General features: G+C 36.8%; 4 protein-coding genes and 1 pseudogene across 4 annotated transcripts in view; all 5 read left to right on the forward strand.

Annotated features, from left to right (window-relative positions):
- Positions 1-66, forward strand: part of LOC130734241 (TPR repeat-containing thioredoxin TTL1-like) — a 3755-nt gene extending 3689 nt beyond the window's left edge. The window contains exon 7 of the mRNA XM_057586583.1: positions 1-66. This exon is cut by the window's left edge and continues 372 nt beyond it. The gene's annotated coding sequence lies outside the window, so the exon portion shown is untranslated.
- A 22318-nt stretch (positions 67-22384) lies between these two features.
- Positions 22385-24611, forward strand: LOC130730807 (glutathione S-transferase T3-like). Its single transcript, XM_057582924.1, has 2 exons — positions 22385-23487; positions 24603-24611. The coding sequence occupies exons 1-2, from the start codon at positions 22456-22458 to the stop codon at positions 24609-24611; spliced, it is 1041 nt and encodes a 346-aa protein (XP_057438907.1). The 5' UTR covers positions 22385-22455.
- Positions 24612-24792: 181 nt separating this feature from the next.
- Positions 24793-25982, forward strand: LOC130734242 (uncharacterized; annotated as a pseudogene).
- A 22199-nt stretch (positions 25983-48181) lies between these two features.
- On the forward strand, positions 48182-48535 carry LOC130730815 (uncharacterized). The gene has a single exon (XM_057582935.1). It carries the CDS (start codon positions 48182-48184, stop codon positions 48533-48535), a length of 354 nt encoding a protein of 117 aa, XP_057438918.1.
- Positions 48536-49489: 954 nt separating this feature from the next.
- On the forward strand, positions 49490-52465 carry LOC130734243 (probable trehalose-phosphate phosphatase H). The gene is made up of 10 exons (XM_057586584.1): positions 49490-49917; positions 50024-50164; positions 50285-50356; positions 50471-50563; positions 50666-50725; positions 51085-51186; positions 51363-51510; positions 51611-51681; positions 51812-51904; positions 52031-52465. Exons 1-10 carry the CDS (start codon positions 49621-49623, stop codon positions 52094-52096), a joined length of 1143 nt encoding a protein of 380 aa, XP_057442567.1. The 5' UTR covers positions 49490-49620; the 3' UTR covers positions 52097-52465.
- Positions 52466-72089: the final 19624 nt, after the last annotated feature.

The raw sequence follows: 72089 nt of genomic DNA on the forward strand, positions 1-72089 counted from the left end.
TGGTTTGACAAACCTAAACAATACCTTGTATTTTTTTCACTTTTTGAATGTTAAATTTTCTTCAAAGGAGTGTTTTTAGTTTTTACATATCAGTTCATGAATCACATTCTAGAAGTTAAATGACACATGAATAGAATAGCTTTATATTATATCTCTTAAAGCCCGCTTCAAGCAAGAGTCTATTTTAGCTCGAAACATGAATAGTGCAACAGCCCCCTAACAAATAGTACACTAAGAATCAATCTCTAGACAATTTAATCAAAGTGATTTTGGCACCATATCTCGGATCGATGAACTCTTCCTGAAGCTTAATTAATCACATAATCAGCATCACTTACATTGCATAGGTTGTACTGGAAAATTACTAGTTCTTCTAAGAGCACTACAAATATCAGGTGTCTAATATAGAAAAGGGTTTAAACAGTAAAGTAAGTTCTAAATACACAGTACTACCAACTGTTCCAGTTGAAACAGAAAAACAGGCATAATTTCTCTCCATATACATCATTTTGACTTCAGAATTTTCCTAGTTCATTAATCTCAGGTGTCTAATTTTCTACTTTTATGTACTACTCTAGAATCAATACTTTATAAGTTCGATTCGATTAGTCTGCTAAAACATAGTTCATACTGCAGATTTTTCCTAGTTCATCAATCTCAGGTATCTAATCATCCATTTTATGTATTACTCTAGAATCAAAACACTGTTCTATTCCATTAGTCTGCTATAACTCTCTCCTGGAAATTGATCACAGAGATAAACAACAACAAGAGCAATGCGGAAAGAAAGAGCACCAAGAGGAGCAGAACAAGCACCGTAACGGAGCCGCGGAACTTCATCTTCCTGAAGCTCAACCGCTCCTTCAGCAGCTGAATCTTCAGGTCCTGAATCTCGCTCCTCATCACCTGAAACAAACAAACACACAGCGAATCAAGTAGAGTGTTGATTTCTAGGGTTTCAAATCAAATAGAGTGTTGATTTCAGGATTTGAGAGTTCACAGAGAGAGTGACCTCTTCTTCTTCTTCTTCTTGTTCGGAGATGGTTCTGGTTCTGCATTGTTCGTCGGAGTTGGTTGTGGATTTCAAGGCGGAGAGTAACAACGCCGCTTTTGCACAGCGGCGCAATGCGGTTGCAGATTTCGCACCATTCTCTTCGTTTTCCATTTCTCTCTCAAGCTCTCTATCGAATAACTGCGTAACTAACTGTTGAAAACACGCTGAAAGTGCCTAAACGTTGAAGAATCAGATTATTCATTGGAAGTTTTTTTTTTTGTTTTTGTGAATCCTGTTTTTGGGTCAAAAATCAGAAGTTTGAGATATAGAGATTGGGCCAGTCTTGGCCCACTGAAGTTCTGTTCAAATGGGCCTGGGCCTCATCCAGCAAATAAGAAACACTGAGAAAAAAAAAGATTGTTAATGTTGCCCAAAAATAAAATGTTGAAATCCAAAAACCCTTAAAAATATTTATCACACCATAATAGTATTTTTCTAAATTCAGTTTTTTTAAATGTTTATTGTAATAGCCTTACTCGTGTATGGTTAGTTATCTATTCTGTTTAAAACTTTCTGAATTTAAAATCATTAAAACTGCCAGTTTAACCCTTGTTTTGTAAAATAGGAGCATTGGATATGGAATTCTGGATGTTCACTTGCCCTCACAATGGAAGGGTTGAAAATAGTTTCTCAGCACGGTCCATAAACAACCTTTCTCTAATGGAGTAGGATGAGACAATCAAAAGAAATTATGAAGGAAAAAAGAGAACATGAACCGAAGTGGTTTTAGGGCGACTTTCACACAGGTGAAAGACTACAATTACTTGGTCTAATAGGTCATCTTTACCCGTTGAGAAATTTATATAATAAAACACCAATATATTACAAGAAAACATGATCGTGGACAATGCAAGGCTAGTTAGGCAATAGTCTTAGGCCCCCCAAATTAGTACCTATATATAGTACTATATAGTATATACTGTGGATTGTCTAGGGTCTTCTTCGGCTAATGATACCTCGACCCAGAAGCCTTAAGAGTATCTTTTTGATAGGCGCCTCTATCCGTATGGGGAATTCATTGCTGATAGATCTCTCCCAATGTCCTCCTCCTTCCCTCACCGCCTTCCGACCCGCGGGAGTATACAATGAGAACTTTCAGGCACTCATGCCCGATCGTGCGACTGCCTCTTGAACGTCTGATGGCGCATTGCTTCGACCTGAGCTAGGAAACAACGAGAGCCCCCTTGATCCTTGCCTGATGTGCTGGACAGTCCCCCATGATACGTTGTGTGAGACAGAGGGCTCGTGGTACCTGCTGCCCACCCTTCCTCCTCTGCTTTGAGAACCGTGTGAACGGAGAGTGGGCAGAAGGGAAGGACACCCTTATATGGTGAGATTTAAGATGTGGTAATGGAACAATGAAAAATTATGTCATAATTTTTTTGATCTTCAACTTGTATATTTTTTATAAACCGAAATTTATGAATTTGAAGTACAAGGGATACTTTAACCTAATACAAATCTGAATGTATAAAATAGATAGAAAGTAAAGTTGATTCAAGTATAATGTGGCACTACAATAATAATCGTTTAACCTCACCAACATATAAAAAATCTTACAACTCCAACCCATCCTTAGGGCAATTTACATCATTAACGGTTTGGATTTATTTTCAGTATTGATAGAACTAAGAGAGGTGTTAACAAAAAGAAATTAACACTCTGATAGAAGTATCAACCTCACCGACGAGTACCTTTTCATTGCTCTACGACATGGGTGATTCTAGCCAACAGAATTGTCCAAATGCTCTCTGACGCATTGAAAGCGCTCAACAGTTTCTGCTTTCCCAAGTTGTCGTGGTCCAAGTTTCCCTTGACAAGGTTGTTCTTTATGGTGGCGAAACTCCCCATCCTTCTCCTCGACTTCGTCGGAACTCAGCGAAAAAATGAGGGTTGAACCCTCCTTCCATCCAAAAGCAAATGATCTCATCAAAACAAAATCAAAGTAATTTCGACATTGAATTGTTGTTTAATTGCAAACAATTGAAGTTCATGGGTGGTGGCAATCTGAATTCCATAACTTGCAATGTGTATTTATCCTTCTTGTGGTTTGGATCCTCAGAACTTGGTTATAGTTGGAGGGTCGAACTGTCGATTAACATTAATTTAATCTACATATTCTTGTTATGTTTGAATTAATGATCACTAAGGGTCTGTTTGGTGGTCAAGATATGATAAGAACAGGATATGATAGAGTTGGATAAATGTGTGATAGGATAAGAGTCTTAAACTATCATGTGTTTGAGGTAGACATGATAATAATAGGATATGATATAAACAGTGAAACAAATATCAAAATTTCCCTTCAATAAAAAATGCAAAATATTTTTAACAAATTAATTTTTTAAACTCTCTTTTTTCAAAGAGTGATTACTCTATTAATTTTGTCTTATAAATGGCCCTATGTTTTAAAATTAACTAAGATTTAATTAAATTTTATTAATTAGCCTATTTTAATTAAAAGAAAAAGCTATATATTTAACCAATTAGTTTTAACTTAATAGTGACAAGTGATAAAACATAAAAAAAATATTCTTTAAACTGTTATCTTCAAAAATACTTTATATTTAAATTATAAATTATTATTTAATTATATTTTTTTTTAAATAATAGAAACTAGTAATGTAAAATTAGTCTAAATTTACTACTAATAAATTAATATTTATCAGGTAGTAGTCTATTTCAATGTTAATGAATAATAATTTTTTGTTATAATATAAATAAAAAATAATGTTTTAACTAAGTAGTAACAAGTGATAATAAACATTTAATTATGTTATATGAGTAAAGTAATTGTTTTAACCATTTATAAATAAATTTATGAATAGCTAAATAATTTTAACTTAACAATCAAAACTAGAAATTGATAAATAATAAAATTAGTATATTACTAAATTAATATTTTTATATTTATTAATTAATATTTTTATATTTATTAATTAATATTATTATAAATTATATAAAATATAAAATATAAAATATAAATATTGAAATAATTGAATTTAGGCTTATGGTACAAAAGAAATAATTGAAAACTGATATCCTATCTTGTCACGATAATTTTATCCCAGCTCCCCTTAGTCATAGCTTTTACACATGATTAACAAGATAGAATAAGGAACATGATCGCGTTATCTTATCCTGCTAACGCAACAAACAACAGATTATAGCAGGATAAATTACACTATCTATTTTTCATATCCATCAAACGTACCTTAATAATATTCTTTATCCTCAAGTTATTATTGAACTTATGTTTGGATCAATGCTCGCCAGAGCATATTTCAAGTTCTCACCGAAGAACCTGCTATTTTAAAAAAAATTAAGAACCTGTTCTTCATTCTTCGTACATGAATTCCTTTCACATTATGGGTGTAATTCTAATACATTATACATGAGGACACAAAAATATCAACTGCTAAGTCTGAACTACCCAAATCACAAGAGGACAAATTAAAAGCCTCAACTCCATAGATTTTGAACTCTCTCATGTCACTAAAAGACAAAGACAATAATTTTGCACCGTTTGAAAATATATAAGATCATAAGTCATGGATGATCTTAAGAATCTCAAAGATATCTATATCTAGTTCCACAAATTGATCTTAGATAACATTTTTATTTTACACGTACACATGCAGTATGTAAAAATTTCCAAGTGGCTAATGTTTTCAGCTAAAGATTGTATCTTGTGGATGATACTTATTTTAGATGGAAAAAAGATAATGAGGATATTTATTAGAATGAATTTTTCATATAGTGTGAAAGGGGTCATCTACATACACTACATTACTTTTGTTCTCGAATGAATCTTTGTTTCCTTTCAAACCTTCCCTCTTTAGAAAACACAATTTTGGACTCTAGCCAAGTAATGGTTAAACCTAGTACGTTTGCGGCAATGGAGGTACATGGAGAGACATTGAACTTTCACATGAATAGCCAGGCTCCATGTCCAGGACACAGCTCTAGAGGCATGCCACTTGAGCAATGCTACAATATTATAAGATAAGATGTAGTTTGTATTTATTTATTTTAATGGTAGTGATTGTTATTGTAGGACAATAATGATCAATTTTTAGGGACCATTCTAGTGGGTGCCTTAGGCACTAACAAGTAATAATAGAAACAAACAGAATAGAAACAAACAGAAAGAGAAATTAAACTTATGGAAGATATTGACAAGAGATTCAAAGGACAATATCCATCTAATAATTATCTTAGCACAAGTTCGTGGATAGATTACATTATGACAATTATTTTGCCTGTAGGATGTTCCCATTCTTCATCATTTTCATCATTAAGTACATATATAATTGGATTCTTTCCTATACAAAACCACAAAAGATGGAAACTACCTGTAGTGTTATTTAATTATATGAGTTTTAACTAGAACCATCATTGGAGAAAATCACACTTTTCATCTCAATCTTTTATCACATTCTAATTGATGCCACTACCCAAGTGAGTTAATAAATCTCAGTCCTGCATGCCAAATACATTTTTGGGAACCTTATCCAAGCAATGCTTTCAAGAAAAAGATATAGCGTTCATAGGTTAGTTTAAATCGGTTCTGAGTTAAAATGATATTCAAACCAATCAAATTTAATTGGATAAATTTGATAAAAAATTTAAAATTGTTTCAGCTATGAACCAGAAAACAATTAAGATTGATTTGTTATTTGGATAAAACTTTGCAATACTATATGTACCCTTATGTACTATGGGTTGGGTTTGAAACACCCCTATACTTCAAATAATATATTTGGTTTATAAAAAATTTGAATAGTTTCTCTAAATGTAACATTGTTTAACATAAATATGATGTTAATTGTTCCTTTGTAACAAAGAAAATAAATAAATGTCATGTTAATTTTTTTTTATCGGCCAAATTTCCCCTTGATAGATTTGATCCCTATCCTTGCGTTTCTCTCATATGTCTGCAGCTCTTACCGTTTAAACTATCATTCGAGCACAAATGTCATGTTATTATAGTTAGAGATAAAATAAAATCCCAAACATTGAAGTTCATATTACCGCAAGCTAATAAAACTCACTTTTCAATTATTGACAAAATAATTAAGTCAATTTTAAAGATTGAAAGCATTCTAATAAAAGGTTATTCCATATCCTTTTTCACTAGTTAAATATATTTGGGGATAGGTAGCTCACATGGTTGAGTTAAGTGTAATTGAAGATGAAGGGATCATGGTTCGAACCCTGAGGAGAAATAATTTGTACTAATGTACTAACAATTAATATTTTCTTATAAAAAAACTCATTAATATATTTATTTAAGAAATAATTTTACTTAAAATGTGATACTCTAGAATTAGATAAGGACATGAAAAGGGCACTTAAGATGAAAATGTTTAAATAACTTATAAATGATAAAGTTTGAAATACATGAATTTATAGGTATAAAAAGAAGAACAGTAATTTTTATTGATGATGTGGTTAAATTATATTGGTAAAAGATAAATCTAATATAGGAACAAAGTAACATTGAATTTTTTCTTCCTATCTTGAAACAGGAAGTTGAAAATTAAAGCCAATATAAAATATGTCAAAAACTAAGAAATGATAGATTTGTATATATACTTAATTTAATACCAATTAAGGACAAGGCAGGTTCCACAAAAATGGGGGGTATTAGGGAATTATATAGAGATTAGAGATGAGTGGGGTGGTGGGCACAAGTGGGCTTGGCACTAGCTACCATGATTTTTGAGGCTTCATGATGAATCATTTGACAGTCACCAAGTGATTGACAAGTCATATATATCATATATCATATAGAAAAGCAAGATGGTGTGTGGACCATGTCATGCAGCGACTGGTCTTTCCTTCCTAATCGGAACCCTGCACTGTGTGATCAAACAGAAAAACTCTCAATGGTGCGGCTGGATGGCCGTTATTTCAGTTAGTTACATAGATATAGAGATAGAGATGCATGAGAAGGCCTGCAAATTAAAAACATATTTTATTTAGGGCCCTCTAATTTATTCCACACAATACTAATTAAATTTTTGATATTTTGTGATTGTGTCTAAAAGTTTATTACTTTTTGGTGCTTCGCAAAGACTAAAATTTTATTATTGGCGAAATGTTATTATTATTTCTACGAAAATAGAATTTCTTTATTAATTAAGATTCTGACGCCTGAATTTTTTTTTTATTATTTTTCTTTTCAATTTGTAATAAAATATGAGCTTAAATTATTTTTTGTCCTCACATATGACTATTTTATTAGTCCTTGCACAAAAATATAGTGTTATTTTTTTCTAATCATTTTTAGTTCCTGACATTTAATTTTTCATGAATCCTTAGACAGAATTTCATAAGGATATGACATGTGACATTTTTAAATAAGTTTTAAATAAGCAAATTTTCTAAGCTCTTTTGTTTCCTCTGTTTGCAGATGTAGGGAGATTGTTTTGTTATTCTGCAGGTTTGGATAATTGACATGTTCTTGTGTCTTTTATTCTGTGTTCATTTTGTACAGGTTTTTGGGTACCCCTCCCTTATATATATAAATTTTGCTTATAAAAAAAAAACTACACTCACCCCCTCCCCACATCTCTCATTCTCTCTACAAGAAAACATTGTTTTACTGCAGGCTTTTTAGCGACAGTCATAAAATCGTTTGTAATTACATGATTTAACAACAGTCACGCCGTCGGTAATTTCATTTTCTGAAAAAAATTGCTATAGACTGTCATAAACCGTGGAAAACTTGGCTTAATAATATTCAACATTTATAACATTTATATGAAATATAATTTTGTATATTACATGATATATTGTTTTAAATATAACTTGCACATCAAATTAAAAGATGTCATCATCAAGGTCACCCCTAATGAGAGATCGAAGGGTGTAAAGCTCTACAAATCCCAATATCGGTGTTTTTGTTAGAGTAGCCCAACCATCACCATCTCAAAGGAGATGATGGTTCTGAACGAAAAAAGTTTCCGTAGCTCCAATCTCAATGGTTTTGATACGGAAAAAAAGTTTTCGTAACTCCAATCAAGAGTGATGGGGACGGAGGTACCTTGCATAATATAGGGGATGATCCCCTTTGATCAATCTGCATACAAGTTACCGCGGGCAAACCGTGGGTTGAAGAAATAACTCACGACTAATGTTTGTGAGAATTCATTCGTAAAACAAAGAGGTGAATCACTTATGCCAGTCCTTGGTCATCCAATCGCGTTACCTGGTCATCCTTGGGAACAACTTGGATATAATTTTAGAACGGAAAATTTGAATTTAATTTGCACGAGACATGTGAAAAAGAGGGGAAACCGAAAAAATCCAACAAAGTTTTATTCTGAAAGAGTATCAAGATTTACATCATACTTTAGGGCCATAGGGACTTTATTCTATATACCTGAGTTCGCATTTCCTATAAGTAAGCTAGGAACCTCTCGTTATTTCGAAAGATACTACATATTATATTCGTTGTTAACTTTTAAAGCATTTGATTCTATCTTTGACGCAAAGAGGTTCATGCATTGTTGTGGCATATTGGCCAAATAATCAAAGATTCTACGGTCATATATATGTAGGAAAAAGAATTTAGAACTTACGTAAGATTGAGTCTTCACTACTTTTTCTATTTAAATCATGTGACATATTCATGTATCACTAATGATTTATACTATTTGAATTCTTTTAATTTTTTCATAATTTATCTTATAACGCTATTTTTATAGAGGGGGAATACTGAATTAGTAATCAATTTTATAAAAATAAAGGAAATAGTGAAATACTATTTGATAACCACATATTTCAGTCCATTTTGATTGGTTTGTTTGAAATGGTATGCGGTATCGTGCATCTATGTGGAAAAAAAAATCATTATTAGGATTTTTTTTAGATAAGCCATAGAAAATATATAAAAATGAAGTACAATGAGTACTTCAATCCCAATACAAGTAGAAAAAGGAAAGGAAAGTATTAAAAAGTACAGGAAATCACCAAGATCTTCCTACTATAAAGAAAGCCCACCGTCCACCACCTCTATGGAGAAAGATTAAAAAAATCATGTCTCGTTAAAACCTTATCAGAAAAAATCTCATTGGGAAAACCTAATGAAGGAAAAATAGTACACAATTTCAATAATCAAGACGTAAATCACCAAAGAGGACTGTACAAAAGAAATCAAATAATAAGATGTTAGCAATTTGTAATTTTTTTTGATAATACCTGTTTACGTCATAACTATTAATTTATAGTTTTTTTTATTTCTTTGATCGTTTTTTTTGAACGTTATTTCTTTGATGGTTAAACACACAAAATTAATAATAAGATAATAAAATTTGAGAAGATTAATTTATTTTTTTTACAATTTAGAAATATGGGAAAGGTTGCAATATTCAAATACCAAAATCGAATCAGAGAAAGTAAGAAACTATAGATCTTGTCAATATAAATAGCACACAATATGTATGTTATATTTTGCTAGGAAAATCTATCCGTTTCGCATCTAATATACTTCGTTTATTTAATTTACGGATATCGCCTAATTAAAAAATATACAGAATATATCTTCTTTCCATCTATTTAAATATTAAAATATCGCCCCTCAAAAAAGAAAATTTTAAATATCTTTTCAGTCTTGTGATGCAACCTGCTTACGAACTTCTCTCGTCATCTTTGGGGAGGTTTTTCTCTATCCTTTTAATGGTATTGTTGTCTCTTTTTATTTTCCTAATTGCACAATGGTGAAGTGCAACCGTATGCTTTGAGAACATATTCTCAATATTGTGAGGGAAAATGCAAGACACAAATTGAATGAGGCATTGCTGGTGGGGAAAGTCTTTATGATGAGACCGTATAGTGTGAAATAAGGTTTAGTAGAATCCTTTATAAATATATAGGATAACATTGTAATCGTAAAACAACATAAAAGACATTGGTGCAATTGAGAGAAATTGTAATTTTTGAGTGATTGACTGCACGAATCAATTAAAGGAGTTATGGCTACTCTATAGCCGCAGATGTAGGCACAATTTGACGAACTGCTTAACTAGAGTTTTTTGTGCTTATTCTTATCGCTTTACGTTCTCGCTCTATTATACTATGTGCAATCCAAGTGTTTTTCCCAACAATTGGTATCAAAGACGATGACTTCTAGCGTAGCAAAATTCGAAGTCACTCGGTTCGATGGAACGGGCAATTTCGGGTTAGGGCAACATAGAGTCAAGGATTTGTTGGCTCAGTAAGGATTGCAAAAGGCGCTTCGGGAGGAGAAACCGACGGATCTAAACGATACATATGGGAAGGAGATGAAGGAGAAAGCTGCGGGACTGACCCGGCTATGCGTTATGGACGAGGCTTTGTATCATATTGGCAGTGAGGGTGACATGTTTAATGTTTCATCAAACAAGCCGCACCAGGCATGGTTTAGTACGATCAGACGGATAGTTTTTTATTTGTATATTTGGGTGATGACAAAACTTGTGATGTCACTGGATTAGGACAAATTAAAATTGCTATGGACGATGGTGGCGTGTGTATTTTGGGTGATGTAAGGTATGTTCCAGATTTGAGGAAGAATTTGATTTCCTTGTGAACTCTACACATGAAAGGTTACAAGTTTTAGTTAGATGAGAGCTGAGACGTGTTGAAGGTAACCAAAAGTGCACTGAAAGTGATGACAGGAAAGCAGACTGCAGGGAATATTTACAGGTTGCTTGGGAACTTAGTTGTTGGTGAGGTTGCATCAGTTGAGACTGACGAAGGCTCTGGCATATATGTCTTGGTCATCTCAATATGAAGGGGATGATAACGCTTCATAAAAGAGATCTTTTGAAGGGTGTTCGGACGTGCAAGTTGGACTTTTGCAAGTATTGCATACTTGGAAAACAGTGTCATGTCAGTTTCAAGATCGGGAAGCATGAAACCAAGGGAATTCTTGACTACGTACATTCTAATGTATGGGGTCCAACTAGGGAGTCTTCTATGGGAGGTTCCAGGTATTTCGTGACTTTTATTGATGACTTTTCTAGGAAAGTTTGAGTTTATTTCATGAAGAATAAATTTGAAGTCTTTGAGAAGTTTAGATTGTGGAAGGCCGAGGCCGAAATCCAAACAGGGAGAAAGGTCAAGTATCTACGGTCTGATAAAGGGACAGAATACACTGATGCAAAGTTCAAGAGGTTGTTTCAAGAACAAGACATCCAGAGGCATTATTCAGTCAAGAAGGCACCACAACAGAATGGTGTGGTAGAGATAATGAGCAGGTCTCCCACTGAGAAGGAAATGTGCCTTTGGTTGCATGCATGACTTAGCTAAGGTTTTTAGGCAGAGGCAATTAACATGGCATGCTATCTAGTAAACAAGTCTCCAAGGGCTTCATTGAATAGGAAGGTTGCAGAGGAAGTGTGCACAGTTAATCTAGTTGATTTCAGTAATTTGAAGATCTTTGGATGTCCAGCTTATGTGCACATCACCGGTGGTGAGCGTTCAAAACTTGATCTGAAGTCCAAGAAGTGTATTTTTCTTGCCTACACCAAGTGTGTGAATGGGTTCAAGTTGTGGGATCCGGTCTCTAAGAAGATGATCCACGACATATACGTTATTTTTAATGAGAAAGCCATGCTGAAGTAGATGGATTCATTGAATGAATCTAGTTCAGAGGGTGAGGCTCCCAGGAGTGAGACGCTTCAAGTTGTCATTGAGCCATCAACAGTCAGTCCTATGCAAGTTGTACACGAGATGCAAGCTGAAGAAGGTTCTAAGACTGAAACTGAAGATGTGCCAGTTGATTCAAATGGGATATTCACAGCTGAAGGGGATTGATTAATTATGATGAGATTTGAAGTCTAGATGTCAGACATACTTCAATCAAGGTTGTATTGGTCTTGGTAGCTAGCAGAGACATGCATCTTCAGCAGATGGATGTGAAGATGGCATTTCTTCATGGTAGTCTTGAGGAAAAAATTTACATGCAGCAGCCAAATGGATTCATTGATTCCAGACAGGGCAAACTAGTGCGTAATTTGAAGAGTTCCTTCTATGGTCTGAAGCAGTTATCAAGATAGTGGTACAAGCGTTTTGATTCATACATGCTGCAGATTGGCTACAGTAAGTGTGATTATGATTGTTGCGTTTATGTGAGGAGCTTTGATGATGGGTCTCAGATTTTCTTGTTACTATACGTGGATGATATGCTTATGTCTACAAAACATTTACATGAGGTAAATGAGCTGAAAATCAAACTGGGCAATGAGTTTGATATTAAAGACTTAGGAGAGGCTAAGATGATTCTTGGAATGGAAATTCACAAGGATAGAGGAGTTAGGAAATTATGTCTTTCTCAGAAGAACTATGTTTATGGAAATTATGGCTTTCAAAGGCTGTGAGTACACCATTGGTGAACCACTTCAAGCTCTCCGTGGAACAATGTCCGAAGATAGCTGAAGAATTCGAGTATATGTCAAAGGTTCCTTATGCCAGTGCAGTTCGTTGTTTGAGGTACACATTATGGTGTGCACGAGACCAGATTTGGCACAAGCTGTGAGACAAGTCCGTAAGTTTATGTCTAAACTAGAGAAGCAGTATTGGGAGTAAGTCAAGTGGGTGCTTGATAACTGTCATTTTTACGTATATCTTGATATCTTTTTAAGCACTTATCTGACCTATATGCCTACTTTGTTCATCATTTTATCCCCCAAAGTAATTAATTTTGTAAATACATAATTTTAGCTTATAAATAGTGTAAACATAATATATTTCATGTGTTTAACTTGGATTTTGATGTAGGGAAGAAATTCATGAAGAATACAAGTTTAAAGTTAGAATATGCAATTTTAGAGAGGCTGGGTGCTAAGCACCAACCTGGGGATGCTGAGCACCCAAAGAAGATGAGGAATCTTTTAATTTTCAAGAAGAAAGCAGAGCACTGAGCGCAATAATTGGGGCGCTGAGCGCCCATGACGGTGGGAAAGTCTTCATCTTGAGGAAATAGAGGCGCTGAGCGCCCGAAATGGGCGCTGAGCGCCGTTTGGCCGCCCCAAACATCTATAAATGTCTAAAAATCAGATTTTTTGAGGATTTTCCCTCATTTTCTCCCCAAAACAGAGGAGAGGGAGCTGAGCGTGACTTTGGAGGATCCTTGGGCCTAGGATTGATGGAGTGGAGCTCCGGAGCGTGGCGGCAACCGTGAGAGGACCGTGAAAACCTCTCGCCTTCGATTCGTCCCCGTTCTTATGGGTTTTATCTCTTCTTTCCCTATCCTTTGTATATGTTCTTTTCTATTTTTGTATTTAGGATGCTATAACTTGATTCTTTAATTGTTGTAAACTCTTTCATTAATGTAAATGGTAATCTTTCATGTATGGTGCTTCTCTTTGCACTTTGTGTTTCCAACCAATTAATTGATAATCAAATGAGCTTCACTAATTTGTAAATAGATCGAGAGATTTATATGAGTTGGTTTATGCTTAGATCAATTAAAGTAGAGCGTCTATCTCTTAGCTCACAACACAGTGTTAAAGTTTACTTTCCTTTGCTTCAAGTATCGATCGATTTTTGTTAGATTTCTATGGACTAGCATGAGATCGAGAGATAATTGTGGGTTTGGTTCAAGAGAGAAAAAACTCAATGAACTAGTTGTTTTAGGGTGAGAATATCTTGGGTAGGAACAATAGCGGATTTTCACGTGACAGGTGGGATTCTGAGTTCTAACAAGAGTTTCCGGAGTGACAACGGAGATTTACAAGCCTTGGATACTTTGTCTTAGGATAGATTTGATCATTGGGAATGACTTTGAGAGAGAATTTGAGCTTTCGTGTTCTTTTTTTTTTCTAGATGGTAAGAGATTACGTCTAGGAATTTCAACTAATAGATTCACCTAGGTTAGGGATAGTTAGGTAGATAACTATCGGCATCATAAGTGAAATGAAACTTTACAAACGTGTTTGAGTTGAAGGAAATTAGAGGATTAGGTGAATGCATTTTGAATATGTTTTCTTCTTTGTTACCTCTGTAAACTTTCTTTTATTGTTTTCATTTATATTAAAAAAACCACAAAAATAATTTTATTAAATATCTTTCTATCCGCTTGAATCAATATAACTAGTGAAACCGATGTTCACACAATCTTTGAGGACGATAAATCAGTATTTTCTTTGCTATGATTGAATCATAAAGGTTTAAGCCAAAAGCAGTACAACTAGGAAAAAACATTTATCAGTGCTCAGGTATTTGAAGGGTCATGGAATCATGTTCAATGGTGAACATAGTGATCCTAGAGTTGTGGGATATGTTAATTCTGATTATGCAGATGATCTGGACAACAAGAGGCCTACAACAAAATATGTGTTTACTCTAGAAGGTGGGTCAATTTGCTGGAAATCATCAGTTCAACCCATAGTGGCCATGTCCACAATTGAAGTTGAGTACATGGTTGTGGCCAAGGCGACAAAATAGGCATTATGGCTTACAGGGTTTGTGAAGAAAATGGGTGTTGAGAAAGGTGGAGTTCGAGCGCATTGTGATAGTCAGAGTGATATCTTCTTGGCAAATAATTAGGTGTATCATGCAAGGACAAAGCGCATTGATGTGAGGTTTCACAAGATCAAAGAATTGTTTGCGTCAGGACATATAAGACTTGAGAATGTTCACACATCAGAGAATGCAACAGACATGTTGACCAAGTCAGTGACAAGTTTAAGCATCGCTTGAACTTGTTGCATGTACTCCAATGTTAAGCAGAGGAGGTTCACAATCTCAGAAGTCAAAATCATAAAACTGAAGCAGCAGATCTTCATAGGGGAGTTCGAGTTCGCCAAGGTGAAGATTGTTAAGATTTGGCTCATTCTATTTTGGGCATAAATTTTCAGTTTATTAGAATTTGATTTAAGGGGATTGTGATAGAGTTTATAGGGATTTTATTGTAATATAATGATTAGTATAATCCTCTATAAATAGGATAACGTTGTAACTGTAAAGCAACACAAAAGACATTGGTACAATTAAGAGAAATTACAATTGCTAAGTGATTGATTATACGAATCAATAAAATGAGCTATAACTACTCTATAGCTACAGAGGTAGTAACAATTTGTTGAACTGCGTGACCACGCTAACATTTAGAGATAATGAGACACATTTGATAAGGGGGATTGTAGGTTTTCACAATAATTGTTGCTAGTTTCCAAGGTAGTGGTCGCTCTAGAGTTGGATTTCTTTGTTCGCTTTGGAAGGACCATGTCGATATCTAGGTTAGCTCTTACATTAAGAACCATTTTAATTTCTCGATCCCTTTTTGAAGTCATGGTGATGTAGGCCAAGTTTCAGGCATTTATGGTTTCCGAAAGGCCAACAAAAAATTCCTACATGGGCTTCGGAGAAATCCTTAGAGTCGGCTACAAGATTGGATTGTCTCTATTTGAATAATTTTAAGGCTTAAATACTCTAGAGGTCCCTGGAATTGTATGACGTACGAAAATAAGTCCCTGAAATTCTTTTTTCCGATTCCGGATCCCTGAACAAAAATTAATCTAAATAAGTCCCTACTCGTGTTATGTACTTATGTGGCTCTATTTTTGCGTAGTCATCGATTTCACGTGGATTTCTTTTTTATTTTTAATGCTTAGGTAAAATTTTTAATTAATATTTTTATTACACATGTGTAATTAATAAATAATACTAATTATTAATTAAAAAAATTCCTTATTTTATCTTTAAATTATTAATTAAATCTCATAGATCCTAATTAAACTACTTTAAAACACATTAGACATTTCATCTTCATCTTCATCAAACTCCCAGAAATACATTTCTTCATCAAAGACTTCAAATTTCTTCATCATCTTCTCCTTCAATAGAAAATCAAGCCACAACATACACTAGCACCAAATACCACTAATAACAGTAATGAGTCCTCTTCCCTACCAAAGTCCAAATCTTCTTGCTCCATTAATAAAATTTGAAACCTAGAGCAAACTAGACCCAGAAACCCAAAAATACCCATAACCCATATCAAACAAAGATCTTTCGCAGAAACAAAGATCCCCCGTACAAACAAAGAAAGGATCTGTCACGGAAACCACCTAAATTTGTCGCACTACTCCGTCGTCTTCCACGAAATCAGATCCGTCGCAGAAACAAGCAAAAGATCGGTTGCATAAACAAAGAAGAAGGGAGAAGAAGATGTCAAATTTTGAACTTTTTTCATGTGGGTTCCTTCATGAGCATCGATCTGGGCACCATTTGGGTTTCACTTGAAGTTCGAGTGAAGAAGATGAAGAGTTGGATGAATGGAAAGAGAGAAAACGAGACAGTGGCTTCTGGGTTCAATGAGAAGGAGACGGTGGTGTAATTCTATTTTCATGGCCAAATCTCATTTATGACCATCGATGTCTGGGTTAAATAAATAAATGATGATTGTGCAAAAATAGAGTCACATAAGCACATAACATGGGTAGGGACTTATTTAGATAAAATAAAATTTCAGGGATCCGGAATCGATTTTTTTTCCAAGGACTTATTTTCGTACGCCATATAATTTCAAGGACCTTCAGAGTATTTAAGCCTAATTTTAATCAAATCTTATGCCCCACAGACAAGAGCGGAGGTAATGACCTTAATTAGGCTATCATTGATGGTTTCCAGAATCAAATCTCTCTCTCTCTCTCTCTCTCTCGTGAACATCACTTTGTCCTCTCATCAGATCACGGTGGTTCACGATGAAGAAGCGGCTGCTCTATCACCAAAGCAGAAACTAAGTAGTAAATCATCTTCCTCTCGTGGCCAGGAGAGCGGTGGTGGTGTCTGCTCCCCCTAAAACTGAATGAGCTGGCCACAAACTCCATTTACATATCAGAGTTGCTCACCATAAAATTTTCAGATCTGAATGAAATTGTGTTTTTGATTATTTTTGGGTCGCTCCCTCCTTCCAGTACATAAATAACGTCATTTATAAGAAGCTTCACGGGAAAAATAGAAGGAGATGGTGGAGATATTAACCGCTCATTTAAGAGAGAAGATACTGCATTTTTACACTTTTATCTTTAACTCAATCCGAATCACTCATTAAAAAATATTTCTAAATTTCAAAATCTAACGGTGTTTAATAAAAGGACTAACCCAGGTCTTTGCCTAAAAAAAACATAAATTTAAATCATGTTGAAATTACAACTCAAAATTAAATAATGGAGCAAACCCAAATGCAAGACCATTCAGCCACCCATCACATCAATAACTGATGATGGGGATAGATTTATCTTAATGGAATATCATATTTAAGTCTTAAATATACAATTGTATCAAATAATTGGAGGAAAAGCTTAAATATTAATTCATAATAATCTTACCTAACTGAAAGCCATTTCCTCCTCTACAAGACACCTATTATTCCAAATAAAAAGTGTTTGCCCACACTTGATGTACATTTTTAATAAGATATGAAAAATAAGAGAGAAATCAAATATATGATAGCTAATGTGATAAGGAGAGAAACAAAAATAGATATAGAAAAAAAGTGAAAATGAAATTTAAAAAATGTGAATAAATCAATAAATTATAAGTCTGTTTTGTCAAGTTTCAGAGTTCTATCACTGATACAACACAGTCACACACAAAACAGATACAGCACACACACGAGAGAGAGAACAAAAGTGAATTGGGGAAAAACTGATTTCATTCAATATATGACAATAGGTGCTTACACTTTAGTCTATTTATACACAAGTCCTCACACTAACAAACTAAACCACTTACTAATCAAGTAAGTCTAACTAAACACCTTAACTAACCTAACTGATTACATGATTAACTCTGGTTAATCTCCAACACACCCCCTTAATCAGTTTGGTTCAAACTCCTAACCCCCAAGCTCTTCCTAAGCTTCAAGAAAGCTTGCTTCTTCAATGCTTTAGTAAGCACATCAGCAACTTGTTCATCTGTCCTGCAGAATTGCAACCTCAATTTATTCTTGCTCACTTGATCCCTAAGGAAGTGGAATCTGGTCTCAATATGCTTACTCCTCCCGTGAGCTACAGGATTCTTTGCAAGATTAATTGCAGATTTATTGTCTACAATTAGTGTTACAGGACCAGAACCAATGATTTTCAAGTCTTCAAGGAGAGTTTGCAGCCATAAAGCTTGACAGCTTCCCATACATGCAGCTATATACTCAGCCTCACAACTAGACAAAGCAACCACTTGCTGTTTCTTAGAACACCAGCTAACTGGAGCTTCACCAAACTTGAAAATGTAACCAGTTGTGGACTTCCTATCTGACTTATCACCACACCAGTCTGAATCAGAAAATCCCATCAACTCTTGTCTCAGATTGTCATGTTCAGCTGGAAACATTATGCCAAGATCAAGAGTGCCTTTCAAGTATCTTAACAATCTCTTGACTGCCAACAAGTGTGTATGACCAGGATTCTCCATATATCTACTCACCAATCCAACACCATAAGCCAAGTCAGGTCGAGTATTGCAAATATATCTGAGAGAACCAACCATCTGTCTGTACAGTGTCTTGTCTACTGGCTCAACTGACTTACCAATAGCTTCATCATTGGTAAGCACAAGTCCTGTCTCAACTGGAGTTTCAACTGGATTGCAATCAAACATATGAAACCTCTTGAGCACATCAGTGGAATACTTCCTCTGATGCATCAAGATACCAGCAGCAGTTCTCACAAACTCAATGCCAAGAAAGTAGGACAAATTTCCTAAATCTGTCATCTCAAATTCAGCTTGCATTTCTCTTTTAAACAACCTGATCTGCTCTTCACTACTTCCAGTGATCAACAAGTCATCTACATATAAGCAAACAACTAACAAGTTGTCAATTCTCACCCCCTTAATGTAGATGCCAAATTCAGTAGTGCTTTTAACAAATCCCAGTTTCACCAGAAAAGAGTCAATCCTCTTATTCCATGCCCGAGGTGCTTGTTTCAAGCCATATAAGGCTTTGTGTAATCTGTACACTTTATCCTCCTTGCCTTTAATCTCAAACCCTGGAGGTTGGCAAACATACACTTCTTCATCTAGTGGTCCATTTAGAAAAGCGGACTTCACATCCATTTGATGCAAAGACCAATTTCTAAAGCTTGCAAGTGCAACCACTAATCTAACAGTATCAAGACGAGCCACTGGTGCAAACACTTCATCATAGTCCAATCCATGCTTCTGAAGAAACCCTTTTGCAACAAGTCTGGCCTTGTATTTGGCCACTTCTCCATTTGGCTTCATTTTAACCTTGAAGACCCATCTAACAGCAATTGATTTCTTCTTCTCAGGTAGAGTAGTCAGCTCCCAGGTGTTGTTTCTTTCAATAGAGTTCAATTCTTCAGTCATTGCAGCAATCCACTGAGGTTCTTTCAAGGCTTGACTCAAATCTACTGGCTCCATTTCTGCTAACAGTGCCATATGCACTAGATCACCTTCTGAATTTATCATAGAGTCAGGAAAAACTTCATAGTCTCTGAACCTCTGAGGCAACTGCCTTTGTCTCTGTGACCTCGGATTCTGAACATGATCAGTAGGAGCAACTGGAGTAGATTCAGTTTCAGTCAGAACATCAAGAGGTTCAAGTTGAAGCACAGTTTTCTGCAGTACCATTATGCTGTGGTGTGTATGGAGCAATAATCTCATGAGTTATCCCTTCCTTGTCACAGAACTCATGAAATTCCTTAGAGATATATTCTCCACCCCCATCGGTTCTTAAATTCTTAAGACATTCACCACTCTGTTTTTCTGCCATTGCCTTGAAGGTCTTGAACATCTCAAACACTTGATCTTTCCTCTTAATGAAGTAAAGCCATAACTTCCTAGTGAAATCATCTATGAAAGTTACAAAATATCTTGTTGGGGGAGACAGGGGAGCCAATGGGCCGATGAGCAAGACACCAAGAGATCTCGACGCCACATCTTAACCCAAAACCTTAAGGCATTAGGTTTATGAGTCCATCTCCTTATAAACTCTCCCTCTCACCTTGACTCCTCCGATGTGGGACTTGACTCCAACACTTGATTCCAACAATCTCTCCCTCAAGTGTGAGTCCCTCAACCACATCACCCATGGACCTCCCGTCTGCGGAAGCTATCCACCTTGCACCGCCGTTCGCTGCCAACGGAACCCGCCGCCTAGCCACACTGCTAGGAAGACTTTCGACACAAGGAGCCGTCATGGTCCCACGAACCATCGGCTCTGATACCACTGTCAAGTTTCAGAGTTCTATCACTGATACAACACAGTCACACACAAAACAGATACAACACACACACGAGAGAGAGAACAAAAGTGAATTGGGGAAAAACTGATTTCATTCAATATATGACAATAGGTGCTTACACTTTAGTCTATTTATACACAAGTCCTCACACTAACAAACTAAACCACTTACTAATCAAGTAAGTCTAACTAAACACCTTAACTAACCTAACTGATTACATGATTAACTCTGGTTAATCTCCAACATGTTTCTATACCAAACAAAATAAAACCGCCATAGGCAGAAAGTGAAGTTCCTACCCAATGGAATCAACTATTTTGAAACAGAAAAAAGTGGCCCAACTAGAGAAAAGCCACGATGGATACACGTGCACATTTCACTACTCTCTTACTTTTTCAGGGTCCACACATGGACCAATCAATCCCATTTTTTTATTAATGTATTTAAAGCGGTAAGTATGAGGTTAATCTATTCGAGACTCTGAAATCATATTAAGTTAGTTGAATAAGATTTTTTTATTGTAGCAAATATTCTCCATACATACAAGTAAAGATTCAACCATTGATCATTTATGTTGGATCATGATAATCAATTATTCAATTCCATCATTGTCCCATCGATTAACTCTTCCATTTTCACTACTCCAACACTTAGATGCTGACAAGAAAAGAAACTTGTGAGGGGCTCGCAAGGGGAACAACTGAGAAATTTACACATAAGAACCCAGTCATGTACTAGGAAAAAGGCACACTAGTTGCTAAAATTCCTTTGTCGTTTCTAGACCCTCTTGTTAATTATTAACTTCCATTTCCTTTTGGTTCCTTGTTTGTGATTAATTTTCAATATTTCTTTGATTTTCTTTGGTAGCAACAGAGAAACTAGCTTAGTCAGATTAATTGACTTGATTTGATTCGTTTAAAACGAGGACAAATATTTGATTCCAAATTATGACCCTGAAAGTCCACCGTCCCGCAATATCATAAGCAGTTATGACAGTTTGGTTCACCTATAAATTAATTAATTATGAGGAAATGTTCAATTCATATTCTGCTTACCTGGTATGTTTCCTAGTGAGTTCGCAGAATTTGAAATAACCACAGAAATTGAACCAGTTCTTGCATATACCAGGATTAAGGAATGTGAATAATGTTCAAAATGAACCATGTTCAGTGTTTCCTGAAACTTTTATATAAAGAATACCTTAATGTTAAGAGAAATAATTGTCCTTTTCTGGGGATCTCTGCAGTACTTTTTTTAACCTGCCTAACTCCTTTTGACTATGCCTTATTTGGTTTTCATAAAATAAAAAAATTATGATCATCATGAAAAAATAGTTCCACCTAAGTTTCAAATTAATTTAGCTTCTGTTCACATGGAGTGGAGGTTAGTTTGAAAGAATCTACATGGCCACCGGTTTTGACTGAACAAGCGGCTAAGTATTTGTAGATATTGTAAAGAACAAAAGTTATATATAGAACTTTTCATGCATAATTCACAGTTTAATGCCTATTAAATTTACAGTAAATTAAGAGGAAAAATGAGAGTAATTACATGAAGTTATACATATGCAGGCATGTTGTATCATTCTAAAGGACCTCATTAAGCAAAAGTGACATAAGTGGTTGGTTCTTAAAATCCACAAATAAATGTAGCTAATGTAAATGAACTTTCGGTTAGCTTAATATTCAACATTAGACCATCCACAATGGATGGTTGAATCCTTTGTTGAAATGTGTTTGATTGTGTTTAATAGGTTTAGTGGTTTGTTGAAATTGGTTGAAAGGGGAGAGAGAGGGTGATTTTGTTGAAAAAATTAAACATGTTGAAACAGCCTGCGGTGTGCCACGTGGCGCTGCCACGTGGCGCAAGGCCAGTGGCCACCGCAGGCGCGTGGCCTGCACGCCCAGACAAGGCGCGTGTCTGCAGGGGAGAGAGAGAAAAATTTTCAGGCCCTGCCACGTGGCTGCTTCTGGTTGGTCCGTCCGGATTTCGTTTTTCCTTATCTTTTGAACTCAATTATTTCATAAAAAAAAATATTTTCTGAAAAAAAAAATTATACCAAAATTCATGATTTTTTTTTCTCTATAAATAGAGACTTGGTTCGTTTGATTTGGACACAGAAAAAAAAACCAAGTTTTTTCACTCTCTTATTATCTCTCTCACCATCTTATTTATCTATCTATTAGCATTTGTATTGAAATGGATCCCAACAATCCCCATTTCAACACCCAGAATTCTTCAAACAACCCATTTTACAACCAAAACCACAACAACTATGAAGATCCAAATCAAATTTCTTACCAACATCCTCAAAATCCCACCAATTATCAAGTCCCACATCAATTGTTCAACCAACGTCCTCAAAATCCAAACTATTATCAAGTCCCCCATCAATTCTCCAACCAACGTCCTCGAAATCCAAACTATTATCCAGATCCGAATCAATATTCGTACCAACCTCCTCAAAACATACAAAATTTTAACCAGTCATCAATTGTTCCAAACTCTCATCCATCTTATGGATCTGTGAGATATTCATCTCAAACACCTCAGTCTAGTGGTTATATGCCAGTGGTTCCTGAAAATGTTCCGAGTGTTGATGTAGCGGAATTTCCGGAATTTTCAACACAAGTCAATCTTGGTGGCGGGTCAGCTGATAATGAAGTCAATGAAATCACTCCTAAGAGCAAAAAAGCCCATTTACCCGCATGGAACACTGCACAAAATCTAGTGCTAATTAGTGGGTGGATTAATTGCGGAACAAACAGTGTTGTCGGAAGAAACCAGAAAGGAGAAACATTTTGGAGAGATATTGCTGAGTATTGTAATGAGCATTGCTCATTCGATCCTCCGCGCGATTGGGTTGCCTGCCGAAACCGTTGGAATTATATGAACACAAGACTGGGTAAATGGATTGGCGCTTATGATAGCGCTAAGCGTGAGCATCGAAGCGGTTGGTCGGAGGATGATGTTATCGCAAGAGCGCAGGAATTATACGCAAGTGGGAAGATTGGTCAATTTACTTTGATGGAAGAATGGCGCGTTCTCCGTGATCAACCACGTTTTTGTAGTCAGGTAGGAGGAAATAGTGGCTCGAGAAGTAGTGGATCTAAGAGATCACACGACAGTGATGCAAGTGGCTCAAACTCTATAGGATCAATTCCTCGTCCAATGGGTAGGGAGGCAGCTAAAAAAAAGAGTAAAAAGAAAATTAGAGAAGATGCTGACGAGGTGGTGGACAAAGAGTGGGAATCTTATATCCATTTCAAGGAGAAAGAGCTTGAAAAATTGGAAAAGATAGCATCGGTGCAAGCAGAGACTAACGAATTGATGAAAGAGAAGACTAATGCGATGAAAGAGAAGACTAATGCTAAGAAAGTTAGTATGTATCTAAAGCTAACTTCGGAAGAGCATCTCAGTGACCGTAAGAAAGAGTTGTTAGAGCAGTTGTCCAAAGAGCTATTTGGAAATTAATTTCAAGCGAGTCTTTGTCTGTAATCGGTCAAACTTGTCAGTGGTGTGAAGTCTGTAGTGTTTGCTTTAATGTTTGCTTTAATGTTTGCTTTAATAATTTTCAAGTGGTGACAGCTATGTAATGTTTGCTTTAATGTATGGGTAACTGTGTTTGAATATGTACCATTCAATTCGAATCTTGTCCTTTTCCGATAACTTATTTCAAATCCACCAGTGGTGTCAAGTCTGTAGTGTCTGCTTTAATAATTTGCCCGTGGTGTTAGGTCAGTAGTGTTTGGCTTTTATGATTCTCGGGTAACTGTGTTTGAATATGTGCCACTCAATTCGAATCTTGTCCTTTTCCGATAATTAACTCTGGTTGATAACTTATTTCAAATCCACCAGTGGTGTCAAGTCTGTAGTGTTTGCTTTAATAATTTGCCCGTGGTGTTAGGTCAGTAGTGTTTGGCTTTTATGATTCTCGGGTAACTGTGTTTGAATATGTGCCACTCAATTCGAATCTTGTCCTTTTCCGATAATTAACTCTGGTTGATAACTTATTTCAAATCCACCAGTGGTGTCAAGTCTGTAGTGTTTGCTTTAATAATTTGCCCGTGGTGTTAGGTCAGTAGTGTTTGCCTTTTATGATTCTCGGGTAACTGTGTTTGAATATGTGCCACTCAATTCGAATCTTGTCCTTTTCCGATAATTAACTCTGGTTGATAACTTATTTCAAATCCGGCACTCAACCACCATTCAATGTACCTACTTATATGGACTCATAGCTCCATTGATGTACCAATATCCCAAATCTCTTCCAATCTACTTCAAATTTCACAAAAAATGGATCCATCTGAGTGTCCTTTTGATCTTGCAGCATACATTCAAAATAGTCAAATTGAAGAAGCTTATGTACTCAACCGATTTAGAGAGCGTCGAAGAAAAATTCGAGAAGATGCTGCACCTCGTAGTAGAAAATATCTCGGTAGAGATCATACAGCGGCAAACCAGATGCTAATTGGCGACTACTTTGCCAATGAGCCTACATATGACGATGCAATGTTTCGTTGTCGGTACCGGATGCAAAAGCATCTTTTCCTTCGAATCGTTGATGACCTTTCAAGTAGTGATAACTACTTCACCCAACGCGTTGATGCAGCCAATAAACAAGGTATATCACCCTTAGCAAAATGTACCACAGCAATGCGAATGTTAGCATATGGTGTGGCAGCAGATGCGGTCGATGAGTACATCAAAATTGGAGGTACTACAGCATTGGAGTGTTTACGTAGATTCTGTAAAGGAATCATACGATTGTATGAGCAACAGTACCTGAGAGCACCAACCCAAGAAGACCTGCAAAGGATATTACATGCTAATGACATGCGGGGGTTCCCAGGCATGATCGGGAGTATTGACTGCATGCACTGGGAGTGGAAAAATTGTCCTAAAGCATGGGAAGGTCAATTTACTAGAGGGGATAAGGGAACCACAACAGTTATTCTTGAAGCAGTTGCAACTTATGACCTATGGATCTGGCATGCCTTTTTTGGATGTCCTGGAACGTTGAACGACATAAACGTTCTAGATCGGTCACCAGTGTTTGATGACGTGGAACAGGGAAAGACTCCAGCTGTGAATTTCGTTGTGAATCAACGTCCCTATAATATGGCATACTATCTAGCCGATGGTATCTATCCTTCTTATCCAACTTTCATCAAAACGATTAGACTTCCTCAAAGTGAACCCGATAAGTTATTTGCAAAAGTTCAGGAGGGATGTCGGAAGGACATCGAACGTGCATTTGGAGTTCTTCAAGCTCGTTTTAAAATCATCCGTGAACCAGCTCGCTTGTGGGACATAGATGACTTGAGTATCATTATGAGGTCATGCATCATATTACATAATATGATTGTCGAGGATGAACGAGATACATATGCTCAACGTTGGACCGATTTTGAGCAATCTGGGGAAGGTGGATCTAGTACACAGCAACCATACTCGACCGAGGTTTTACCCGCTTTTGCAAATCATGTGCGTGCTAGATCCGAGTTGCGTGATTCAAATGTTCATCATGAACTGCAAGCAGATCTAGTGAAGCACATCTGGGCAAAGTTTGGAATGTCTCAGGATTGAAGATGATTTGTATCGTACTATTTACGTTATTTGTGTGTTGTGTGCTTAGTTTTTCCTTGTCTTGCATTTTAAGATATTGTGTGCTTAGTTTGTTGTCTTGCATTTTATTTTAAGAAAATAAAATAAATTCTTGTATGCTTAGTTTGTTGTCTTGCGTTTTAAGTTAAGAAAAAAAAAATTATAGTCTATATTTTAAAAAAAAAGTCTATATTTAAAAAAAATAAAATCGTTAAGTGTTTATTGTTTTAATTTAATTTAAATCGATAATTGTAATTTTATGTAATTATAAAAACAAAAATATAAAATTAAATAAAAATGTGAAATAAAAAAGTGGTGGGGTAGGGTGAGTGGTGAGTGGTGGGGTAGGGTGTTGAGAGTTAAACAAAACCATTGGAGTGGGTAATTGTTGAAAGTTTGTTGAATTGGAGAGAGAAGATGATGTGGAGTGTTGGGAAGAGAAAAAGTGGGGTAGAAAAGGGTTAAACAAAACATTTTTTGTTTAACCATTGTGGATGGTCTTATTGCGGAGATACCATGCTTTTGAGTTTTGATAAACAAAGTCGTATAGTTAGGAAGGTTAGGTAGTCCGGGTATAAATGTGAATACTATTTTTTATTGCACCAAAGTTCTTTAATTATCAGCTTGCAGCTAAGAGATTAATACTCTCGAGTCTCTGAAATTATATTAAGTTTGTAGGTCTCATCAAATCATTCTTTACACATACAACTTAAAAATTAAATTCTAGACTAAATGCTTAAAGAGTCAAAGTATATATGGACTGGACGAGCCCCTAGCAGGGCAACGCCCAGTGGCGGGTCACGAGACCATTGGGTTGGGCCCGAGCCAGCGAGGCTCAACCAGCCCATTAAAGGCATTGGCATGTTGGGGTCCAACTGCACCCCTATAAATAGGTAGCGGTTATTAATTGTAAGAGACTTTTTGCTCATTTACTTAATACACACATGAAATTCAGTTTCTCTCTCTAGTGCAATCTCATGCACCCTCTCACAATTTTCATAGCAGGAACAATATACCTATCAATTATATTATGCTAGACTTGTTCATAATGTAAGTACAATTTAATCACTATTTAATGCCTAAGAATAAAATATTTACATCAAGTCAAAGACTCATTCTGATTTTAGGTTAACAAAACAGATACTTCAAATTGTTTATTTTATACTCTAATAAATTAATTAAGAGTGATTATACGTAGGCATTCATATTCCATTTATCATTCAATTGACAAACGTTTTAGCAGCAATTTTTTACTGCCACTATCATTTGAAGCAATTGTTTTACAGTTAAAAGTTGTCGCTAAAGCGGGAATGTCAGATCAAAACCAATGTCAAAGTAAAATATTCGGTTAATTATTTGTACTATTTAGAAAGGTATTAAATTTAACTTTCCTATGTATTAGAATTAACTCGTCCAACAATTTCGTTAATAATCGCAATCGTCCTCTTTGATGCTATTTGCAAGAGCTAAACTAAGGTTAAACGCCGCAATTATTGCTCATGTCGAACTCTATCAACATGTGTTTGATCATTCCATAACTTAATTAGCACATATAACTCATTTGCTCACTTATAACACTTTTGGAATTTGATTTTTTGTCTCTCTAACCTTCAGTTAACTTAGGCATCCAAGTGTCTTTTGCAAGTACATCCCTCCTCGTTGTGCTCTGCCATGGACATTCTACACTACATCATACACTCATATATCCTTGCACCACTGCATAGTGATTAGAGGTGCTTTCTGCTTATTTTTTGGAAGAACAATTATTATTTACCAAAATTTTAAAGTGTGTAATTAGTATATTTAGTACACTTCCTATATATTTAAGAAATTGTTGTTTTTTGTGTAAATTAAAAATAAAATCTATTTTCACTACAAATTTTAATGTAAATATTATTAAGAGAATATTATTCTACCTCTACTACCAAAATACCTTAAATTATTAACTACCCTAAATTATCAACATATATTTTTCGTGTAAAAAAAACCTAAATTATCACCATTTTTTCTGAATACGTTTACACATTTGTTGTCATGTTGCACCTTGCACCACTACCACACTGCAAGACACTCTCCATTATTATCACTACTTGTCGTCTACCACAGTTATGGATATTCTTCTCCATAGTCGTTGTCACCCTCCAACATAACTCTCACCCCATTGCGGGCACCCTTCACCCCACCAATGACCTAGAAACCTCACCCGAAATTCGCCATACATCACAACCACCACCTAGACCACCATCGCCACCTAGTATCCTATACTAATACCTTATTACTTGACATCCTCCATCGTCATTATTTACCTGCGTGCGCCCTTCGCCATCACATCATTGCCCCCTCTATACTACCATTGCCTGTACTTTCTGCCAATCATTGCCACCTGACACCTCTCCCTCATCCCCTCCGTCGTCACCACCACCTAGCACACACTCTCGCCGCTTCTGTTTTTTAATAGGAAAATGTTAGTTGTTAGTAATGTTAGTAAATTAGTCCTCCTCAGGGTTCGAACCCTGGACCCTTCACCCATTATCCCACTCAACCCTTATGTCTCTAGCTCTTACCACTTGAGCTACCCATTATCACACTTTCGCCACTTTCGTAACCACTTTATCAATGATATAGAGTAAAGTTGAAGAACATTAAGATGTAACTTAATTTCTAATAAACAAGACAAGTAAAAAGCAAGGTGATCAGCAGATTTTTTGGTGTCCAAGTTGATGATATTTTTAATTTAACACTCATTTATGTGCAAAGTGACATTTTGTATTTTTAATTTTGATACATTTTTGTACTCAAATCTAATATTTTTCAAATAAAAATTAATTTACTTATATAAAAAAAATAAAAACAAGATCATGGTACAAGGAATATAAAAATAAAGAAACTTGATTTCTTACATATCTTTATTCATTGATTTATTTTCTTTTTATAAGCAGAGTTATCAGTACAAGGAATCAAGGAATAGTTATACCCTAAAATACACTCTCCCCTGCTCACGTACACATATGCAGAGTATTGTCCCCCTGAAGGTGGAAGATACATACTCTGCGAATGACTAAAATTTAGTATGTCAGTCTGGATTATACAGTAACAACAATTACATATATCATTTTAATTATTTTCTCTATCTCTCAATTTCTTTTTATCAAATCAAATTACATATCACATCTATTACTTTTTTCACTTTATTTATTTCGTAAGGTGTCTTAAAAAAATTGTACCCGAATATCCATTGTTAACAACTGCTCATACTATTCATTAACAGCTATTATTTATGCTGCTGCTCAAACTATTCAAGAATCAAGATATATACTATTTGATTTCTTATACGAAAGTTAAGTGAAGTGTACGTATGGAGTGCATGAACGAAGAGAGTGGCCTGCATGTCAAACATGATGGAAGGTGGAAGAAAACAAACGAGGTAGGTTATTCCATACGAGGAGGGGTGGGAAAACTATCATTTGTGCCGCTGGTTTTGAAGATTATTCCATACGAGGTAGGTTCGAATTGCTGCTTGTTTTCTAGTTTCTGTGAAACTATACAAGGGGCGAGTTAATTATATGGACAACATATATAATAGCTCGTGCTAAGATTCTGTTTATTAATTAGTACCTATATGTTGTAAGCTAAATCAAAAAGGCATCAAAATAGAATTTCGAAAGATTTCACAAGTTGGAAGTTTTAAATACTTTTGAAAGAGTTTAGAAAGCTCGCAGGATATAACGAAGGAAAATGACATTTGAGCACTCCTACTGTGCAGCGCTCTAATTGACATATGCAGTTTCTATGGGTAAAAAACCGTCGCTAATATGTAAAGTTATAAAAATAACTATTCGAACTAAAAATTAAAATGTGTTTTTGAAAATACATTCTGTAGTTACACACAGCTATCGTTGTCGATAATTGCTCACGGTATGAGCTGTCGATAACTACCGACTTTAAGTCATTGATACTTTAGTTGTTTATAACCTCTTTTTCCTACTCATTATCGTCTTCCTCATAATCATCATCATCCTCCTCTTCCATATCATAACGAGAAAAAGGAGAATTGTCGTCCGGGTCAATTGAACCTAAAGCACTGTCTTGTTTTGCCTTAAATTGCACAAGCACCGCTCTAAGACTAGCAGTTTTTAATTCTTGTTGATCGAGTCTATCCGTTAGTAGCTTATTTTGTGTCATCATCTTGTTCATCTCGCACAACACCTCCATGATCTGAGCGGGCATTTGTGAGGTTTGCGGCCCTGAAGAATCAACTGTTGGCGGCTCCTAGGTCAGGAAAACAACGTCGGATTTTCACTGAGCAACCATATCACTTGCACCATATATTTTTCTCTTGTGCTTTCCGCCTGCCACGTCGACCCAAGGTTTCAAAGAAGCATTATTCTGCACAATTACAATTTTTATTAACATTATATGATATGAATATATTTAATATTTCATTAAATCTCAATCATACTTACATAAGTGTTCTCATATCTTCTGCCTACTGAAATATGCTCTTTCTACTATATATGAGTACGTTTAAAGACCTCATCCATACCTGACGGCCTTCCGTACTCTCTAGCCTAATATAAATTTAAGGCTTAATAGCATTTTTGGTCCCTCACTTATCGCGATATGAAAGTTCTGGTCCCTCAAGGAATTTATTAGCATGTAACGTCTCTCACGTTTACTAATGGTTGCAATTTTGGTTTTTCGTCAACTTTCGTCAAATATTTAACGGTTTTTAATTAATAAATCAATTAAAAATAAGGCTTCAAGAACAGTTTTATGTTTTCTGATTAACAATTTTATGGTTTATGGTTTTTTTAATTGATTTTTTAATAAAAAAAACCGTTAAATATTGGATGGAAGTTGAAGGAAAACCAAAACTGCAACCATTAGTAAATATGAGGGACGTTACGGGCTAATAAATTCCTTGAGGGACCAGAACTGTCAAATCGTGATAAGTGAGGGACTAAAAATACTATTAAGCCTAAATTTAACACAAACATGGAATAAGTGTTAAACATATGCATTTTTTTTTTTGAAATGTCATATGCATAATATAATACAAACACAAAATATAAACTTGGTTATGTCAAAAGTTAAGAAATTATTCATCATGTTCATTAGAAAAAATTGAGCCACATGTAAGAAGTGAACCTCCTTTATTTGTTAGCTTGTGGCGATCACTGGTGTGCCCCTCCATTTTTCCATCCGGCTTCCGCGCTCATGTGGGACGTCGTTCTCGATGGTGTCTCTCCTCGCTCTTGGGTCTGCTTGCGCTTTCCAACCTTGGCTAGGTCTACTCAGATTTGTGGTCTTGTTGTGGCCATCGTGGAAGGTGAGGAGATTTGGGTCATGGTGAACAGTTTGGGGTTGGATTGCGGGGCTCCCGTCATGCTTCACTCCTATAGCAGTAGTCGCCGACAATTTTAATAAAAACAAGAACATTGAATAATATTCCTTAATACATGTGTCACAACCTTAAGTGACAGTTATTAGGGAACTGGGGGAGTATGTTAAGGATAATTTTGAAAATTCAACAACAATTGAGATGCAAAAAACTATACTAATCAACTTCCTTATGGGGTGTGCAAAGTTAGTTTGGTTCTTATAAAAAGAATGGAGGGGTGATAAATTTATATGTAAAGGATATGATAAGAGCAGGATAAACTTTTATCCTATCCTGCGTTTGACGTGGACAGAATATTGATAGCATATGATACAAACAATGAAAAGTGTATCAAATTTTCATTTGAAATAAAAAATACATAATATTTTTAAATTTTAATTTTCTAAACAGTTTTTTTAAGTGATTATTTTATTAAAAAAATTGTTTACATTTATAAAAATGAGCTTATCTTTTTATTAATTCGGATTTTTTTTTTCAAAGGGAGTATATTTTAATTAAAATTATTATATATGTAACCAATGGGTTTTAACTTACTAGGGGTAAGTGATCAATGATAAAAATTAATTAAATTTTTTAAAAAATTATAAAAAGTTATTATTCTTTCAAAAATAATTTATACTTAAATTATTAATTATAATTATATAAGTAGAGAAATAATTTTAAATAATATCATATGATAATATAAATTAGTCTATATTTACAATTAAAAAATTAATATTTTATAAAAAATTAATATTTGTAACGCAATGTCGCGTTTCTCATCTCCCCCCTTTGTTACGGTTTCTGATGCAACTCTTAGGTCACAACGGCGCGATCTTCCAGCTTAGAAGAGGACGTGTATGATGAAGGGGATGACAGCGATGGCTCAAAGCAAGGTCCACCCAAGGTTTCGTTCGCTCCTTCTCCCTCTATTAGGGTTGCAGCCTCACTTCCTGGTTGGCGGCGTTTCGAACCTGTTCCCAGCGGTGGCGGCTCTGGCCCGGTTTCGGAAGGTGCCACGGGTGGAGGTAGGGGCGGTTTAGTTCGAGCTCTTGATGGAGGGCCACAAACTAAGCCATCGGTTACCCTCTTCGTCGACGGGATATCTGATTTCATCAATTACTCCCAAATTCGTGGTCTTTTTGGCCACATTGGAAGCGTTCTCAATGTTTTTGTGCAAAGACAGAGGCGATTCGAGAGGGCATTTTGATTTGGCTTTGTAAGGTACTCTTCGGTTGAGAGGGTCTCTCGCGCGATCAGCCTCTTCAATGGTGCGCTGGTGGGGGGCTCCTTCCTTTATGTCGCTCTGGCAAGGTTCCCAAGGATGGGGTGTTTTGGGCGGAGCGCTTAGGTGGATTCTCCACCGCCCTCCCTGAGGCTTTCGAAGAGAATGAAGGAGGTGTTTCGGGATGAAGGTCCTTCTGTTGATGAAGATGAGATGTTGTCAAGTATCTCTAGGGGCTGCTCTTCCTCTTGTTGTGCGCTGGAGTTTCTCTTCCCAGAGATACTCGCTTCAGGAGGTTAGGGTGGCGCGTGTTCAGGTTCGGGTAGTCAAGGGCGGAGCCTCTCTTTGGCTCCTCTCTCTGCTTCTTTCGTAGGTGGCTGTTTGGTAGCTTCTGACTTCCCAGTTTCTCTGATTTGTGACTTTGCTGGTGATGTTATGGAGGGTGCAGAGGCGGTTCCGTTGAATGAGCGCCGGAGACGGGGCCGACCAAGGAAAGGCTATGCGTTAGTAAAGTCGAAGGTTCAAGGAGCTTTGATTGAAGAGGTCGCCGAGGCTCCAAGGGTTGAGCTTTCACTGGAAAGGGACCCTCCTTTGGTACTTCAAGAGGCGCGTGGCTCTGATCGTGCTTTGACAAGAGCTCGGAAGGTCTTTTTAATTACCAAACAAGTAGGGGTTGTCACTGAGGGTTCTGAAGAGGAAGCCATCCAGTCTTTGGCTGACCATCTCGTTGCCAACCATCCGAGGCTCTATGGTGATCCTTATCGGAGTTGTTCGGTGTTAGCATGCTTTTTATGAGTTTTTTCTGGGTTTTGTTAAGCTGTCCCATGCTTTTTTTCTTGCAAATCCTGGCTGGTTTTTCTTCTGTGGCTGGTTTGGGCTTTTGAGGGCGGTTGTGTTGGGGTTTTGCGTTTCTTTGGGCTGTTTTTTAGGCTTTAGGGCAGTTTCTCTAGCATTGTCTATTTTTTTATCCCTTTGAGTAGGGTTATGTATCTCAATATTTCCTCAACTATTGAATTTATTTATTTTATATGAGTAAATCCAATATTTTCACCATTTATAAATCAGTTTATTTTTTAATTAAATTTATGCGTAACTAAATAATTTAAATTAATAATTATAACTAATAATTGATAAGTAATAAAATTAAAATTTTATTAAAATTAAAATTTATATTTATTTATTAATATTATTATAAATTATATAAAATATAAAAGATGAAATTAATTTTGGGTTATGGTAATGAATAAATAAAAAAAAAATGATATCCTATCCTGTCAGGATAATTTTTGTCTAAGCTACCCATCAGGATAACTTTTACACAATTTTTGTTATAGGCAAATATTAATTGTTAAGTGTTACTAAGTTAGTTCATTTGCCAAGGTTTGAACATTGACCCTTCACCCTTCAAATCCCTTAATTTCTCTTAGCTCACCAAGTGAGTTATCCTTCGCCCAGTAACTTTTAGGGCCCCCTTTTGGTGGTCAGAACAGGATATGATATGTGAACATGATAGGATAAGAGTCTATCCTGTGTTTGAGGTGCACATATAAGGATAAGATATGATAAGGAAAAATGTATCAAATTTATATGTGAATAAAAAATACATTTAAAAATTGATCATTCTATTAAATTTAATTTTTTTAACATTTTCATGAATGAGTCTACATTTTAAAATAACTAAAATTAATTTAATTAATTAGCATATTTTATTGTTTTGAAGATAGCCTATAATTTAAATAAAATTATGCAGTTAACCAATTGATTTTTTCTTAGTTGTCACACGTGATAGTTATAAATAAAAGTTAACTAAATAAATAATAATATTATTTCAAAAGTACTTTATATTTAAATTTAAATTATTGCATAAGTAGATAAATAATTTTAAATAATAAGAGATGAAAATAGAAAATTAATAACTATTAAAAAATTAATATTTGTAACCAATTGGTTTTCACTAATTAGTTGTGACACGTGATAAACAATAAAAATTAACTAAATTTAAAATATTATTTTTTCAAAAGTACTTTATATTTAAATTATTATGTAAGTAGATAAATCATTTTTAAATAATAGGAAATGTAAATATTAAATAAGTCTATTATTATTAATAAATCAATGTTTGTAAGTGAGTAGTCTATTTACTGTCAAAAAAAAGTGAGTAGTCTATTTTACTATATGTGAATTATAATTTTATTTATTTTTTATTTTAGTTAAATTATTATATTTATTAATTAATATTATTATAAATTATAAATTATATAATATTAAAATAAATTAATTTGGAGTTATGATACTAAAAGAAAATATATAACTAATATCATATCCTGTTAGGATAAGTTCTCTCCTAACTCCTCCATCAGGTTAACTTTTACAGATGATTGACAAGATAAGATAGGAGATATGATAATCTTATCTTATCCTGCTGGCGCAACAAACAACAGATAACAACATGATATGATTACTATCCTGTCATATCTTATCTTATCCTGACCACCAAACGGACCCTTAAACATGATAGACGGAATAGGATAAGAGATGACTAGTGTTATCATATTCTGCTAGCACAACAAACAAAATATTACAGTAGGATACGATTACTATTATCATATCATGTATGTTTATGCTATCCAAGAAACGGAGGCTTATATATTTCGTCTGTTGCATATATATGAAAAATCATTATGTGTATATCGTCGGGTGCGTATATACGAAAATCGTTATGGTGAAGAATTATATGTGCCTTACCCTATGCATTACTCAAAAATAAAGGGATGGAATAGGCCTCTGGCCTAGGCCGCAACTGTAGACCAATAACCTATAAGGTTGACAATTGTTACCACAGGAAGCTTCAAGACAACAAAAATTAGACTTGAATCAATTATATGGTATACTTTTCCTTTCTGGACCAAGATAAATTACTATTTCCCTTTTTTATATGAGCATATTTCTAATAAAATAAGGGGTTACTGTAATTTCCCCTAAATCCAATGAAAGAGCGTTTGTCCTTGCTTGCAGAAGCAGGGAAAACATCAGTTTCTACTTCATAGATATATTGTCCCTTGCTTATAAATTTTATATCCTCGCCTGAAATCCCTAATCTGAATCTGGTTGATTCAAATAAATAAAAAATCTAATTTTTGGTTTCAGTTTTGTTAACCATATCTTATTAGTATGAAATCGACTTGAAGAAAAACAAAACTCGAATTTTTTAAGTTTTGTTTACAACACCATTTAAAACTAATAATATTAATTTAGGCCCCGGTGGTTTTTAGTTTTATATATGTTTGGAAAATTAAAATAAAAAAAATAACAATCAGAACTAGTTTTTAGTTTTAGAGATTCGATTTTAATTTTTGTGATTTTTCAATTTAAAAAAAAGCTATCGTGAACTTTGTAAATTTATAATAATAACAATAATAACTTTAAAACTCATAACAATGGATAGTAGTAGCGACAAGTCAATTGGAGGCCAAGTAGCAGTTGTGGTAACGGTCGATGTTATCTAATGGAGGCGACTATGATGGTGGAGTGCGGCAGTTGTGGCGGCAATAATGGTGTCAGAAGAGGTTGTATTGTGGGTGGTAGTGCTAGCGTAGGTTGATGTTATGGCGGTGGAGGTCGCAGCAGTAGTGATGGTGGTGACGGTAGAGGTGGTGGTGGTGTTGGAGGATAGTGCTGGTTGTGGGCGTAGCAGCGGTTGTGGTTGTAGTGTTGGAGTAAGTGCTGAAGGGTGGCGGTTGTGAAGGGTGGTGGCGGCGGTGATAATGGTGGAGGGTGGTAGTGGCGATGACGGTGACACTAATGGCGGGTGGAGGTAGAGGTGGTGGTCGTGGCATTGGAGAATGGTGGTGGTAACGATGTTTCATATTATTGAAACTAAAAATCATAATCACATAATCATATTTTGTGGTTTAAAAATTAGGTTAAAACAATTTTGAAATTTAATAAAACACCATCTAATTCCATTTTTTCCGAATATGTTTTCTTTTTAATTTATATTTGAAAATTAAAAACTAAAAAGTTGGTATCCACGTGAACGAAGGTCCTGGATGGTCTAATAATGTTTTGACATGTGTCATGAGTTAAAATTTCTTCTGATACACACTACAAGAAAACATCATATTTAATCGTCGGTAATGAGGTTAGAACAATGACCACCGAGCTTTCGATATAGATGACTCATTTGTCAATTACTGACGACTGTGCGAAATTGAAACGCCCCGATTTCGGTGGCGTCACTTTAGTAACCAAAATAAACTTAATGCAGAAAAACGTGAATATTTTTTTTTTTGATAATAACTAAGACGAGACTGAATTAAATAAAACCCAACAATAACAAAATCAGAACTAATATATAATACATAAACAGCCCCCGCTGTAGTACTAACCTCGTCACGAGTAAACCTCCAGTGACGGAAAGAAAAGTGTAGCGCCCGAAGGCAATATGTACAGACTGAAAATAAAGGTGAAGTGTCCGCAACACCATCCCTCAAAACTGAAAATCAGCTGGCCCATCGGCCTGAAGCAAGACCTCCTAAGTCCAACCAACTCTCTGTGATTCCTGTTAAGAAACCACACAAAAGCTATAGGTGGGAAGCTACCCTGTCCCAAAAGAAACAAATGATGTTCAGAGCTAAGACTCTACTCCTACACTAATCCCATCTTGAGGAGCTCACACCAGCACCAAAACCTACATGCTAGCATGATCGTCGTCCGAATTCGAAATCCAGAACGACCTAGTCTATGTACACCATCCGTCATCCTCTCGCTACCGCGACGCGCTCCTGTTCCAGCATCCCAACCTAGTTTCCCCCGAAGGGTAAACCATGGTGAACCAGTCCGCAATACTCATCTGACAAAAGGCGTTGTCCGCCAAAACACACACAGAAGACGCGAGGGTCAACTCTAAAGAACTATGTAGATAATAAACCCAATAGGTACAAATAATATATAGCCACTTAGGCTTATAACTAGAGATATCATTCCTAGGGTTGCATGTTCCACCAAATCATAATGACAATAATAACATTTAGCATGTTCCAAGTAAGTTTATCAAATAGCAACCACACTCATCAACTAAGTCAGTATGCATGTTGCGTGATATGTATGCAGGTTAACCCAGTCAACCAATATGCAATCCGGAAACGGATGGGCATCAAAACGGATCAATCCTAGCACCAGCAACGGTGGGACCATTTCTGCCCGCGTGCCTCTTACACCAAGCAAAGGTATGGACAACAACGAGTCAATCCTAGCACCAGCAACGGTGGGACCATTTCCGCTCGCGTGCCTCTGGGATGGACATCAACGGATCAATCCTAGCACCAGCAACGGTGGGACCATTTCCGCCCGCGTGTCTCTTACACCAAACCAAGGTAGCCAGATCAGCCGTAACCCGTAGGTCTGCCATTTCGGTCTGCTACAAGAGACGTCTACAAACGCTCTTTCACGGCATTCCGGGTCTTATGACCATTTTGGAAACCGACGAGGTCCAGAGTACGTCCTGTGTTAATACCTCATTAATGTTGCATGTATGCAAAATGATTAGTCAAACAACGTCTCCGTCCTCACTCGACACGTCGCCACGTGTTCTAGGGAAGTTAAAGTCTCTAAAAGCTTACCCTAAGGTAAAGTCGATTCTGCGACAAAAGACACACTTCACAACACACATCGCTGCTCCAACAGCACAAGAGTATCACATACTCGGGAACTAACGGTTCCCCGGACTTATCCCCAGGATAGCCCAACAACATCGCTGCTCCAACAGCACAACAACCAACGCTACTCCAACAGCACAACAACCAACGCTGCTCCAACAGCACAACAGCCAACGCTGCTCCAACAGCACAACAACAACAGACTCAACACTTGGATCCGACGACACTTCTCGTTTTCCAAACTATGATTTTCATCCAAAGCCTCCTTTCGAGATTATTACCCTTACTTAAAGATTTAGAGGTTGTTTAATGTCTTATGAATTTTCTTTTCAAAATAATATCATTTTTAGTCTTATCGCAATTCCTATAAGTTCTCGGGATCTTCGAATCCCCAAATGACTCCAGAGAATGTCTCGATCCATAAACCCTATACAAGGCCCGAACCTCGTTCGTCCTATCAAACTTTCTCAAAACTCTCAAAATAAAATCGGCATGACCTGCCCGCTATTCTCACCATTCAGAATCTCAGATTTTCAGTGTAAAGCATATTTAAATCATCACAATCAACCACATGTCATATATCAGTAAATCGCATCATAAACACTTAGCACTTAGCATATAAGCATGCACCACACATCCTAGATTACCCACATAGCACATAGCATGTAAGTCAATCTTCAAAAACATTCAGTAGATGAATCATCTACATTGTCAGCCGAAGCCTCAGAAAACATTTTCAATCACACACAATCTCAGTGCATAAACAGTAAACAATGTCGAAACATCGACCCTAAGCATTAACTAGAGATTCAGTGAGAAGCCCTCACCTGAAGGTTCTCCAGCAAAAACTTCAAACTCTTCTTCACAAGCAAGGTGTTGATCCTCAGGAAATTCCTCAAAATCACCTTTAGAACAAAACCACAAAAATCAATCAGAATCTATCGGAAACTAAGCTATCGATACTTACTAAGGTTACTCGAAGTAATCAAGCCTCTAAGGTACGATAATCTAGCGCGAAAGACAAGTTTTCGGAAAAGGAAAATTTCCTCCTCCCCCCTTATAGCTCTCGGCCACTATAGGTAATTGTAGGGTTCGATTTTTCTTCGATCAAACTTGGTTCCTATGCTATCCTAAGCCGTAACTAAGGGTATTCTGAACTCGGAAAAATTATCGGATCAAAAACTGTCGCAGGGGTATTTTGGTCATGATTTTTAACTTAGGATTTTCAAAACTGAAATCCCAAAAATAAAATTTTGCAGGGACGTCACCAACGACGTTTATAACAACTAATCCTACTAGCACTAAGCTAAGGCGATAGTTTACAGCCTAAAGATTGGAACTTTACTCAAAAACTACATAAAATGGGTATTTTAGGTTCAAATTGATTCCGGCGGAATTCCGGCGACATAACGGAAAATCTAATCCGGCAGAAGTGATCTTGGGCATACATAGAAGAGGTTTAGAATCAGAAATGAAAGATTCAGGATAGTTTTGCAAAAACCCATAAACTATCCGCTCAGAAAACTCTACAGAAAAGCTATGGAAAAAGCGATCGGAGGTAAGGATTAGCGACTATACCTCGAAACCTTGAAGTAGCAACTGATTGATCGACGATCAAGCAAACGATGAAGAAAAACTCTTCTTCCTTCTTCCTTGTTCTTGGCCGCGGTTTAGAGGAGAGAAAATGGAGGAAAATTGTGTTTTTTCTTCCTTTGTTTGCTATATATAGAAGGTGGAAATTCGCGGGAAAATGAAAGTTCCGCGAATCCGATTTTTCCGGCGTCATTCACCATGAATTCTAAGATAGGTTTTGGCAAAGGAATTCCCAAGCTAAGAAGATGTCTCCTTGTATTTTTGGCAACTAATGCAAAGTCGGTGCAAAGTCGGTGTAAAACTATTTTACCCGATAAGTTGCTTTTTGCCTCGAATGTCGGAATGGAAAACTTCCTTCTGAAGAAAGATTGAAATCATCAAGAGAAATGGGTGTACGCGTGTGGAATATTCATTTGAAGCTCTGAATAGATAAAGTCCTCAAAGTCGGGAAATTCTAGGGTTTTGAAATACCAGGGATTCGGTTTCGGCAAACTTCCGATGATTGGAATCGGACGTTCGTAGATCCTAGAGTTTCGCCTCGAAACGATTGTGATATAAGGAAAAAGAGAAGTTCTAACATTTCTCTGAAGATTTTTGGAATTAACTGCCATCGTGCCTAAAAGTGAAAATTAGCTATATACTAGGGTTTCTGACCTAGGTTTAAGCGTAAAACGTTCGTGCTATAACTTTTATCGATCATAATGCAATCCTTGAACTTTTCCTGAACTTTCTCCTTCATAAATATATTTCATTTAATAAACTTTCGTTCAGGTTTCCCTTCACATTACATCAACCCTAATCGTGAATAAGAAGTTTATTCGCTTAACATAAGCTTAAAAACTTGGGTCTTACATTACTACCCTCCAAAAAGAAAGTTTCGTCCTCGAAACTTAAGGGTCCGTAAAAGTTCTGGATATTATTCCTTGATCTTTTCTTCTAATACCCATATAGCACCGTCCGTGTCTTTGTTCCAAATAACTCTTACTAAAGCACTCTACTTTCCCTTCGATTGTTTCACTCTTCTAGTCCCAATGTTGATTCGACGGCGTCTCAAAAGACATATCATCTTCCAACTCTATGTTGTCCGGTTCGACCACTTGCGTTGAGTCTCCGTTTGAAGTAATACTTGTTGGCATTCGTGCAATTGCACAACATTAACCACTCGTTCCTTTGCTTTTGTTCGTCCAAAATGTTGATTAGAAACTCGGTACATCTCTATGCTCCGGAGTGAATGCTCAACTTGAGTCTTAATACCTTGTGCATCACAAGACTCATCCCCTTTAACATTAACTTATCAATAACTTACAAGCTAACCTTCATCTTAATATCTACAATTCATTATTATCGTCTTCGTCCTCAAAACCCTCCTCGCTCAAACCAACTCAGACTTACTGAAATCCCTAACTCTTCGCATAAAATGAGATTTATCCCCTAGGAATCCAATCATAACTATACTTCAAGGAATTTAGCTAGTCATCTCGTCATCTCATCCTTCAACTTACTGTCATCCAGCTCGATAGCATGTGTCAGATCCGCAATATACTTCCGTTTAAACGCACCGGTGGAAGACTACTTCCTAGGCTTAGCATGTTATCCTAAACCTCGTGTACTTCTATAGTTAAAATACGAGCTACGGTCAAGTAAGGTATTAATAGGCGTACTAACTATAAGGTCAAAGCTTAAACGATGTAAGCAAGATAGGTGTGTTTGCACACGTTACGAGAGAAATGGAACAATATTATACTGAAATAAGAAAGATTGGTTAGAAGGTTACCATCGTTCTTGCGCTCTCCTCTGACAAATCCTTCAGCTCTCTCACCGTCCATGGTGTAAACTCTTGCTTTAGCAGCAGAACGTTTTCCACGAGCAGTGTTCACGGTTGGCTCCGTCTTGGGTGCTCTACACTGATCGGCATTATGCCCCATTCTGTTACAATTAAAGCATTTGGGCCTCTTGTCGGGACAAGCATTAGCATAGTGCCCCGGCTTCTCACATCTGAAACAGGTCACCTCCCTGTTCAAAGTCCGATCTCCAGAACCACCAGCAGTACCCGTCATGGGTCTGTAAGATCCTGAAGTAATCCCTCCTCCAGCAGGACGCTGATATGGTTTCCTGCTCTGAAACTTCCCCTTGTCTTGAAAATTTTGAGAACCTGATCTCATCGGCCCTCCAGTTCCAGCCCGGTTCAACCTCCGGTTCTTCATTAGCTCCACTTCTGTGGCTTTCTCCACCAATGATTGGAATCGCATGATTCCCAGTGGCCTCACTGAGTCCTCAATATCGGGTCTCAGTCCATTCACGAAGCGCTTGCACATGTAGCGCTCGTCAACATGATCATTAAAGAATTGGAAATGCTTCGCCAAAGACTCCAGCTTCGAAGCAAATTCCGGTACAGACATACCTCCCTGACGGAGTGTCAGAAACTGCGCCTCCCTCTCATCCCGGGCACTTGTTGGAAAATACTTTTCCAAGAATGCGGTCCGGAACGAGTCCCAGTTGATCTCTTCATGGTTGGCTTCCATGATTCCCCTGGTGCCCTTCCACCAGTATTCAGCATCTCCCAGCAGAAGATAAGTCGCCATGCCCACCTTGGCACCCTCTACAGTCTGCAGAACGCCGAAAATCTTCTCGATTTCCTGGATCCAGAGATCCGCTGCGTCTGGATTAGTACCACCAGAGAACTTTGGTGGGTTTTGCTTCCTGAAGTCATTGAGGCCTTTGTTCTGGTCCAGAGTTATCTCTCTCTGACGTTGATGCTGTTCACGTGCTTCTTCAGTAGCACGCCTCATGGCATTATCATTTGCCTGTGCTGTCACCGCTTGGGCCTGCGCTGTTACCGCTTGGGCCATAGTGGCCATCATCTCAGCTAGCTGGTTAGTATTCACCATATTCTGTTAAAGGAAGCAAACAGTCAGTACTTATCATAAGATAGCATCTAGCATCACTATACAATATGAGTAAGCAATAACTTCAATCAATTTTTAAGCGAAAAAATCGCTTACAGACAATCAATTTTTCACTCTTTGCAGAGTCACACAACCTAGCACAGAAGACCTATTCCCCAACAACTCCCGAAAGACTCGACCGTGCTCTGATACCACAATGTAACGCCCCGATTTCGGTGGCGTCACTTTAGTAACCAAAATAAACTTAATGCGGAAAAACGTGAATATTTTTTTTTTTGATAATAACTAAGACGAGACTGAATTAAATAAAACCCAACAATAACAAAATCAGAACTAATATATAATACATAAACAGCCCCCGCTGTAGTACTAACCTCGTCACGAGTAAACCTCCAGTGACGGAAAGAAAAGTGTAGCGCCCGAAGGCAATATGTACAGACTGAAAATAAAGGTGAAGTGTCCGCAACACCATCCCTCAAAACTGAAAATCAGCTGGCCCATCGGCCTGAAGCAAGACCTCCTAAGTCCAACCAACTCTCTGTGATTCCTGTTAAGAAACCACACAAAAGCTATAGGTGGGAAGCTACCCTGTCCCAAAAGAAACAAATGATGTTCAGAGCTAAGACTCTACTCCTACACTAATCCCATCTTGAGGAGCTCACACCAGCACCAAAACCTACATGCTAGCATGATCGTCGTCCGAATTCGAAATCCAGAACGACCTAGTCTATGTACACCATCCGTCATCCTCTCGCTACCGCGACGCGCTCCTGTTCCAGCATCCTAACCTAGTTTCCCCCGAAGGGTAAACCATGGTGAACCAGTCCGCAATACTCATCTGACAAAAGGCGTTGTCCGCCAAAACACACACAGAAGACGCGAGGGTCAACTCTAAAGAACTATGTAGATAATAAACCCAATAGGTACAAATAATATATAGCCACTTAGGCTTATAACTAGAGATATCATTCCTAGGGTTGCATGTTCCACCAAATCATAATGACAATAATAACATTTAGCATGTTCCAAGTAAGTTTATCAAATAGCAACCACACTCATCAACTAAGTCAGTATGCATGTTGCGTGATATGTATGCAGGTTAACCCAGTCAACCAATATGCAATCCGGAAACGGATGGGCATCAAAACGGATCAATCCTAGCACCAGCAACGGTGGGACCATTTCTGCCCGCGTGCCTCTTACACCAAGCAAAGGTATGGACAACAACGAGTCAATCCTAGCACCAGCAACGGTGGGACCATTTCCGCTCGCGTGCCTCTGGGATGGACATCAACGGATCAATCCTAGCACCAGCAACGGTGGGACCATTTCCGCCCGCGTGTCTCTTACACCAAACCAAGGTAGCCAGATCAGCCGTAACCCGTAGGTCTGCCATTTCGGTCTGCTACAAGAGACGTCTACAAACGCTCTTTCACGGCATTCCGGGTCTTATGACCATTTTGGAAACCGACGAGGTCCAGAGTACGTCCTGTGTTAATACCTCATTAATGTTGCATGTATGCAAAATGATTAGTCAAACAACGTCTCCGTCCTCACTCGACACGTCGCCACGTGTTCTAGGGAAGTTAAAGTCTCTAAAAGCTTACCCTAAGGTAAAGTCGATTCTGCGACAAAAGACACACTTCACAACACACATCGCTGCTCCAACAGCACAAGAGTATCACATACTCGGGAACTAACGGTTCCCCGGACTTATCCCCAGGATAGCCCAACAACATCGCTGCTCCAACAGCACAACAACCAACGCTACTCCAACAGCACAACAACCAACGCTGCTCCAACAGCACAACAGCCAACGCTGCTCCAACAGCACAACAACAACAGACTCAACACTTGGATCCGACGACACTTCTCGTTTTCCAAACTATGATTTTCATCCAAAGCCTCCTTTCGAGATTATTACCCTTACTTAAAGATTTAGAGGTTGTTTAATGTCTTATGAATTTTCTTTTCAAAATAATATCATTTTTAGTCTTATCGCAATTCCTATAAGTTCTCGGGATCTTCGAATCCCCAAATGACTCCAGAGAATGTCTCGATCCATAAACCCTATACAAGGCCCGAACCTCGTTCGTCCTATCAAACTTTCTCAAAACTCTCAAAATAAAATCGGCATGACCTGCCCGCTATTCTCACCATTCAGAATCTCAGATTTTCAGTGTAAAGCATATTTAAATCATCACAATCAACCACATGTCATATATCAGTAAATCGCATCATAAACACTTAGCACTTAGCATATAAGCATGCACCACACATCCTAGATTACCCACATAGCACATAGCATGTAAGTCAATCTTCAAAAACATTCAGTAGATGAATCATCTACATTGTCAGCCGAAGCCTCAGAAAACATTTTCAATCACACACAATCTCAGTGCATAAACAGTAAACAATGTCGAAACATCGACCCTAAGCATTAACTAGAGATTCAGTGAGAAGCCCTCACCTGAAGGTTCTCCAGCAAAAACTTCAAACTCTTCTTCACAAGCAAGGTGTTGATCCTCAGGAAATTCCTCAAAATCACCTTTAGAACAAAACCACAAAAATCAATCAGAATCTATCGGAAACTAAGCTATCGATACTTACTAAGGTTACTCGAAGTAATCAAGCCTCTAAGGTACGATAATCTAGCGCGAAAGACAAGTTTTCGGAAAAGGAAAATTTCCTCCTCCCCCCTTATAGCTCTCGGCCACTATAGGTAATTGTAGGGTTCGATTTTTCTTCGATCAAACTTGGTTCCTATGCTATCCTAAGCCGTAACTAAGGGTATTCTGAACTCGGAAAAATTATCGGATCAAAAACTGTCGCAGGGGTATTTTGGTCATGATTTTTAACTTAGGATTTTCAAAACTGAAATCCCAAAAATAAAATTTTGCAGGGACGTCACCAACGACGTTTATAACAACTAATCCTACTAGCACTAAGCTAAGGCGATAGTTTACCGCCTAAAGATTGGAACTTTACTCAAAAACTACATAAAATGGGTATTTTAGGTTCAAATTGATTCCGGCGGAATTCCGGCGACATAACGGAAAATCTAATCCGGCAGAAGTGATCTTGGGCATACATAGAAGAGGTTTAGAATCAGAAATGAAAGATTCAGGATAGTTTTGCAAAAACCCATAAACTATCCGCTCAGAAAACTCTACAGAAAAGCTATGGAAAAAGCGATCGGAGGTAAGGATTAGCGACTATACCTCGAAACCTTGAAGTAGCAACTGATTGATCGACGATCAAGCAAACGATGAAGAAAAACTCTTCTTCCTTCTTCCTTGTTCTTGGCCGCGGTTTAGAGGAGAGAAAATGGAGGAAAATTGTGTTTTTTCTTCCTTTGTTTGCTATATATAGAAGGTGGAAATTCGCGGGAAAATGAAAGTTCCGCGAATCCGATTTTTCCGGCGTCATTCACCATGAATTCTAAGATAGGTTTTGGCAAAGGAATTCCCAAGCTAAGAAGATGTCTCCTTGTATTTTTGGCAACTAATGCAAAGTCGGTGTAAAACTATTTTACCCGATAAGTTGCTTTTTGCCTCGAATGTCGGAATGGAAAACTTCCTTCTGAAGAAAGATTGAAATCATCAAGAGAAATGGGTGTACGCGTGTGGAATATTCATTTGAAGCTCTGAATAGATAAAGTCCTCAAAGTCGGGAAATTCTAGGGTTTTGAAATACCAGGGATTCGGTTTCGGCAAACTTCCGATGATTGGAATCGGACGTTCGTAGATCCTAGAGTTTCGCCTCGAAACGATTGTGATATAAGGAAAAAGAGAAGTTCTAACATTTCTCTGAAGATTTTTGGAATTAACTGCCATCGTGCCTAAAAGTGAAAATTAGCTATATACTAGGGTTTCTGACCTAGGTTTAAGCGTAAAACGTTCGTGCTATAACTTTTATCGATCATAATGCAATCCTTGAACTTTTCCTGAACTTTCTCCTTCATAAATATATTTCATTTAATAAACTTTTGTTCAGGTTTCCCTTCACATTACATCAACCCTAATCGTGAATAAGAAGTTTATTCGCTTAACATAAGCTTAAAAACTTGGGTCTTACAGAAATTGTCAGTAATCACCTACGAAAATAACAGTCGGTAGTTAGCGACAGTTATTTCCGTCAGAAACTACCGACAGTTTGAGTCGTTGGTAATTCCTATTTTTTAATTCATGTTCTTTTTTATTTTTCATTTTCGGTTAGCCTTCTCTTCATCGTCATTCCTCTTTTTTTGTTTATCCTCCTTTTATACCTTCAAATATGTAAACTTAGCTCTAAAACTGGTAATTTTTTATTATTGTTGCTCGCGCATTTCTCAAAACAATAAATGGGTGCTCAAAATTTTCTGCACAATTAGAATATAATATATGTTAAAATTAAAATAATACAATGATATTAAGTCAAAGAATACCCATAGGTACGTGAGTGATGGTAGATTGCGCATCTACTTTTTTTTTTGTTGGTACATCTTAGAGGAGTTTTTGTAAAATGATTCTTAATTTTAACGATCAATTATATCAAACAATAAAATATGTGAATTAAATATAAATGTAATATACTACTAAACAAAAATTAAATGTCGACAAAGTTTTCGTGTACAAATCTTTTAAAACAAAATAAAAATGAATTAGTCCAAAATGAAAAACTAACCTACAACGTAATAAAAAAATACAAATTGTAAACTGAGTTAAATACAAATAAAAGGAAAAATGAATTACATGAATGAATAGGCTTGAGAAAAAGAATCGGTGAACGCTAAGTGACTGATGAGCTTATATTTAATTTACATACGGTTTATGTCGTTGGTAAACACCGACGATTTTTCAACGAATATGTATTATTTACCGGTGGAAAAGTCCGTGGTATTTTTCGTGGGTAATTCTCCCATCCAAACAAATTTTCAAACTCATTAAAAAAAACTGTCAAAAATAGCGCGCGTTACTTATAAGCCAGATTATTTACGGCTTTGGATGTCGATATCGACAGATTAAATTTTCCCGCTAAATTACTGATGACTTATGCATGTTTAGTTTCCTTTTAATTAATTTTTGGATAAATATTTACCGACGGCTAATCCATCAGTACTCCTATACCGACAACTTTTTTAACGTCAGTAAAAGACCGCCGATAAATAAAACTATTCATATAGTGACGTGTCAGAATATTATTGAATTACCTAAGTTGGGATGATTTTATCTAATATTATTCTTGTAATAAGTTACATACATCATGATACTAAATTTAAAAGTGATACTTATTTATTGAAAAGTAAGTACTCATTGCAATATATTGCCCCCAATCTTGGGACCTGTGGCGTCGGATGGGTGCCACGGCTTGGACTAATTTCCGCTGAAACAATCTCATTGCTTGGGTTTCTACCATGGCTCGTGGTGTTCATGGGCTCCAATTCTAGCTTGGCTGGTGTTTGGGATGCCTGGAAGTGGCTCTGCAATTGGCTCTTGGATCAGCAACGGTGGCCCTGGAAGTGGCTTGGAGGACGATAACCCACGATCACTGGGCTCGTTGTGCCTCCTTCACGGACATGTTGTTGTGTCATGCGTGGACGCCTCCACCACGTGATACTGTCAAGTGTAACTCATATGGCAGCTATCAGGAGGCAGAGAGGCGAATCGGTGGGTGTGGCGTTATTCGCGACCACCTTGGCCTCTGGGTGACTGGCTGCTATTCAGGTGAACCGGAGGGCAATGCGTTCAAGGCGGAAGCTACGACGTTGAAGGAGGTGCTTGAGCTCGCGTGGAATAGAGGCTTGAGGAGTGTAATTTGTGATGTGGATTGTGCTGATTTAGTGGCTACCTTGGCTGATGCTGTAGCTGTGCAGCTGCACTCAAAATTTCTGATTCTGAATTCTATTTCTCAGCTGCTGGCAAAGAATTGAGATGTTAGGATTAATTGTGTGCACAAGGATAGTAATACTGTGGCGGATTATTTAGCTAGAAGAGGTGCTGCTGCTTATACCTCTGGGTTTAGGATTATTGACAATCCAGATCATGATGTTGAGTACATTCTGTTGAAGGACACCCTTTCTATTCCTTAGGGTCCGTTGTTTGTTTTGTAATTTTTCAATGAAGAAAAAAAAAATACAATACCATTAATCTATTAAATATTTCCTCATAAAAACATTTCACTTTCCCTTCATAAAATGAGTTTCATTTCATGAGTGATGATCAAAATTTCAACTTTACCGTTTTAGGGTGTGTTTGGATGCACGTTGGATCAGGCCTGATCCACGTTTAAAGACCTCAAACGTGATTTTTCCATCTCCATTGATGTTTGGATGTTAAATGTTGATCCAATTCTGGCCCCAGAATTGGATCCATCCTAACACAACAATTTGTTGCTTTAGCATCAATGTTGATCCAATTGTCCCCTTTCCCTTTTACAGATCCAATTCAAGTCTATCAGATCCAATTCCTGATAAATGTATCCAAACATAAATCACGTCACTCAAACTCACGTTTACCAGATCCAATTCATATCAGATCCAATTCTGGCCAGATCCAATTCTACTAACGCCGAGCCAAACACACACTTATATTAGAAACCACCACGTCATAAATCGTGATTTAAAAAATCAAAAACTTTATAATCATTCGGTTAAAGGTTCCATATTATTGTGTAAAAGAAAACAACAAAACTCAAAAGGAGGTTCCAGTGGGGACTATTTTGTGGTCCCTCCATTTTCTCATATTTGGCATAACTACAACAAACCCCTGGCTTTATTTTTGTTGTGACTTGAACAAACGAGTGTGAAAAGCGAGTTTATTTTTTTATTTTTTATTTTCTTTAATTTCTTCAAACATTTCTTTTCTCCCTATAAATAACACCTTCAGCAGAGGAAGCAGCCACCTCTGTTCTCTGCTCTGTCTTTTCCCCTTGTTAATTCCCTTTCTTCTCATTTCTCTGCTGTTCTTTCTTCATAAGAATCAAGCTCTTGCATCACAAAATTAACATACATAGGAAATGACGAACCAGAATATGGTGACTCAAGCTGGGAAATCATGTGTGAACAACAATAACACACTTATGGAGTTAGCAATGTCGATTTCAAACTCATGTGTTCTCCCTAGAGCAACAACAGTGCCTGAATTAATGGCTTTTCTTGGTGGGTTTTTGGGGCAACAACCAAACAAGAATAAGAAAACATTGGAGGATGGAAAATCAGGAGGAGCCAAAGCTAACACATGGATTGATTCCATGAGAGCTTCTTCTCCTACCCGAACCAAATCCACACAACCTTGTCACCAAAATCCTTGGACTGTAAGCATTTATTGAGAAGTCGCACATTGACTAGAGATACCGCCGATACGGCCTATATATCATTTATATTTATGTGTTGTTCTGTTTTCTTGTTCTGTTTTTGCAGCTTTACCATCCTTCGGCGCTGGACATGTTTGATCAGATAATATATGCTTCCAAAGGGAAGCAGATTGTGACCTTTCTTGATTATGATGGAACACTATCACCAATTGTTGCAGATCCAGATAAAGCATACATGAGTAAAAAGGTTTGTCTTTTGTTTCACTCTTTGTTTCTATCTCTCATATCAATTCAATTCATAAAAGAAAATGGAATATATAATTTCCTTTAATTATAATTGCAATTGATTTACTTTTGAATTAATCAGATGAGAGCGACATTGGAGGACATAGCAAGGCATTTCCCCACAGCCATTGTTAGTGGAAGATGCATAGACAAGGTACATTTATTATTTTTTTCATAGAAAATTTGCAAAAGGAAATTAAAATATATGAAAAAGGTTATCATCTTTTTTTGCATATAACTAATTATTTTTTTTAATAAAACATTTCAGGTTTATAATTTTGTGAAATTGGGGGAACTATACTATGCTGGAAGCCATGGCATGGACATCAAGGGACCATCAAATAGCCGAAGCACTAAGAATGTGAGAAATAATTTCTCTAACCAAATTAATGTGTGATGATGATTTTTGTTTTTATCTTGTTGTTTTTTATGCTTATCTTGGTAATTTCTTGTTTGCCTTCAGGGTAATGATGAAGGGGTACTTTTGCAGCCTGCAAATGAGTTCCTGCCCATGATCAGTGAGGTTCGTTTCTTTTAAATTAATACCATATAATTGAATACTCTCTATTCTCATTATAAAAAAGATTTTTCACACCTATATCACTATTTTGGCCAGAAGAAGAATATAGCATTCGATTTCACAGATTTGTTTTTCTTATAATTTTTTTTCCAATTCATTTTCACAGATTTGTTTTTCTTTTTTCATCACATCAGAAATCATATCTTTTATTACCTCTCCTCTATAATTATTTCTATGAAGGTGGAGGGTAGATTTCGAGTGTGAATAAACTATTTTTAAAAAAAAATCCAATTTTACTTTTCTCACTGTGGTACATACAATTTTAACTCAGCTAATAATTATTATTCTTTTGTTTTCTTCAGGTGTACAAGATCTTGGTTGAAAAAACAAAGTCTGTCCCAGGAGCTAAAGTAGAAAATAACAAGTTTTGCTTATCTGTGCATTTTCGCTGCGTTGATGAGAAGGTATGATCAGTTAGTCAACAAAAATATTTAATGTGAGCTAACATACACACCCACACCACACACAACACATTAATATGGATGGTTCATAGTAGTGACATTATTTTAATCAATTTTAGATTAATACTATTATTTTCATTTATATCTAACCATATTATACTTCTTGTTCTTATATATAGAGTTGGGTGCCATTGGCGGAGCAAGTTAGCTCAGTGCTCAATAAATACCCAAAGCTCAAGCTAACACAAGGAAGAAAAGTGTTGGAGATTCGACCAAGCATAAAATGGGACAAGGGCAAGGCTCTTGAATTCTTGCTAAAGTCGCTAGGTAACTATTATATGTTCATGCTAAAATATTTTTTCTTTAATTTGTACGTATCTCATGAGAAATTGTGTATCCTAACTTTAGACTCTTTGTTCTTTTTTAGGATACGCAGATTCTAGTAAAGTATTCCCAATCTATATTGGTGATGATCGAACTGATGAAGATGCATTTAAGGTAACATATGCCACCACCTTACTCTAGCTTGTAAATTGTTAAAATTACATATTGTACTGTTTTATATACTCCACATATATTATCAATATTATAATTATTATACTAACTTTGGATGTATAAAAAATAAAAGGTGTTGCGCAATAGGGGCCAAGGGGTTGGGATTCTTGTTTCTAAAACTCCTAAAGAGACAGACGCATCCTACACTTTGCAAGATCCATCAGAGGTGAGTCCAATATTTCTCAGTCTTCAAATGTTATTTGGTTCAAGCATTAATCATTATTTTTTTTCAAATTAAAATGATATCTATAGTTAAGGCTTATATGAACATTGTTTTTCTGTATTTTTTCAGGTTGGAAAATTTTTGCGGCATTTGGTGGAGTGGAAAAGAACGAGTTCTAACTTCCACAAGTTATAGATTCTAGAATTGACACTGACCCAGAATTTGGTCAAGGAGTGGTTCTGTAGAGGGATTCCAATTGCATCCCTTAATTTAATTTCTTGTTGAAAATAGGAAAAAGTGATGTTCCATAATTTAATCTTTGAGGGGAGGACGAAGTCCAAACTATAGATTAACTTTTCTTTCTTTCTTTTTGTGTATTTTTTTCTTTCTTCAAAGATGTATTCTATTCTTTCACACGTTTGCATGCGCATGCGGATAGTGAAAGACAGATGTTTTATGCCGCAGTTTCAATAGGCAAATCAGCTTTATTGCTCCCAATTGTACTTATTGTACGTGTGGACAATGTAATACTGAAAATGAAAATCACCAACTTAAACTTGGAAAGCTGATTTAGACTATCATAAATACAAAATAGTTTGTGTACAAGATGATATTTGTTGAGCCCCACAATAATTAGGGGATAGTTGAAATAGGGGAGTATGAAGACTTTGATAATTTGCTTCTTACTAGATTTTGTAATTGATTTAGACATAGTCGATAATATGCACTTTAGTTTTTAGGTTGAATTAGTGTTACTAGTAATTTACAAAATTAAAAACCTATCAAGTATCAATAATATGAAAAATACAAATAAAGTGAGTTATATAGATAAAAAAAATAGTTTTTTTTTATAGAAAGATAGTAGTCCAAATAGTTGAATAGAAAAAACTAGTTAAATAGTTGTTAATCAATACATTGATATAGAATATTGATTATTAGATTGGAACTGACGTATCAACCCCTTAACCTTCTCTTCATCAGAATCAAGAAAAACCAAACCTAAATTGTACCCTAAGCTACACTCTTTTAGCCCTTACCTCCAAGCTCTTAATAACATTGTAATTTGCGAATAACGTATTCTTCATCTTCACATGTTTCCCATTGCATTAGACAACCATCCCGACAGAATAATTTTATTTTCACACCCCTCTTTTGGGTGGAAAGAGGTGGAATGAAAAGAGATATAAATGTTATCATAGTAGATTTACTGCTTTGTTAGTGACTTTACTGCATTAGTTACCTGGTTAATATGGTTAGTTTACTGCATTAGTTACTTGGTTAATAGGGTTAGTTAATTTGTTACTTAACAGTTAGTTAGTTTAACTGTTATGGTCAGTTAGTTGAACCAAGGTTAGGAACTACTTTACTCTTTGTATATAAACAATACACATTGTACAATTTACTCATTCAATTGAATCAAATTTCAGTTCATATTCATTTTCACTTCTTCTTCTTCGTTTTTCTCCAAGAACCTGCAAGTTTGCAAGTTTGTTATGGTATAAGAGAGCTCTGCTGCGCATCAATGGCGGCTGCACAAGAAGTCGCGTATCCCTACTCTGTTCAAGATGCACAAACCGCTTCCCACACATTCTACATTCATCCCAACGAGAGCCCCTCCACCGTTCTGGTTTCACCACCGCTCTCGGAAGGGAATTACCACAATTGGGCGAGGGCCATGAAGATGAGTCTTCTGACGAAGAACAAGTTAGGGTTCGTGGATGGGTCGATTCCAGAACCTCCTCAAGATCATCCAATTTCATCGTTCTGGCAGAGATGCAACGTTCTTGTTCTTAGCTGGCTCATCAAGTCTATGAGCGTGGAGATCGCACAATCAATCTTGTGGCGTGACAAGGCCAGCGACGTTTGGAAGGAGCTTCGCGAAAGGTTCTCTCATGCCGATTTGTTCAGAATTTCAGAGCTGCAGGAAGAAATTTCCAGCCTAAAGCAAGGTGATAGCTCAGTTTCTAAGTTTTACACAAGCATGAAAATACTTTGGGATGAATTAGATGTCTTGAATCCTCTTCCTGTATGCACATGTAATCCTCGTTGTTCTTGTGGAGCAATCAAGAACATTGAGGATGAGAGGAACAAGAATCAGGTGGTGAGGTTCCTCAGAGGATTGAATGATCAATTCTCAGGAGTGAGGTCTCAATTGATGCTACTGGATTCACTGCCGAATGTAAATCGTGTGTTTGCACTCATAGCACAGCAAGAAAGACAATTTTCCACTGAGAATGTTTCAGGATCCAAGGCAATGATGGTTTCAAAGGAAAATGGAGGTGCATCATCGAGTGGAGCTTCATCATCAGGTCATCATTCACATTCTGGGACTCATTCTTCTGGAAATTCACAATCTCATTCAGGAGGTTATCAGTCAAGTTCAGGGAATAGGTACACTTCAAAGAAGTGTTCTTATTGTGGCAAGATGGGTCATACAGTCGATGATTGCTACAAGAAACATGGTTTCCCACCAGGTTTCAAGTTTAAGAACTCTAAGTATAGGTCTACTAATTGTGTTCATGCTGTTGATGAGGACCAAGAAACTCAGGGAAGTGATTCGGGTCAAGATACAAGGTTCAGATTTACAGCTGATCAGTACCATAACCTGCTGGCTTTGCTTCCCACTTCTGAATCAAAGGGATCCTGACAAACATGATAATGGAAGCACTCAGTCTGCCTCAAAACATGGTAATGGAAGCACTCAATCTGCCTCAACTTCTGGAATTCCAACAAAGAATGGTAATCCTTTTGATACTTTCTGGATAGTTGATACTGGGGCAACTGATCATATATGCAATAATCTTAGCTATTTTTGTTCATATCAACATGTTAGCTCTATTCCAGTTTCCTTACCAAATGGTGTTGTAGAGACTGCATTGATCAAAGGCTCAATTAGATTTACCCCATCTTTCATTCTTCATAATGTACTTTTCTTGCCAAATTTTCAGTACAACCTGATCTCAGTCCACAAATTAGTGAAATCCCTCCGTTATAGATTGAGCTTTTATGATGATATTTGTTTGATTCAGGATTCCACTACCTGCAAGAGGATTGGCATAGTTAAAGCAGTCAAGGGGGGCCTATACATCTTCAACAAGTCGTCGGTCTCATCAATTTCTTCGTTACCACTTTGTAATTCTGTTTTCTCATCTGGAACTGTTTCCAATGATAGTTTTTCCTATAAATTTGTTCCTAGTGTGCACAATTTATGGCACTATAGGTTAGGTCACCCCTCTTTCACCAAGGGGCAGTCAATAAAGGATTTGTTTCCCTATATACATTGTATAAAAGACCACATTTGTGATGTTTGTCCTGTTGCAAAGCAAAGAAAATTGAGTTTCCCACTTAGCAGTTCTTCTACTTCAGCTATTTTTCAATTAATTCATGTTGATATATGGGGCCCTGTATCTGTTGTTTCATTACATTGCTATAGTTATTTCCTGACAATTGTTGATGACTATTCTAGATATACTTGGGTATATCTCCTAAAGTCTAAGGCTGAAGTTAAATTCCTAGTTCAAGACTTTTGTGCATTAGTTGAAAATCAGTTCAATACATCTGTTAAAAGTCTCAGAAGTGACAATGGAAAAGAGTTTGCATTGGATCAGTTTTATGCTAGCAAAGGGATAATCCATCAAACTAGTTGTGTTGAGAGGAAGCATCAACATATTTTAAATGTAGCTAGAGCTCTTTTGTTTCAAGCACAGCTTTCTAAACCTTTCTAGGCACATGCTATTGTTCATTCTGTTTTTTTAATTAATAGACTGCCTACTCTTGTGTTAGACAATAAGTGCCCTTTCCAATGTCTTTTTCAAACACTTCCAGATTTATCATTTGTCAGAGTGTTTGGATCTCTATGTTTTGCTTCTACTTTGACAAGCCATAGAACCAAATTTGACCCTCGGGCTCATAAATGTATTTTCTTGGGTTCAAACCAGGAACCAAAGGATATATAGTTTATGACCTGAAAACCAAAGGCATTTCCATCTCTAGAAATGTTGTTTTCCATGAAAATATTTTTCCCTATTCATCTCTTCCCCTGTCTGATCATGACAGTTCTTCACAGTCCTTTCCTCAACCTTCTTTTGATTCAGAGGAACCATTTGATTACACACATCCTAGTGTACATCCTGATAACACTGATCCACCTCTCTTGCATACTCCTCTTCCTGTTACTGCTGAGAATAATGCACAAAGGGTGTCAACTCGAGTCAAAAGACCTCCCACATATTTGCAAGATTATCATTGCACCCTCACTGCTTCTTCTACTATGCCAAGTACTTCTTCAGGCACAAGAACTCCTACAAGCAAAGGTACATCTTATCCCTTGTCCACAGTGCTCTCTTATCATCATTTAACCCCTTCATATAGAGCTTTCATCATGAATATTTCTACTACTGTTGAGCCTAGTAGATATTCAGAGGCAGTGAAACATGACTGTTGGAGGCAAGCAATGAACAAGGAGCTTGAGGCATTGAATAGAAACAATACATGGATTCTTGTGGACAAGCCTCCTGACAAGACACCCATTGGATGCAAATGGGTGTACAAAATCAAGTACAAACAAGATGGAACTATAGAAAGATACAAGGCACGCTTAGTTGTGAAAGGTTATACACAGGTTGAGGGCATAGACTTCATGGACACTTTCTCTCCTGTAGCAAAAATGACCACTCTTCGTGTGTTGCTTGCTCTGGTAGCCACACATAATTGGTTTCTTCACCAATTAGATGTTGATAATGCATTCCTTCATGCCAGCTTGGATGAAGAAATTTACATGGCCCTACCTCAGGGTCTTCCATCTTCAAAGCCGAATCAAGTGTGTCTTCTCAAGAAATCTCTTTATGGACTTAAACAGGCTAGCAGGCAATGGTACACAACTCTGTGCCACGCTCTCCAAGGTCTTGGTTTTGTCCAAAGCTCTGCTGACCATACCTTATACATTAAGAAGGGAGAGTCAGGTGGATTTACTGCTTTGTTACTCTATGTTGATGATGTTTTGCTGGCAGGTAATGATATGTCAGAAATCATGAGAGTAAAGGCCTCACTTCATGCTCAATTTCGTATCAAAGACATGGGTGAAGCTAAATTCTTCCTTGGGTTAGAAATTGCAAGGTCTCATTCTGGAATTGTTTTGAATCAAAGGAAATATGCATTAGAGCTGTTGTCAGATTCAGGATTGCTTGGAAGCAAACCCATGAGCACACCAATGGATAGTTCTCAAAAACTCAGTGCTACTTCTGGCACACCTCTCTCAGATGTGAGTTATTATCGTCGTCTAGTTGGAAGGCTACTCTACCTCACGACGACACGCCCAGACATTGCATTTGCAGTCAATCAGTTAAGTTAATACCTCTCTGCTCCAACAGATGTTCATCAAGTAGCTGCTCATCGTGTTCTTCGTTACATCAAAGGAAACCCAGGTTGTGGTCTCCTCTATTCAGCCAGCTCATCTTCCACTCTCACAGCCTTTAGTGAATCTGACTGGGCAGGTTGCATTGATACACGACGTTCTATCACTGGATATTGCACATTCTTAGGATCATCCTTGATCTCATGGCGATCTAAGAAGCAGAACACTACGTCTCGTTCTTCCTGTGAAGCTGAGTATCGCGCAATGGCAGCCACTGTTTGTGAGATACAATGGCTACACTATCTCTTAACAGATCTTCAGGCACCCCCAGCTTCCTCTGTGTCTATGTACTGCGACAATCAATCAGCAATCCATATAGCTCATAATCCCAGTTTTCACGAACGCACCAAGCACATTGAGTTGGATTGTCATATCGTGCGAGAGAAGCTGCACCAGGGTTTGGTTCACCTTCTTCCAGTCACTTCTTCTAATCAACTCGCAGACATTTTCACGAAACCTCTCACTCCAGCACCGTTTCGGAATATCTTCTCCAAAGTGGGAATGCATAACATACATTCTCCAGTTTGAGGGGGGCTGTTATCATAGTAGATTTACTGCTTTGTTAGTGACTTTACTGCATTAGTTACCTGGTTAATATGGTTAGTTTACTGCATTAGTTACTTGGTTAATAGGGTTAGTTAGTTTGTTACTTAACAGTTAGTTAGTTTAACTGTTATGGTCAGTTAGTTGAACCAAGGTTAGGAACTACTTTACTCTTTGTATATAAACAATACACATTGTACAATTTACTCATTCAATTGAATCAAATTTCAGTTCATATTCATTTTCACTTCTTCTTCTTCGTTTTTCTCCAAGAACCTGCAAGTTTGCAAGTTTGTTAATAAAGAAAAGAAAAAGTAAAAGAAAAAAAGCATGAGATGTGATAAATAATAAGAGGAGAAATATATAAATAAAAATAAGTAAAAAAGAAATGTATAAAAATGGGGTGTAATCAACATATCATTGTTCTTTAGACTATTTTTCCTTTTATTCTTTGCTACTTCATTGCCATAAAGAAACATGTAAATGCTTTTTAATTTCCTTCTTCTTCCAATCCTTTTGCAAATTATTGGGTTCACTTCGATCATTCTTCATTAATGTAAAATTTTAACTCACACTTGAACTATCAACATTTTCTCTTAGGTATGAGTTACAACCACATACCATCATGCTTTCCTCAGTAGAAATTATACACACTTACACCGTTGTTTGCTTCACCAAATCATCTTAACTATGTGATACTCCAATTCACGCTTGAATTTCTAACATTCTCCCCTGAAGTCTGAGTCACAATCACATTACAATGCTACTCCTAAGCGAAAACTATCTACACTTGCACACGGTCGCTTCACTGCATCAACGTGACAATCCACCTAACTACCACCCATTGCCAAAAGACTTTCCATATAATGAGTTTTCAACATGGTCATCGGGACACTAATCATGGGCTCAATACCACTTGTTGGGAGGTAGAAGGAGTCTAAAACAACAGAACTTACACTAATGGCCGGTGAACATGAAAGACCATCAAGAGATTTGGACATCACATCATTACAAAAAAACTTTAAAACATTAAATTTATGATTCACATTCTTTTTATTATCTTCACATCACACATTCTTAAAATAATGTTACAAACTAAACTAAAATCACCTACACCTTACTATATTCGGATTCTTGTTCTCTAAGCAAAACAAAGATTGTAAATACATTATGCATGTTTACAACATTACAGTTATTATACTGTTTTGTTAACTTTAATAAATTTTGACCACGATCTTTGGTTTTAAACTCATTGATAGGTGTCAGTTGGCGAACTCCATACATAATTTTTTGTAAATCGAGAAAGTACTAGTACTTATGGATAGCAGTGATCTCGGGTTCAAATACTAATTAAAGAACTCCAGGTTAAGTAGAATTGTATCCAATCATAAGTGAAGAAAATGATCAAAGATCCAAAAAAGCATGTGAAAATCTTGAACTTGGTGTCTTTACCCTGATTTCCACAATGAGAGCCAGATAAATCTTCCACATGAGTAGGGACAGCTGTATATAGCACACAGTTGTCTAGACGCCCTTTGTCATGCAGCTTGTAAAATAGAACTCAGTGGTTGAGAACTGCACGCGTGTGTTGAGATCATGTATTGACATTTGGATTTATCCCTCAAAGAAAATGCCAGGGGCTTTAATAATTGGGAGGTTTGGTTTTTTTAGGAGGACATGCCCAGCACACTGACACCAATGTGAGTGGGTAATTGAGTTGGAAAAATTTAATGATGAATTCTTCTCTTATAATAATAGAATTGTATAACTTCTTTTTTAAATGATCAGGTTGGATCTAGACAGTGATGAAGGGAAATATAGGATGTTTTTCTGGTAAAAGATTATCGAACTTGAGTATGGGATATTATATGGAAGTGCTACTTTGTTGGATTGTTTTCAGCGAAAGAATCTCCTTCATCTCGTATCTAGTGTTCATTCTGCAAAAGGGTCTTCTTCTTCTCATATCCATTGTTCATTGTTCTTTTGCAAAAGGGTTTCCTTTTTCTCGTATATATCTTGTTCAGGTGAGTACTGAATATAGGTACTTACAAAACACTCTAGATGTTCAAGTCAGCAAAATTGAGGGAGAAATAAGAATAAGGGTTGAACAAACAATGTGTATAAAATTAAAGGAGTGTCCCCTTAACTAGTATCTATAAACAAAGGTGTAACAAACATGGCAAGAATCAAGTGTGAATATGATATTGAACATATATTATCTAGTAATAGTAGAAATTACCTTAAATTAGAAATTGCCTTAGGATGAGATATCAGGAACGAGGAATGAACAAAAGTAGTTTTCTACATGACACGTGGGTATTTAAGTTCTAAGGTTCTAACAGGAGTTTCATGTGACAATGTGGATTCACGTGTAAGGCCAAGATTTGGTCATGTGGTACAACTCTATGTTTTTATGATAACAAGTTTATATTTGTGTATGAATAATTAAGGTACTCTAACGTTTGTCTTTTAAGTATTTGACAAACAGCTTCTGACTCTGACCCAAAGATATATCAATCAGAAGTTAAAGACCAAAGAGTAACCAATAAAACGCTTCTGCAATCACTACGTTCTTCTGAACGGTAGTGAACGCTTCAGATGTTCTGAAGATTAAAGCTCTGATGTGGGCTCTGAAGATTCAAGTGCTGAAGTTCTGAAGACCAGAAGTTCTAAGTGAACGGTCCAGAAGCTGAGACTTGAAGATTCTGAAGTCCAAGAGTAAGCTGACTCTCAAGACCAAAGCGCTTCTAATTTTGAAGACCAGATGTTCAGAGTGAACGGTCCAGAAGCAGAAGTTCTGAAGGTTAGAGGATCCAAGTTTTCTTCTGACTCTGATCAATTGTTTCACAAGTTCCAACATGAAGCATCGCCAAGATCAGAAGTCAACTAGGCTAAGGCAATGTCATTGTCAATAGTACAAAAGCATTGTACTATTCTGACCGCCTTACCTACGAGGTTCAGCCATAGCAGATTCTGGAATTTCCAGAATTGCCCTCCAACGGATAGATTCTTTCAACGTATACAACATCTAACCTTGGAGTATAAATAGGCTGAAGAGAGAAGAAATTGGCTAAGAAAATATTGAGCAATACAAGTGAAAAACTTCAAGCAAAATACCTTAGCAATATTTCTTCATAGTTCTTATTGTGTTTACTCCTGCTTGTTTAGAAGCAACTCATTGTAAACCTAAACCTTCTACAATTTGTTTGTAGTTCCTTGAGAGACCAGTGAGGTCAGATTTCTTGAGAAGACTAAGACTTGTTTGTCTTAGTGTTGCTAGTTCTTATATTTGTTAGTCACTGAGCAAGGTGTGCTAGTGCAGTTGTAACAATCTTTGAATAGTGGATTACCTTCATTCTACGAAGGAAGAAATCACCTTAACGGGTGGACTGGATTAGCTTGAGGGATTTATCAAGTGAACCAAGATAAAACACTTGTGTGCTTTTCTCATCTCTTTATCTCTTGCACTTTGTATTCTTGAAACCGAAAAGGTTTGCTAAAATCTTAAGGGAAAGTTTTTAAACATAAAGCCCTATTCAAACCCCCCCCCCCCCTTCAAGTGTTTTTCATACCTTCATCACGCACCTATGGTACCTTACCTTGTCTTAGAATAGGCAGATCATTGGTTATGTCTTATCAATAGGGAGCAAGGTTGTCAGACTCGAGAGTCTACGCAATCGTTTTCGGGAGGTAAACTCATTTTGTCGAGTTAACTCGTAGACTCTACCAAAATAAAAATCGTAATAAACCTTGTTATGGTGTATAAAGAATACACACTACAACGACCAATGAGACATTAACCAAATAAATTCAACATACAACTTCATAATAAAGCAAATTAAAGTTCAATAAAATACATAAACAATCAAGTACCAATAGTTCATAGTTAAGTCTTAGAGAGGAGCTCAAAATTTGAAGCGGTGACAACGACTTGCAACGGTGATGTCTCTTCTTCTCCTAGGGTTCGTAGATGAATGATAATGTTGGATTGAAATGAGAAACCTTATCTTTCACTCAATCAAGTACCAATAGTTCATAGTTAAATCTTAGAGAGGAGCTCAAAATTTGAAGCGGTGACAACGACTTACAACGGTGATGTCTCTTCTTCTCCTAGGGTTCGAAGATGAATGATAATGTTGGATTGAAATGAGAAACCTTATCTTTCACTCAATCTTTGTTTAAATTTTTTCGTGAAAATCCAAAATTACCCCATATAATGTGGGAATTTGGGAAAAAATTAGTTTTCTCTGTGGATCGTAGACTCGGTGTAGAATCGCGAGTCTATGCGAGTTTACCAAGTGAGCAAGGGTTTGCTCGATTCTTAAAATTTTAGAGTTTACTTTAAAGTTGACTCGTTTTGGGGACATAGAAACGTAGAATCGTAAGATTCTAAGAGGCAACTCAAGAGTTTGACAACCTTGATACAAAGTATGTATTGTAATGTTCCTTTTGGAATTTCTAGATCTTAACACTAATAGGCAAGATATTTCAACTGATAAATTCACTTAACTGAGACTCTAATTAGATGGATAATGTTCAGTTTAAAAGATCATATCATTATATCTCTCGTGTTATGTTTTGATGATAACAATGAGAAAGTTATAAGCACATTGTATACGTATGGATTTAACTTATATGTTTTGGAATATACAGGAATTTATCTCAAATAGAACATAAGATCCTAAGTTCAAGCAACAAAACTCATTTCACCTACATTTTCATAAATCAAGTTTTATCGAATGAAGTGCTATATCGTTTGATAAACTCTCGCTGATTAGATCGTTTTCTCTCTGAACTCTCTCTTCACTCTGTGCGCCGTTTGGGTGGTCGCCGCCCCCCCATTTCCCGAAGCGACGACAACCCCCTTTTTTCCTTGCTTTTCCCTGCCTTGTTCCTTCTCAATTTCGTCTCTCTCCGGTTTTCGTCCGCTCGGTCTGTGCGCGGCTCGTTTTTGTTTCTGCTTTCCTCCTTGGTGCGCCGCCCCCTTTTCTCTTGTTGATCCAGTTCTGCTTGCGACTGATCCTTGGTCTCGCTACGTCTAGTGGCATCGACGGCAGATCTGTGCCCCTATTTCTGACTCGCAGGGTCTAGATGGGTGGTTGTGCGTTGCAGCGGGTCTGGATGCTCGGGTTCTGGGCTTTGGTGTGCCGTCAGAGGTTGGTGGTGGTGGTTCTGGGCTGGCTTTGCAGTTCCGGGTTCTCGGTGGCGGTTCCGGGATCCTCGGACTTTTCCTCCTGATGGTGTAGGCGTTCGGTTGCATGCTCTGCCTCCCCCTCCCCGTAGGCGGCATCGCTGCTCTTCTCTGAAGCGAGTGTCGCAGGTAAGCCTCTTGGCTTACCTGATCTGTGCTAGCCTGTTGAGGCCAGATTTGGGAGCGTGGTTTCCTTGTTTGCGGAGCCGTCTTCCTCCGTCCCACTTGGAGTCAATGCCACTGTTGTCTTCAATCAGAGGTCGTTTTGCTGCGATGTAGATTTGGTTCGTTCCCGAGCCTCGCCTTTGACGCTTTCGTCGCTACTGCGCCTTGCAAACAAGTTGTCGTTCGTGAGCCTCGTTGCTTGCCTTGATCTGTGCTAGCCTGTTGAGGCCAGATACGAGTATGTGGTGGCGGTGTAGTGCGACAGCGGCGCCCCTGTTTTCCCTCGCTCGGAGTTCCACCCTGTTTTTCAGAACATTGCTCGTGGCTCCTCAAATCTGTTGATTCTTTCTCAGATTTGATCCTTTCAGAGTGTTTATTCATGTTCAATCCTTCACCGTTTTGCAACTTTGATGAGGTGTTGCGTGGCGGAGTTTGTCTGAAGGCTCGATGCAGACTAGGTTGGTGGTCTCGACGCAACTCGAGCCATCAGTGGTGATTTGATCTCTTGGGCTTAGTTCTGAGGTGCTTTGGTCGATAGTTCGTGCGTTGTTGCATTTCTAGTGCCGAGTTGTGGCTCCGTTTTTGTTGGGTTGTGTGACCTTTGTCACAAATTGGGTCCCCGACGGATGTCCGTCTCGTACGGTTTTTATCTGAGTTTGTTCTCATGATCACTGGGTAACAGTTTGATTATCTGCTTTGTAGCATTGAATGACTTTTTGTCCTATCAACCATTTATATATATATATATATATATATATATATATAATTTTGTTTTCAAAAAAAAAAAACTCTCGCTGATCAAAAGGAAAGTACACAACTACAGAGTCAAAGCTACAATGGCCTCATGATAGACTCAGATAAAGCAACTTTGTGTCAGCAGATGATCCATGTGATACTCTCTACCTTAACTGTGTAAAGAAGGCTTGAAGAGAAGAGAATCAAGAACGCATAAAACAAGTAAATACAGACAAAGAAATACGAGATGTACATAAAAGCTCTTCAGATGAAATTCATTCGTTCTTTTGCGCTAAAATCTTTCAAAGCTTGCCATTGTAACACTCTTTGTGTGATGTTTCATCTGAATATCTAGTAACACTACTATGGAGTTGTTGTACTTATGAAGATCTACTATAATCTCTTTAGAGAGAATCCTAAACTGTAAAAGAATTCACAATCTTGTTGAGGTTTGTGAAAGGGTGAGTCATTGAGAATACTCGGTCTAGGAGGATTAAGAGAAGTCATTAATAATACTTGTATAAGGAGCAGTCTTTTAGAATAATTGGCTTTTGTTTTAGTGAAAAACTTGGTGGGTACCAAGAACTTGACGTAGCTTTGTGTTTGGGGTGAACTAAAATAAAATATCTGTGTGTTTATCTCTTACCCTTTTACTCTAGGATATTTACTCTTTCCGATATTCAGGAGGGACTGATTGTTGATTTTTGCGAAACGTTTTCAAACACAATTCAACCCCCTTTTTGTGTTATTCCATTTTATTTCAAATAGCTCTTTTCAACATAAATGAATGAATCAATATTTACATAAGTGTTTGAGTTGAAAACAATTTAGTTTAATGCTTTCCTAAATTCATTTTCCTCTTTGTTATTTGTAACATTCTTTTGTTTCTTTTCTTTAAGTATAAATCAAAAACAAATTTATCAACAATATTTTCATCCTCTAAAACCAACATTTTGCTTGTGGAACTAATATTCACACAACTGTTGTGAAATACAAAATCTGTTATTATTATACTACAAAATAATTGTGCTTTTAATTCAAAAAGTAGTTTCATCAAGAGTATAATGAAATAGGTGTTAAGTTCAAACGTTTAGTCATATCGTTTATCATATTTTGAACGATAACAATTTTAAGAACTTAACTGGAACACTAAAATTTTCATATTTCAGGAACACTATGATTCATCGTCTATACTCACCTTATTCTGTCCAAGCCAAAGGATATATATATATATATATATAGAGAGAGAGAGAGAAGACAATTCAATTGATGAGAAGAAGCTACAATTGAGTAGTCAAAGCTTATTGTCTAACTCAAAGTGACCACTGGAAGGAAAAGCAAGAAGACCGTATGAGGAAGGTAGATTGTCTGAAGACTAGAAGACTCTCAAATGAAGTAAATAGCAGTGTCTGAAGAATGAGCGGCACTTAATATTAGAAAATATTTCATACAAGCTTGGAGAAGAAGTTTTAATAGAAGATCACATGATCTAACACAACACAATGACCAAAGCTGATGTGCAACGTTGTCACTATCAAGTTGTCATTTTTGCTCACCAATCGTTAGAAGCAAAAACCAATGCTACCCATTAGCTGACAGACTATATCTTTTTGGCAAAAGGTCTTCATCAAACAGTGTCATGCATTTAATGGGCCTGACACAAGTACACAAAAGCACCATTTGATCCAATTGCTAGAACCTCGATGAAGAGCAAGCTCCAACGACTACTATCTCTCACATAGAACATCCTGAAGTATAAATGCAAGACTTGAAGATTTCTGCTATCAATGATCTGATCTCCATTGAACTCATCTCTACGATAAAAGTCAAGAGAAGTAGCAAGTAATCCACATAAGCCTAAGAGTCAATTCTTTTGACATTGTCTGCTGCAATAAGAGAGAACCTTACCCAAGAGTCAAATCTTATTCACCTCACTCTCTCTAGAATTAGAACATAAATTATAATGTCAGAGTCAAATCTCATATCAATCACTCTACTGTCACACTTGTAAGAAGAGAATCCTATAGAAGAAAACTGTCTTCAAAAAGATTATTTGGGAGAAGTCCTTGATAATACTTGTAGAAGTCCTGGAGAAAAATTGTAGGAGAAGTCCTTGATAATATTTGTGTGAAAACAATTAGAGAATACTTGTAGGAGAAGTCTTTGATAGTACTTGTGGGAGAAGTCATACAAAATACTTGTAGGAGAAGTACTGGAGAATACTTGTAGGAGAAGTTCTGAAGAATACTTGTAGAAGTCCTTGATACTTCAATAGTAAAATCTTGGTATAGCCAAGGAGTGGACGTAACCACATCATTTAGGGGTGAACCAGGATAAAAAAGCATATGTGTCTATCGTTTACTATTATGCTCTTTTATCCACTGCACTAAATGTTTGTGAAAAAATTTCTAAAACTAATAATCTATCGAAAAACCTAAGTTTTAGATCAACACAATTCAACCCCCTTGTTCTGTTAACTCAATACATTTCAATAGGTAGCTTAGAGCAATGAGGGTTTTGCCGTTTATTTTCCCATCGCTTAGTAATCACTTTGTTCGAAGTGGTTATCGAGGATATTGATAGGTTTCCCTCCATGGAAGGGGGTTACGGTTCATTTGTTGCTTTCTTGTGTTTACTGATTCCTCAAAGACGGGGCCTATGTTTTGGTAAGTAATTACCGGACATGAGTATATGACATTGACAAGATAGAAGGGTCGCTCTGTTAGATTGCTTTTCCACAGACGTACAACACCTATCAATATCATGCATCCCCGGTTTTGTGTTGTAAATAACCTCAAAATCAAACTACCAAACTTGTTGTGATATCAAGTGTGAGTAAGTCCCACATTGAAAGATAAAGATAACTTTGAGCTGTTTATAAGTGAGAGGACACATACACCTAATGTCTTAAGGTTTTGGGTGAAAGATGTGGTGTCCTACTCACATGTGCTTTTCTCTTTAGCCCAATGTGAAGTTTTATTCCTTGAGATTTTAAATCATCTCCTTTAGTCTTAAGGTTTTGGGTGAAAGATGTGGTGTCCTACTCACATGTGCTTTTCTCTTTAGCCCAATGTGAAGTTTTATTCCTTGAGATTTTAAATCATCTCCTTTAGTTTGACCCAATAATGGTATCAGAGCCAATGGTTGTTTGACCATGAGACATACACCTAATGTCTTAAGGTTTTTGGTGAAAGATGTGGTGTCCTACTCACATGTGCTTTTCTCTTTAGCCCAATGTGAAGTTTTATTCCTTGAGATTTTAAATCATCTCCTTTAGTTTGACCCAATAATGGTATCAGAGTCAATGGTTGTTTGACCATGATGACCGGCTCATTGTGTCAAAAGTCTTCCTGGCAATGTTGTGACCAGCGGCAAGTCACGTTCATCAACCCAACTGCAGTGCAAGTATTTGGAGGCTTCCGCTTTCGTTTGAGATGGACTCCCAGTACTTGAGGGAGAGACTGTTGTGATATCAATTGTGAGGAAGTCTCACATTGGAAGACAATGATAACTTTGAGCGGTTTATAAGTGAAAGAACTCATACACCTAATACCTTAAGATTTTTTGTGAAAGATGTGGTGTCCAACTCACTTATGGTTACTCTTTAGCACAATATGAAGCTTTATGCCCGGAGATTTTAAATCATCTACTTTAATTTTGCCCAACAAAACCCACGTTTTGTGTATATAGAAAGCTTTGAATATCATGCTGCCTCACGTCTTTCTCAATGACCATGTAATAATTGTTCAAAAGGTATAAATTCAAACTTAAGTTGGGAGCATAGATACTATATACCAAGCTGGCCAAAAACCATGATGGCTCCTCCTCTGGCTATCAATTACTCATGTTTCTGTTTTGGTTGGCCACATTTTCCTCACCTAAATTAAGCATCATTTTTCATTACTAAACTAGCCATGGAGACACCAATCACTCTCTGAATAATAACCTAGTCCCACCATTGAATCACAAAAGCCCTCAAAAGAACACTTCCATTATTGCAATATTGCCAACCACCCCTTATTCCTTATTGTCAAGGTGATGTGCTATAAATTGAGTTGGTCACGCCATTACAAATCAAAGAGGGTGGTAATAAGATGAACATATAGTACTTGACAATTATAGTCTCAAATTCACAGTACATTAACATGCCTTGGCCCTGTACCACCCAGGTTGTATGCAAGGCATCTACCTTCACCCTTTTTGTCAGACAAAGCTTAGAAAAGACATATGGCCAAAGAGTAATTAATTTTAATATAAGAAATAGGAATCAGATTCATATATATTAATATTATGATTAACATTGTAGATTTAAGGCAGATCCTAATAAAGATAAAGAGAGAAGATCTGGGATATTTAATCAATAAACTAATTAAAAGAAGCAGTTAGGTTGATCTTGATTCCTAATTCCTAACATCCCTAACAATTAACAATTGAAAGCCCCTTTTTTTGTTTAATTAGCCTGAAGACTCTTTTAATTGCTCACAAAGTGATGTTGCCCTAAACCATTGGACATCCTGATTTGATTTGACAGAGCCAACCTCAATCAAATTAATATCATCTCAAAATAGTAATACTTTATTATGCTAGAAGTTAGATCTGATTTCTAGCTTAATGGTTTGTTAATTTTCAAAGGTTAGGTGCGTGAAAGGGAAATCCACTACTTGGTGAATCTTATAAATGGTTGAAGAGGAGTTGGAATCCACTCAAAGTGCTTGATTTGAAGAAGACACGAGGATTCTTAATGGGGCCACCAAACATGCTTCCTAGCTTTGGAACCCTGCCCTTCATTTTCATACGTGTAAAGATAGTTTACCACTAGATTCAGTTTTCATCATTGGGACCTTAAACTGAAATAAACTATGCCTTGCCCTACAATTATTGGTCACTCTCTAACACATCCAATTCACTTTATCATATGCCAAAATTGAGCTGCTAGCACTCATGTATGTATCAATCATATTCATGATTTGAGGATGGAGAAAATATGAAAACAAATGTGCCTTTCAGTTTGTGACCTTTTTGCTCCAAATAAACCACACCTAAGAATTAAAATAGTGAATTGAGAAAACAAAATTACCCTTGTATCAATAAGTCAGCAGCACTCATGTGTGTCAATCACATTGATCATGTGAGGATGGGGCATAGGAAATGTCAGGACGAGTGAAGGTGAGGTACTGTAAGGCACTAGCAAGACTCTGATACAAAGTGACATCCTTATAAGGAGTCCCAGAAGAAGAACTGAGCTTCTGCTTGGTATCAATTGGAGTAGCAGAAGGGTTGCACGACGCCATGCCGGTGCGGGCAGTGATCTCACTAGCATAAGTGCTCTGACTGAGGAAAGGGCCACCGGCATGTCGAGTGACAACGATGCAAAGGAAATAACTCAGAGGACCCAGATCCTTCATAGCAAATTCGGATGCAAGAAGTGCCATAAAGGATTTGCGGAGATCATGAGATGAAGCAACGAGGATGATGTCATCAACATATAGCAGAATATAGGCAATGTCAGTACCCTGCCGGAAGATAAAAAGTGAATGATCTGAATTGCTGTGTTGGAAGCCAATAGAGGAAACATAGTCAGCAAACCGTTCATACCAAGCACGAGGCGCCTGTTTCAAACCATAAAGAGACTTCTTCAGACGACAGACATAGTCTGGGTGCTGAGAGTCGCGGAAACCCAATGGCTGATGCATGTAGACAGTCTCATGGAGATCACCATGCAGAAAGACATTCTGGACATCCAACTGATGAATGGGCCAGGATCTGGAGAGAGCAATGCTGAGAACTGTCCGTATGGTAGCCGGTTTCACCACGGGGCTGAAAGTCTCGTCACAATCCACACCTGCAATCTGAGACCTGTCATCACCTACAAGACGAGTCTTATAACGCTCAAACAAACCATTAGACTGCTTTTTATGGCGAAAAATCCACATACAACGAATAACATTAACATCACAAGGACGGGGAACCAACTCCCACGTATTAGTTCTAATAATGCGAAAAGAAAATGAAAAAAATTAAGTTGTGAACTCTTTGCTCCAAATAAACCAAACCTAAGAATTAAAATATCGAGAAAAGAAAATGACCCTTATATATCAATTAGTCCTTATAATAGTAGAGTAATTATCAACTAAATTGGTATTAGAGTTTATCCTAAATTGATTTATTAAATGACCTATATATGTAAAGTGTTATAAATTTCTCACTCTAAATATTCACTCTTAACAAGAGGCTTAAAGGGGAGTATTGAGAAATTCTACATTATGACCAGTCATTGACTAAATTATTCCTCCTAAACAAGGTAAATTTTGTGGTACCCATAAAATATTTTGGGTATGGTACCCGTGTTGAGTAATTTAATAGATGATTATTATCTTTTTTGGGTGAATTTTACATTTTCGCATTTCATTTTACTATTCAATTAATTTCATCTCATGAAATTTGTTTTTTTAATGAAAACTGGTTTAGTTGTAGAGATGAACAATGATGGTTGAGATGTTTGCAAAATGATCATGATTGACGTACGTATGAACAAAGCCTAAAAAACACAATCTACACATCTCATGTCTCAAAGAATGAAACATTGCATCACTACGATAAAATAACATCAAAATCATAATTTGTACATGCTTCTTTATTATTGAATTATCATTTTAGGTACCATACCTTGATTTGAGATAAGGTACCATAGCAAACACCCATAAACAATAGAGCAATCATCTCCATAAACTAGCATTTGGGTAAAAGTAAATTAACTCTATCCCGAATTCTAAGAAAATCAAAGTTTCATTGTATTAAAATACACTCTCCATATATTAGAAAAAAAACCAACACTCCACATCTGATCATAAACTAAAAGACCAACACATCTTGTGGGGATTTTTCTGAACACTTCCAATTCCCTCATAAAATATTCTTGTGACCTCAACAACTACTACAGTTCAAGTTTAATTATCAGCCATGTACTGTTTGCTTTAATAATTAAGTTAGCTAGCAAGCTACAAACAAGGCATATGGTTCTGTAATGCATTATTTGCCATTGAGATACTCAATTATCGATCTCTATAGACGTGTCTACTCTCTGAGGAATTGGACTTGATCAAATTCGGTCCCCACATAGATTGAGCATATGTAGGTGTTTATTATATATATATAGGTGAGCCTAAAATATAAGAAACTTTGTACGGTTTGGAATAATGATGTGTTGTTTGGTTACTGCTTAGCATTGAACTATTGGGTTAAGCATGATCTTATGAACAGTTGCTGCTGTTGGAGGGAGCAAATATTGCTTGTTTTGAGTCTAAGGGTTGTTGCTGGTATCTAGCCCCTCACTCATTGTTGGTAAAAAAGAAATTATTGTATATGTTAGAATATATTTTAATACTCCTATAATGTAAGCTTTTTGATTGATTACTGACACACAAAAAATAAAATACTTTCCATATTGAATAAGCAATATAACTCACTTTGGTGACTACACATTAATGTGCCAAAGAAAATTCTTAGATGTTGCAATAATAAGACGGTTTTGGTTACTATATATATATACTACAAAAGAAAATGCATGTATGGACTGGAAGCTCCATCCACCTTTCCCTAGCTACCTGTAGAACCAGAGAATCATAATTAATTAGTAGCACCATATAGATGGTTGGCACTAATGACTGCCCATGAATGGGCGGTTGGATACACCCTCCTCCCCATACACACACATGTATCCATTTATTTCAAAGAATAAGTCACATATATAATTAAATTTACTTATAATAGCTTTCACTTCTGCTAAAAAAAGGGTGTAGGTAACGGTTATATAATTGATCAAAAGGTATCGGCCACTGCACCATTTTTTTCTTTTAGCAACAAGAGTATATGCAACAAGTAAAATGTGTTGTCTAAAGTTTCTCAGGTACTACTTTATGCATGTTGTCATAAATGATTCGTTTTAGGAAACACGTTTTATAACAACACTAGATAAATGTTCTCTATATAATAATAGGAAATAATTATTACGTGATAAGTGTTGTCTTTTCTCCACAATATGTTATATTTTCTCACAATGTCCTCTTGGACTATCACTTTCGTGGAAGTGAGATGCTATGAGGTTTGGATAGCATCTCACTTCCACGAAAGTAATAGTGCAT

This window comes from Lotus japonicus, chromosome 1 (assembly GCF_012489685.1).
Source record: "Lotus japonicus ecotype B-129 chromosome 1, LjGifu_v1.2".
In the NCBI taxonomy this organism is placed as follows: Eukaryota; Viridiplantae; Streptophyta; class Magnoliopsida; order Fabales; family Fabaceae; genus Lotus; species Lotus japonicus.

Excerpts from the sequence above, each read along its gene's own strand:
- LOC130730815 (XM_057582935.1), top strand. The coding sequence starts at position 48,182 with ATGTTGTTGTGTCATGCGTGGACGCCTCCACCACGTGATACTGTCAAG.
- LOC130734243 (XM_057586584.1), top strand. The coding sequence starts at position 49,621 with ATGACGAACCAGAATATGGTGACTCAAGCTGGGAAATCATGTGTGAAC. Across the intron at positions 50,564-50,665 it reads ATAGCCGAAGCACTAAGAAT|GGTAATGATGAAGGGGTACT; the intron begins GTGAGAAATAAT and ends GTTTGCCTTCAG. Across the intron at positions 51,682-51,811 it reads CTGATGAAGATGCATTTAAG|GTGTTGCGCAATAGGGGCCA; the intron begins GTAACATATGCC and ends AAAAAATAAAAG.
- LOC130730807 (XM_057582924.1), top strand. The coding sequence starts at position 22,456 with ATGGATCCCAACAATCCCCATTTCAACACCCAGAATTCTTCAAACAAC.